This window comes from Silene latifolia, chromosome 3, assembly GCF_048544455.1.
Source record: "Silene latifolia isolate original U9 population chromosome 3, ASM4854445v1, whole genome shotgun sequence".
Classification (NCBI taxonomy): Eukaryota; Viridiplantae; Streptophyta; class Magnoliopsida; order Caryophyllales; family Caryophyllaceae; genus Silene; species Silene latifolia.
The window spans coordinates 145,147,821-145,207,029 of NC_133528.1; the positions used below are offsets into that span (position 1 = coordinate 145,147,821).

Here is a 59,209-nt window from a genome sequence, read left to right on the forward strand (position 1 = left end):
CGCCGACAGCCGCTCGTAGTGCTCCATCGCTATCGTGTAGCCCGAGAACGACCTGATGTTCCCGGCCTCCTATTGTGATTTGAAACAAAAGCTATCTTTTGTTTTGAATGAAATTTGAAAGAGATGTGAACAAATGATCGAAAATGAGTTGTGAATTTCTATTTACCAAGCTCTTCACCGTTCTATAGGACAGGTGACCCTCTGCAGCCCACAGCAGGTGCCTACTCTCCTAAGTCTTAGCCCACGCCGGAGCTCCTCTCAGCTGACGACCTCCTCGTCCAACGTTGGCCCGTCTCGGGGCCTCCTCCTCCTCGTGGACCTCGTCCCCAGCAGCCATCACCGCGGCGGTGAAGGCTTGCTCTAAAGCCTCCTCGACAGTAGCAACGTCTATCTCCATGGGAGCTCTCCCAGAAGTAGAAGCCACATCACCTGCAACATTAAAGCAAATTTAGGCCGCGTCACGTGACGACAAGCCTTGGTTAAGGGATTTCCGAGCCTTCGAAAGCCCTGAAATCGCTCTTTTCTCGCCATCTTTGGCCATATCCTCACCAACACGATCACTCATGTGGTAATTTGGGTCAAGTCAAGCCTAATGTGAAGCCTAGTTCCGGGTTCAAGCCGAAATTTCGGCAGCATTTCATTATAACAGCAATTATGCCCTAGAAAAGTGTCCTGAAAAAGCCGTCACAAACCAAAATTACGAGATGGTAGAAAGTTTACTCATCATTCAAGGATCCCAAATATCAAGTTTCATCGCAAATGGGCAATCCTAAGGCTATTTTCGAAGCAATTTACGGTCTAGCTGTGAAACCGTCTCAAATTTCACTCAAAGGCTCAAAACTCAACGAAAATTCGAGACAAAAACATGGTTGTGTTCCTAATATTACCAATTATCCATTTCTAATGTCAATTCGACAAGGCAAATGCATTTGGGGGAAAAGCCCCAAATTTTCGATCAATTGGGTCATAAACCCTAATTTTTTCGACTCAAAATTAGACAAATATAGACGATTAATGTAAGAATGAGACACATACCTCGATTATTCATGATTAATGCAAGCTTTTGGATCAAACCTTGGCGGAGATGATTGATTTTTGAGAGAGAAATTGGAGGACTTGTATTTCGAGCAAATGAACATAAGCCTCTGATTATCGCGTTTTTACGCAGAAGAAACACTTTGGGGAATAGACGCAGCAGGCGCTGCGCCTCTTCCAAGAGACGCAGCTCTTGCTTTACCTCTTCCTTGTGTTCCCTCCATACGGATTTTCAAACATTCGTTATGAATTCGTTATTTGTGGGCCCATCTTTGGTGCGCCTCTTCCCCGATGCTATTTTATCCTTTTGGTCCGTCTGATGATTTTCTTTCATTCCGGCCCGCATTTCCAAGCCAGCAGCAGACTGTTGCATATTATTTATTTCTTCCAAGACCTTTTGCTTGTCACAACGAGCATTTATTCCTTCACAGAATTCGACACGCCTTCATTATGTTTCCCGACGAGGGTAAGCGGATACACTTTCCCTCTCATGACATGAAGAATAATTCCCAATCATGTCTCCAGCGAGAGTAAGCGGACGTACTGTCCCTCTCAAGACATGAAGATTAACATCTACCTAAGCAAATTTCCCCTCAGCAGTTCCCGCCTGTGTCCTGCTATTCGCAATTATTTCTCGAAGACTACCCAAGCAGCCTTCTTTCAGCAGTTCCCGCCTGTGTCCTGCTACTCACCTTACTTAGTCCTGACGCCTGATCTTCGCTCCATAGCTCCCATGTACCTCCGGAAGCGTTTCGAGAAAGAAGTCTCGGGTATGGTCTCTTCTTATGGCTGGCGAGCCTCCTTACGTAGTCTAATGGACTTTAAACGACCCTCCTCGATAGTCGACGGACTCTAAAATGTTCCCGACGATAGGTCCTTGGTTCAGACCCCTTGAGCCGCCTCGCGTCGCCATAGTCGTCAGGTTGTAATCTTCGATTGACCTGATGGCTATACTTTGACTTTTGCCTTGTCCAAGCCTCAATCAAAGTGGGGGCTCTGTAGATACCTCGTTTCTGCACCTCTCGCAAACCACCCGGTGATGATTGGGCCGCATGTTTGGTACGCGGAACGATTTGTGACAGTTTTTAAGATTATCGTCAAGTGATTGCTCAAATATTAATGTCTACCTCTTAGTTGTCATCTACGTGCCGATACGGTCGTTTTGACAGTAATTAGAGTACATTTGGAGTCCGGGCCTAAAATCGTCTCCATTTTCTGATAACCGTTAAATCCCGAGTCAGAATGTTCTGGAATGTTCCGGATATTTCTATTCCATATTTCACAATTTTTATCTTTTGGTAAACAATTTCCCGTAATATTCACATAAGATATTAAGGAAAACCGAATTATTTCCGTCCTACCATAACTTAAACACGGAAATCTTTCTTCCACACGCAGGAGGAAACCACTTGGGAAAGGACGCAAAGCAGGTCTTTGCGCCTCTTCCAAGAGACGCAGTGGGCGCCGCGCCTCTTCCCAGTCCTTTTCTGCGTAATTTTCGTATCTTTTTCATATCTTTCCGAGATTCACTTCCAAAGAGTCTCTGAAACCCTAATTCCTTCACGTGATTAGTATAAATAGGAGCCTTCGCTCCTCATATTTCTCACGCGAGTTTCCGCCCGTCTCTTCTCCCTTTGAATTCTAGACCTTTGTTCTTACTTTTTGGCATCTACGTGCTTGAACATTCTACCACGTAAGCTCGGATCCTTTTGAGTACCAGCCTCGTTTGCATGACCGACCAATTTGACCAACTCCACATCATTCAACTTAATTAATCTAATCGTTTTCCTCTTACGAGGGCACTTTCTTTGCATTCGCGTCGAGCATCACTAATCGATATCTTAGTCCTTCTCGTTTCGTCAACATGTAAGTCTGAGGGTGTATAATCTCTCTTTTATTTATTGTATTTTAATTATTGTATCATTATTGTAAGGTTTATGTCGAAAATACCTCTTAAAACTGATTTCTAAAACCGTCTTTAAAACCTCTTTTTACGGATTTCCAGTAGATAACCGTCGAGAAAGGACGCAGCAACTGCTGCGCCTCTTCGACGGAGCGCAGTATCTGCTGCGCCTCTTCGTGAGGCTGCCGTAGTTCCTGCTTCCTTTCTTCTTCATTCATCCTCTGTAATTCGTTCAATTGTTATTTGTTTTCGTTTGTTTGTTAACTCTTCCACTCAATAGTTTAATAATTTCGCATGTATATCATTAATCATCATCATTAGTTCGTATAATTCATTGTTAAACCCGACTTAAATCCCTTATAACCAATATTTGCGGGTTTTCATCATTAAACTCAATTCGGGTTTTAGAGGTTCGATTCAATCAATATTGAGTCTCTGGAATTCGTCGTTGACATATTTACACTTGTTATTCATCGTTTGTTCATCACGTTCGTCATTAATTTGTCATTAATTCGTTATGTTTAGTCTATTTCATTCACTCATGTCACTAATCAATCATTCTTTCGTGTAAATTAATTAGTTAATTTCGTCTCATCCATGTTCTATTGTTTTATGACCCCTTAATCATATGTAAATAACCTATTAATTACTTTCATCCGAGTAAATAATTTAATCGATCATTAAATTTACCAATTGATATTAACAACACGCAATTCCGGCTTCACAGCCAGAATTCAGGTCAGGAACAGACGCAGTGTCCGCTGCGCCTATTCCAAAGGACGCAGCTCTGCTGCGCCTGTTCCGGGCTGAATTATGTCCCTGAACTCCGTTGTTGCTTGACCTAGTTTAATTAGCTTACGTTTATTTAACTATTATCCGTATTATCGCCTTCTGTTTTATTCGTTAATTTACTCTTTTATTCGTTTTCTCTAATTATCCGTTTTAAAGGTATTTTCGACATAAATCGCCTATCTCAATGTAATTATTGTAATATTTTCTTATTGTAGTTTTGTTGTATTTATCATATTTCTTGTACCATTTGTATGTTTTCTCATGTAATTGAACATTAAATCCTACTTCGACCCAATTGTATGCTAATTAATTGTTCACCGACTTAGTTAATTCTTCATATGTTAGGATCAAAACTTGGATGTTGCATTGCATGCATATAAACGACGATATATCAAGTACGAATAACTTCCCTAATCATTAGTAGAGGCCGCTATCGAGGCGGGCGGGATTAGGTGTTCGATCAAAAGAGCTTCCTAATACGTACCCTCACCCCTTACTCCAGATATCTGTGAACACCCGTGTTCATTGGCATCCACGAGAGTCATTCTAGACATAGAATGCTAAGGGTAACGATTGCTTAGTGTTCATGTCTTTACTTTGTGTCTAGACATGACACGAGGTATTCGAACGGTTCCAATTTCCCATAAAAATTGGTGGCGGCTCCATACAAAAATGCAAACGCTTGTTCCTCTTTCCTCCCAAGCGCCCCCGTGGGCCCCCGCTGTCCACAATATGCCTTTTACCAAACAGCGCTTAACATTAACAATAACTTACTACCTTCAACAATACTAACACTATACTACCTTCAACAATATTAACACTATACTACCTTCAATATTACTAAAACTAAGTTACTACCTTCAATAATACTAATATTATCAAGATAACCTTCAATGACATCCCCTAATCATATGACATTAACAATTTAACAAAACCCCCAATTTCTAACTCTAACTACAATTAATTAAGAAAAATGCTAATTAAATTACAACTACATACATAATAGGCATCACTAATGCTTAAATTACAACTACATACTTAATAGGCATCACAAATTAAACAAAAAAATTAAGGATTGAAGTAATTAAATCAGTTTGAGTCAAAAACAAACCTTTAGAAAAAAAGAAGAATAGTGAAGGAAACTCCGGCGGTCGGTGGTGATGTGGTGCCTACGGTAGAATAAGAATGACGGGTGAAATGAAGGAAGGAGGTGAAAAAAACATAATCAGACATTTGGCGACCGTTTTCAGTCGCCAAATTGACGACTGTTTTCAGTCGCCAAATTGGCGACCGTTTTCAGTCGCCAATTGGGATAATATACCGTCGCCCTTGGATTTCATACGGATTTTGGGATAAGATTCTACAGTCGCCCGCTTTTTTTTTCTATCGCCAAATTGGCGACTGGTCTTACAGTCGCCTACTTTAGACGCCTTTAACGGGTATTCTTGTAGTGTTAGGAGAACGCTTCGCCGTGGTTGATGGTACGTCGATTCATTCTTTAAAAACAAAACTCGGTGAATGTCGGCAGAAGAAAGGTATGTCTGTTACTGAATACTACGGCAAATTACTAACATTTTGGGATGCTCTTACCATACATGAACCCCCATTTGCTTGTGAGTGCGGTAAATGCACTTGTGACATCGCTGCCAAAGCCATTAAGAGACTTGATAATGAACGCCTCCACCAATTTTTTATGGGCTTAGACCGTATCTTGTACGGACCACTCCACAACCAAAAATTTCAACTTGACCCACTCCCTTCTCTTAACCGCGGGTATCATGTCGTACATCAGCTGAACGACTTCTTTAAGATGATTCATCATCTTCTGATGTGACTGATGTTGTCGCTTATGTGGTCCCTGGTGTTCTACGCACTCCTGACGATTGGAAGGCTTTGCGTGAAAAGGAAAAATTAGAACGTCGCAAATTGTTTTCTAAACACTGTCAAATTAATGGGCATGATTTAAAATCATGTTTCATTAAACTCGATAAATTACCGGATTGGTGGGGTAGTCGACCTCGGACATTGGCTGAATTACGTCGTAGTAAGGGTGCAGTTGCGGGTTCTACTGCGAACACGAGTGCAGGGGTAGGAAGTAGCTCGGGGTCTGGGTCACATGGTGACGGCCTGGTCTATGCTAATACTCTTCATACTCTTTCCTCAGATCGTTTATCTGGTACGTCTGTTTCTTGGATCATATATACAGGTGCTTCTAACCATGTTACAGGTGATTTATCCTTATTTACGGATCGTGTGATGATCCCTCCAATGGCAGTCGGGCTGCCCAATGGGAAACGGATTTTGGCGTCCAAAATGGGCACGGTTTGTATCGATAGCCATATTATTTAGGACTTTTTTGCTACCTTCCCACTTGTCATGGACTTTCCTTGCGTGTAGGAGTAAATCCTTTAGGGTTTTAATCTCTTCAAGATATTTCGTGTGATCTACGTCATTATCCTTCTTGAAATTGTCACGAAAGTCTTGGAACCTTTTGTTAAGAATAAATACAACATCCGAGTGCTGTTTCTTAACATTGATCATGTCAGTTTTAGATTCTTTCAATTGCTTTGTGAGAGAATCGATTTCTTTCTTTTGGTCTAAAATCATTACTTCATCAGACGTTATTTTAGTCTCTAAAATTTCTTTGGCTTTTCTATGTTCTAAAGTTATAGCTTCACTAGCTATAACTTTGGCTTGATGTGCTTAATATTAAGCCTTAGGTCTGAAGTTATAACTTCATTAGCTATAACTTTGGACTCTAATTCCTTCTTTTCAGCATTAGTTGTATCTAATGTTGTAGCTTTATCAGCTGTAACTTTATATTTCAACTTCTTAGCTTTTGCCTTTAGAATATAATTTTCCTCAGCAATATCAAGAATCTGTTCTTTTAGATCCTTTAGTTCCATATTCTGTTCATGACATTTGTCGAGGGATTGCTCAAAAAATTCAATTAGGGCATTCTTAGATAATTTGTTAACACGTTTTTTGAGTTCAAGATAACTAACCTCATCATCGTCATTTTCATCTGATTCTCCTAGAAAGCAGTAATTTGAATGAGAAATCATGCTATCATCATCGCTGTCAGAGATTAGGTCAAGACTTACGCTGCTGAGACAAAGATTGGCTACTTCGTCATCTTCAGATCCTTCATCATCTTCTGAGTCAAGATCTCCCCAACACGAAGCCATCATTACTTGTTTGAACTCCTTCTTTATCTTCTCGCGTTTTGCCTTGTCTTTAATTTTCCCCCATGTTGGACAATCCTTGATAATGTGATCATATTCTTCACACTTGAAGCAACATCTGTTAGCAAATGATGATTTTGATTCTGTTGCTTTCTTGTTGAAGGACTTGTTGTTGTTAGAAGAAGATTTTGCTTGTTTGTTTCGAAAGATTCTATTTTTAAAACGTCGTGCAAACAAGGCTGTCTCATCTTCTATGTCGGAGCTAACATCTTCGCTTTTCAAGGCCATATTTTTACCTCTACTCGGTTCTGCTTCATCAGCATTTAGAGTGATTTTGTGGGCCATGAGAGCACCAATGAGTTCTTGATAGGATAGGTTCTCAAGATCTCTTGATTCATCCATTGTTGTGACCTTGGCACACCACTTTTTAGTTAGGCTTCTAAGAACCTTTCTTGCAATGTCCTCGGTGTGGAACTTTTGTCCTAGGTTTTTCAACTCGTTTATGATGCTTGAAAAACATGCGGACATACTATCCAGGGACTCATTTGGCTCCATACTGAATATCTCATATTTCTACATTAACAGATCTATGCGGTGTTTCCTAACAATGGAAGTACTTTCATAAGCTAGTTCAAGGTCGTCCCATATTTCCTTGGCCGTTGAGCACGAAGTGAAGCGATCGAATTCTGTAGTAGTTATGCCATTCTGCAATAGGCTTATTGCTTTAGAATTCTTTTCGGCCTTCTTGTAGTCGGCCTCGACATAATCCTCTTCCTTTTTCTCGTAGATAGTGCCTTGTGAGATGCAACCAAAATTTTATGCGGTCCGTTTTGGATAATCCTCCAAAGACTCCCAATCATGACCCTTCACATAGTGAGTCATCATGTTCTTCCATAAACCATAATTCTTCCCATCAAAGACGGGACACTTGAGGTCTTTGGAATCCATTTATCACGTGATAGGCAGCGGAATATAAAACGATAAGATAAATAAAGATAGACAGATCAACCTCTTTGCGGTTAGGCAATCAAGAGCACGAGGCTCTGATACCAATTGAAGAGTCTATCGATCCGAAATACTCAAGAGGAGGGGTGAATTGATACGTGCATTTTATATAGTCTTTTTAAGTCTCTTATGCACGTATTTCTATGCTATCCTCGTGGTTCTATGCTACGAAATTCCCCGAATATTCTACTTTGGTTTGTTTTGCTTTATTTGTAGGAATGGACACGAAAGTAGCAGAATCAAGCCTTTTATCGTCCGTTTTGATTGCATTTAGAGGATGAGTGGATTTGGAGCGAGAGTCTTCTTTGCTATGGGATGCGTGAAGTTATTTTGGAAGCTAAATCACCAATTCAAGATCAAGCTAACGACATAAGTAGGGTTTGAGTCAAAGTCACTCGATCGAAGGCCTTTATGATCGATCGAGTAGTTTTGGATAGCAGAAGACTTCGATCGAGTGAAATCTATGTTCGATCGAATTGCGCATAATTGGAGTTCCTCGATCGAGTAGGTTTTCTACTCGATCGAGAGGTTTTGCTATGAATCTGTTCGATCGAGTAGTTATAAATTGCTCGATCGAGTAATTCGCTAATGGGCTTGGGCTTCTTTAGCTTAATTTCGTTTTCTAGGTTAAATAATTGTCTTTCCTATAAATAGGAAAGACGACATGAGATTTGGGGAGGACTTCATACATTACTTTTCTTCCTTTTACTGTTGAACATTGCTTTTCTCTCTATTTTCCGGATCCTAATCTGTAATCTTGTCTTCTCTTTACTCACTCTTTAGTTTATGATGTCCATTATTCCTTTATTTTTCGCTCTTGCTTTGTGTATCACTATGTCTAGCTAAACCTCTTGCTAGGATTTAGAGGAGTCAATGAAATATTGTTAGTTGCTAATTAGGTTTACAGATCTTTCGCTGTTGTTACGTCTATGTTGTTACTCACTACAATTAACTGTAACTAGCTACTTGAATCGATGCATTTAGCTTAATTAATCTTGGTAAGCCTTGACCTAGACCGGAAGGTTGGAAGGGGTGAGACCCGCAGTGAACAATATGATGCTTTAGTGAGGGGGGAAGCTAAGCTAATAGTATTTTATGGCGAATTGAGACCGGAAGGAGATATTCGTTGCCCCTTAAGCTGACACAAGCGACCGATATGCGACCTTAGCTGTAATTAACTGACATTCATTGATGACCCGACAATCCTAGTTCTCTTTCTCTTGCTAATTCCTCTTATCCTTAATTCTCTTCCTTTAATCTTGATTAGTTTAGTTCAAACAATTAAAACCCTCATCCCGTGACCTCAGACAGACTAGAATTGACAAGTAGATAGTGACCGCCTCCCTGTGGAGACCGACCCTACTTACCGCTGACTTCTGTTAGTAGTACTTAGGTATTTATTTTTGATACTGAAACGACGGTATCATGAATTGAGGATTAAAAACTTTAACCAACTTTTTAGATTGCACGTGTATAATTAATTATTTAAAGTTTATTGATTAAACTTTAACTAATCAATTAATTAACAAATTAAAACAATGCAAATAAACGAAAGCGAAAGAGAGACGCACAGATTTTTGAAGCGGTTCAGTTTCACAAATCGAAACCTACGTCTACTATTCTCGATTAATAAATTTAGTACCTTTCTACGGATTACAAATTTACTAACCCAACTCATACAACTAACCCTAGTTGTAAGTCAAGTGAGTATCGCTAAATACTCGAGGAACTAACTTGCGCTAATAAGAAAGCACTAATGATTCTTCTAAAAGTTCACGTTAATAAACGAGTAAGAAATCAATTAAGCACTATTATCTTATAACGATAACAAAAGAATGAATGCACAAGTATATAAGACACACGACCTTTTTAAAATAACAAAACGGTTTTGCTTGTAAAACACGGTTTTTGCTTTTAAAATATAATCAAAATTATGCTCAAAGATCTTACTTGCAAATGTAACTAAGAGTAGAGTATTTATAGCAAGGAAGGAAGCTGGTACTCGGTTTTTCTCAAAACCCTAGAGGCTGAAATATCAAATATGTAAACAAACATATCTTATTATTTCTTTCCTTAATATCTTTAAAAGATAATAGAAAATAACTAAAAGATAAAATTATATATTATTATCCTATTATCTTTTCCTTAAATCTTAAGATATGATAATATTTTTCATAATAAAAATATCCTTATCATATATAACCATATCAAGCTAAATATAAAAGATATGTTAAGATATTTCTAGAGAATAAAATCTTAACAATAAATAATTTTTATCCTTAAGTTACACGAAACCAACCCGGCTCATATGCCTTGTTTTTCGTGAAAACCCTAGCTTGATATTAGGTTAGATTTAGGGTTTAAGAGTATGCTATATTAGAAACCCTAATTAGCAATATGACTCAACTCATAAGTTGACCCGACATAATTATTAATTATAAGATTAAAATAAAACCACACTCAATATGAATATGGGCTTCCACATAAGTAATGTTATAGCTGTGAAGCTATAACTTTACTAAAATATTTTTCAAAAACACTTTGAAAACTTCTTAAGTCGTGCGTTATATAAGCTTAGCATTTCAATGTTATAGTAGAAGAGCTATAACATTGAGCTCTTTCATAAGTTATGTTATAGCTGTGAAGCTATAACTTTACTAACATAAGAAATCCATTCTTATATTACCATTACGAGATAATCACCTACGCTATTCTAATCTTCATAGGAGATCTTCGAGTGTAGGCTACTTCATCATTCAAGCTTGATCAATCTTTAAATGAGCTTCATCTTCTCATGTATGCTTGAATAATTCATCAATATCTTGAAATATATTGATCCGTGATTGAGGGCTTGATCATAACATGGTCTTGTATACTTTCATCACAATTCTTTAAGCTTTGCAAATAATAAGTCTAATCTGAGGAGACTAAACAAACAATTACGCGCAACGAGTATATAGAATGTAAAGCACTCTTGACATCATCAAAACATAAACATATATGTCTATATGGTTCAACAACTTAGATTGCAATTTCTTACTCACCTTATTTATGACAAATAAAATTTCATACCAAATAATCATACCAAGCAAAAAATCAAAGCTCCCAAGTGCATTATACAAACTCTCAGCTTCACTAATTGATTTTGCGTCACTATCACAAGATTCATATAAAACTGAAAACGCCAATCTTAACTCAAGTGCTTGAGATCTAATGGCTTTAACACATTTAATTCGACTCTCCCAACGAGTATTAGATAAAAAATTTAAAGTAAAGTCAGGAACATTATCACGCAAAATCTTCCATCTTTTTGAGGAAACAGAAAACAATGCATATATATGTTGAACAATACCAAAAAATGAAACAGCTCTAGTACAAGAATGTGCCATATTGCTAAGAGCAAGATTCAAACTATGACAAGCACAAGGCATATATAATGCACTCGGGTTCACTTCAAGTAAACATTTTTGTACACCTAGATGCTTCCCATTCATATTGGAGCCAGTATCATAACCTTGACCTCTTACATCTTCAATATTAAGATCAAGAGACTTTAAAACCTTTTACAATTTAATAAAAAGTCCCAATCCCGTTGTATCAGTCACCTCCAAAAATTCTAAAAAGTAGTCTTTAATTTTTATTTTTTCAGTTGACATATTCACGCATCGTATTATCTAAGTCGTTTGTTCTTGATGAGCAATGTCAGGAGTACAATCAAGAATAATAGAGAAATATTTTGCCTGTTTGATAGTTTTGATTATTGAACTTTTCACATTATAAGCCAAAAGAGAGATCAATTCATTTTGAATTTTATGTCCAAGATAATGATGATGAATGTCATGATTTTGAATCCTTCTAAGATGATCTTGCATTACCACATCAAATTCAGCAATCATTTCAATTAATCCTAAGAAATTACCATTATCACCTTGATATAATTTTTCATTAGATCCTCTAAATGCCAAGTTATGAGTAGCAAGACATTTTACGGCGAAAATATTCTAAGCAACACTTGCCTCCATCGATTTTTCTCTTTCATAATTGTTTCCTGCAAAGTTTTATCAATTGTTTCACACGTATCTAGCCTTACTCTCGTTTCATTCCAAGTAAACATGTTACTCATATGCTCGGTATTATTTTCATGTAGTTTTCATCTTTCAGTTATACGCTTCCAATCATGTAAACCATCATTTGCCAACAAACTTTTAGTAGTAATAGATCTAAACAACTTACAACAAAAATAAAATACTTTGTCAACATGTTTAAAATAAACCAACCATTTTCTATCACTAATCTCACCATTATTCATCGTTCTAGAAAACTAAGCATCCTTAAAATGTCTATTGTTATCATCAAGAGGGTAGTCAATATTCAATTCTCTTATAGGCCCTTTTTTTAATTATAATATCTCTTGTCTTGTTATCAATATTGGTCCAATTCATAGGATCATAAATATCAATAAAAGAATTGGATATATTTGGCACATTAGACTCATTTCCAACATTATTTTCGTTAACATCGTTTGGCACATTATTTGGCAAATTAGACTCATCTCTAACGTTATCTTCATCAACATCAATTGGCCCATCAAATTCATTTGGCGAATTAGACTCATTTCCAACATTATCTTCATCAATATCAATTGGAACATCATTTGGCATATTAGACTCATTTCCAACATTATCTTCATCAACATCAATGGAGTCATTATTGTGATCGTTTTCATTGACAACATTTCTAACAATAAATTTGTTCATAGCACCTTGTTGTGATTTTATTAACTCCTCGGTAAGTTTTCTTTTTTTCCTTTTCTTACATCCAGATAAATGCTTTTTAGGCAACATTGTAAACAAGAATTAAAAAACTGACTTAACAATCAATAATTTAAATAAATAAAAATTGAACAATAGCACAACAACAAGAACTGACTTAAACTTTAATTAACATCTCAAATTCTCAACAATACATGCCGACATGCTGTAAAACGGAAAAAAATTTGAACACACATACAACAAGTCAACAAAAACACAATTAAATTATAAAAATTAACAATCAAGAATTAAAATAAATAAAAATTGAAGAACAAAAAGGAATTAGGATTTAGGACACCCTGATTAGCGGAGAGGCGAAAGACGGACGGAGATTAATGAAATCGAGCAGTAGAGACACGGCAACACGGATACTTTACTCCTTACGATAATCCTAATTTTGAATAATAAAAGAGTTGATTTTTGTCTTTTTGAAGAACCCTAGAAATTTAATAAGGAAAATTGATTTGAGATTTGGGGAAAAAAGTATCAATTATTAAAAAGGACAAAGGAGAAGAAAAAGTCAAAAAAAAGTTGCCTTATTTTAATAATTTCTAAAAAGTTACAAATATATTGTGTACGCTTCCTTGCTTTCCTGCGTCTTTACAAATTTGTTATTTTTTAATTTTTTTTACATTGGGCCCATATCAACTTTGGGCTCTTGTCAAATGCCAACCTAAACGGGCCTTAGGGCCGACACTGAGAGGGAGGATAGGTTTTTTTTAAATGAGTTTTTACATGATATTTTAGATTATAAACTTTTTTTTTATTTCTACATTATGCACAATAAAGAAATACAAATAGGCTCGTGCATCGCACGGGTGTTAAATCTAGTAAATATATATTTGAGGCTTTTTTTAAGCGACGTGATAGGCTCCAACTTTTTAAAACACTGAAAATAAATTATAAATTTACAATATTCCTATTAGAATTAAAAAAAGAATTCTTATCTATAATTTTCCTATTAGAATTAGAAAATAATTAATTATTTATAATTTTTCTATTAGAATTTGAAAATTAAATTTACAGTATTCCTATTAGAATTAGAAAATAATTAATTTTAATATTTATACCCTTAAAATTTAAAATTATTAATATTTATGCCCTTAAAATTTAAAATTATTAACTTTTTCTAACTTTTTGATTAGAATTAGAAGATTGTTACTTAATATTGGTATTTATATACATATGAAAACTTTAATAACTCAAGTTTTTTTTAACAATTTTTGATAAAATAAAATGGAGGTGTTAAAGGAAAATATGATAGAAGAATAAAAAATTTAAAAGCAATCGATAAAAAAAGTTTAATAATTTTTTTATTAAAAGGAAATGGAAGTATTAATCACTTAATGACAATGAAATAAAAGGGAAAAATGATATCCCAAAAGAACAAACACATGCAATAGATGTCTTTGATTAACAAAAAATAGGAGAAAACATGTATAAACTATATACTTTGTATTTACCATTACTTCTTACAAAGATTTAATAATAACTATTTATCTTTGTTGTAGCTAGTTTACTTAATTTAACAAAAAAAAAATCAAACATAGGTTATTAAGAACTCTCTATCTCATTGTTCCATGCAATAATGGAACATGGTGAAACCAAGTTATTGTCAAGCATAAAACATATCTTGCTTCTTTTTTCCCTTTTTTTTTTCTGAAAAAATATTACAACCAAGAAGGGCATATGGTGAATTCTTTTATATACCTTTTTCATTTATGATTATTAATAATAATATTTATAATTTTTTAGAATTTATTTCATTGTGAAAATTTAATGCTCTTCGAATAGGAGATGAGAAATAAATTAAAGAATTTATCTTAGAAGTGACACAAAATCCTCAAAGGGGGTTATGTTAAAAAAAAATGGATAAATCGTGTTCATCGATTTCGTACGTGTACCATAGTGAATTTTATAGCTTGAAACATTTAATTTAGTTATAGATTCCTAAGGCTAATTTATATATTTATTTAAAATTCTGTTAATTTTTTAAAATAAGATAAGAATTATTGAATAAATATCAAGTGAGTTATAAGATAATAGTTTTATTTCCTAAAAAAAATTAATTATAAGAAAATATATATTTCATATTAATAATATTAAAAAAAAAGTAATTTTTAGTTGAAGTTAACCTAAAATGATAACATATACAAATATTAAAAATTTTAGGGACTCTAAATGAAACTGACCAATCCTTACACGCCATAACAAAAAATACGTCTAGACTTGAGTTACCCATACTAAAATTGCTCAAACCAATAAACCTATTGGCCTACTGCCTCAATGTTTCTTTATTGAATTGTACTTATTGATATCCCATGTTTTTATTTTGTTAAAATGGTACTTTAAAAGGATAAGCGTAAAGTCCGGTGATAGCACGACAACAAAGTCGAGTCCATAATACATAAATGAGATATAAAAGTAGGAGCATTGTCCCACCAAAGTATCCCATCAGCCACAACGTGGTCTTTCCTATAGTACTTAGTTAATAAGAGTATATGTGATGGTATTAGCACATCTTGGATCAAAACGATTTTCATGCATGTTGAGCCTCTCAATAATTTCCTACATAAAAAATAAAAAAAGAAGGTAGTTGAATTACTCAATATTTCAACACATAACACAAGCTATCATTAGATAGAATGATGTCAGAAAGGCATATTGAGCTGATAATAAAACATCTTACGTGATTGCACCATAAAGAAGGTTAACCTGAATGTCAAGTAAGTCCCTCCAAAGGGGATAAAAGTGGTACACTTGAAAGTCCATCATTCTAACCACCCCAAGCAATACCCACCAAGTATAAGTAATGCAAAAGGAAGTGATTATAGTGACTTTGTGCGAAAGGAAGCTAGAATGGGTCCAATAAAGTGGGTTGACAGGTTTTTGAGGGCGGATTTCAATAGATTTGGCGAGAGACCAAAAAGAGCATTGGAAATGAGTAAAAGAAAGCCATTGTGCGTCCATGGAGTCTAACATTAAGTTGACCAAAGCCACCAAGTGATTAATAAAGTAAAGATCAGAGTAAATCAAGATGAGTTGGAGTGATTGAGAATTTTAAAGAGTCTAGGCTAGAGGTTAACTCAAAAGAGTAGAAAATAGATTCACAAAGAGAGTTCCACATTATATAAGTGAGTTGCTTATTACTCATGGACATTGAAGGATGTTTGATTGGAGTAAAGATTCCCGAGGTTCATTAGCTCTTTTATTATCCAGACTGAACTTATAATGAAATAACCCATACTATTGTACCAGAAAAAAGGATGGCCAATAACCTGAATGTAAGTAGTTCGCTCCAAAGAGGTAAACATGGTACACTTGAAAGTCCATCCTCTAACCATTGCCTTAAATGATCACGGACAACCCAACTAACACCCACTAGAAGTAGTGCAAAAGGAGGTGACAATATTGATTTTGTGCTAGGGGAGAATCAAGAAGGTCCAATAGAGCGAGTTGACAGGTGTTTGAGGGAGATTTTCAAAAGTGTTGGTAAGAGAGCAAGAAGATCAATGAAAATGATCAGTAGAAGAAAGTCATTGAAAGTTCAAAACACTATTGAAAATGAGTAGAATAAAGTCATTGCAGGCTCAAGACACCAAGCTGACCAGCAAAGCCACCAAATGATTAAAGTAGAAAAGATCAGGGTCAATCAAGATGAGTTGGGGTGATTGAGGTTTGGAAAGAGTTTAAACTAAAGGAATAGAAGGCAAATGAAGGTGACAAGAACCTTACACATTGTGAAGTGAGGGATAGTCCCACAAAATAAAAATATGGATAGTGTTGATCTTAGAATGACGGTGACACATGCCACAAGTGAAATAGCAAACCCCGAGGGGAGAGGGTAACATTATGTGGGAGTTTATCCTCACCAAGAAAGCTACAAGAAAAGATAAATACGGTGCTTAATACGAGTAGACCATAACTATTTAAGGTTGGACCGAGAAAATAATGGTAAGTTGAGGTTAAGAGAACATTTTAGAATAAGAGTGCCCAAAGTAGAAACTTTTAAAAAGGCACTTAGAGGTGATATAACAGTCGAGTTAAAAGAAAAATGAGTTACAAGAATATTTTGATGATGGAAATATTTAATAAAACTAATTAAACTCATTGTTATAAACTTTCGAACATCTATTGACAATAACAAATGACACAAAATCCGCGCAATTTTGTATGTCACACAATGATAAGTGATTTAAAGTATAATAAATTGTTATTTTTCTTTTATTTTTCCAACTAAACCCTTCAAACTACTATCTAAAGAAAAAAAATGTGTCGTCTAAATGTCAATTAGTTTAACTAATAAAATCACAAGTTGAACCAATAATAATGACCTCTAATCAATTTATGTTAGCATTAAAATTGTCCAAAAGTTCTCTTTCCACAATAAAGGTTAAAACGTCCTCACACATTATATATTTAGCTTATTATTTTAGAATCCGTGCAACGCACGGGCAACACACTAGTAAATAATAAAACGTGAAGAACAAATCTACAAATTAATCGGACTTTGTTAAGAACGGTATTCGGGTTAATTCTTGTGTATCTTTATTCAATAACGACATCACCTTATATAGGCGTACAAAGCTAGTATCCTTCTCAAACAAGGACGGAATAAAAGAGATACAATTCGACAAGTATACGATTTCTATTATTGATAGAAGTTTGACTCAACTTCAATCTAGTCCATCTCGACTTGAGTTTTATGCCATCTCGACTTCTATTCCGTCACAGACTTCGTATAAAGTATGACAAATAAAGAAGAACTTTATACCTAAAATTAAAAGTAGTAGTATGTATCAAACTTGAATTTGGAGTAGTAAAAACAAGTTCAAACCTTATTACTAGGCTCGCCGGAGGGTTTTCATCAATTATTTTCCTAAAAAAAAAAAAAAAAGAAACGGTCAATTTTAAATAAACATGCCTTTTCTAGACATTTTTAATTGTAGTATGTATCAAACTTGAATTTGGAGTGCCTTGAAATTAAGGACGACAATGAGGCATTGAAGGGCTGAAGTGGCTTGAGTCGACTCTTGAGTCGAGTAACTCTAACATGGACACCGATTTCACACACCTAGGCATCTTAAATTGGTTAAAAGTCGCCCCATTTGATATTGCAAAATCCATCATCTTTTCAAATGTCCCGTTACTTAACACTCGGATCTCAAGTGGACCTATGCAATTGCTTTTTCGGCCCGCCTTGTAGTAAAATCCTAGAGACTCCTCCATTGCCAAACAACATTCCTCAAGAATGTTTGCGCCAAGGCCGGTCCCATTTGCTGGAGTTTTGGTTATGAGCTCTAGGTAGATAACATAGTGTCCTGGAATGGTCTCTGTGCATGAATTGCTCGTGTAGTCGAGGATTATTGTGTTAAACGGTTGGAGTACATTGGATGCCTTTTGAATTGCTATATGTAAATCAGATTCAGTTGTTTTGTCGACGTCAATGCTAAGTACCACATCCCTTCTCCTTATGAACTTAAATTGAGGTGTTGAATTGTAAAACCCTGTTAGGCGAATCACATCTCCCATTCGGTACCTTGAATTCATTAACAATTGACTAATGAATGTCAACATTGATATATAAAATCTACTTTGAAACGACTACTGAAATTTGGACAGACCGAACTCTATCTACCGAAAGTTATAAATTAAATAGTCATGAATGAAATATATAGAATGATTCACAAAATCGTACCTATATAAACCGGTATAGGTTGTGATCACAAGCTCATACTCTTGCCCCACCTCGACATTTGCCATATCCACGGGTTCCGGTTGTGAGCCCGAAACATCATCTTCGGACGTAAGAGGTAAGAACTCGTAATAGGCCATATTTGGCATTAAGGTGTAAGAAATGTTATACGGGCCACACATCGGGTCCAAATTATAACCGAAATCACATTCCGAAGAAACATAAAGTAGAGTTACTAATGGCAATCCTCCACTATAATAGTTTAGCATCGGTATATATTGAGTCATGGAACCCGTTAGAATAGCCTCTATGTACTTTGCATTAGGCCAAATCGTTTGCAAAATCCCTTCCCAATTTTCTCCAATGCACGCACTTTCAATAAACTTGGCCAACTCTGGTTGTGGGTGTTGCATGAAGGTCTCAATCATGCGGGTACGTAGAGACAGGTCGGTTATTTTTGGGTTCGGGTTCGGATGAGATGTCATGACATAGATCGGAGTAATGACCCTTTAGAAATTGAATGGCCCATATGAGATTTGAACCGAAGACGACTTTGACAGATGTCACATCATGACGTTGGTAAAACCCACATAGTAATTGAGTATAAATAGATTGAAAATGATCGGGACAATGGATGGCCTCAATAGGACTCGTATTGATATTGTAAGGATATGGATTATCATTGTAAAATTGAGGATTTTTTAATATGGCGTTTGTACCAGGCCGAGCAACTAGACCACCTGGTGTTATAGTTTCATCTCTTGTTAGTAACAAGCCTAACATCTTTCCTTTATCGGGCTTTTCCCCTTCAATACACCTACAGATATAGAAACAATTAAGAAGCTCAAATATGAAACCGTTCTACAATGTAAATCATAATTCAGAGACTTGTAATTCTGATAATAACAAGTCTAACAAAATTGAATATAAACCTCTAATCTTAAATCGTTTCTTAATGCCGTCTTAATTTGAGACGGTGTTAAATAAGAATTTACGTAAAAATATTTATAAGAATAAGAAACTGACTTTGTTAGAAAAGGGTAAACGGCATTGCGCAACCTAATTCGCCTTTGCATATCATCATTTGTTATTGGTATCATCTTGCTTTGTCCACTTGATGTTCCTGTGCTGCATGCATGCGCGCACGCACGTAAACCAAAATCATCGTCGATAATTTGTTGGAAAACTTGTTGGAAAACTTAAAGAAACAAATTCTAATTGAAATTTTACCTTTTTCAATATCCTTCATGTAATCACACTCATAATTATGAGAAAGTTTCCTTTAATAAAATAGATAGATACTTTACCTTTTTCAATATCCTTCATGTATTCAGCATCAATAATTTGTTGGAAAACTTAAAGCAACAAATTCTAATTGAAATTTTATGACGGAACATAATTGTTGAAAAGTTACATTTCTTTTTATAGAGGTGAACTGATATAATAAGACCGTCTCATAAAAATAATCACTATTAGATGAAATATTTGTGTTATAGCAAACGTTGTACATTATTGTACAAAGACTCGATCCTCAATTCTTTAACCAAAAATTGTCAATTCTTTAACCAAAAATTCTTTACCATTAGATGAAATATATTACTACACATATTTCATAACTTATACACCTCTATTGTTATTGTTTTACACGAGACCATCTGACTTTCACCAAATTTAGGACACACGTTCACTTTGATCCCAATAAAAAAGACCCTGATGCCCTTAACATGAAAAGTAATGGTTGGTGGAAGTTATTTTAGTGAGATTATTTATGTAAAATATGACTTGATTTTACAATTCACACTTGTGTAAAACGGTTTTAAAAAGGAATTGTTGAATAAAAAAACAATTAAGAATAGTAAAAATGAAACATTTATTTACCTAAGCACTAACTCAACGATGGGTTGAGCACATAATAATGGAGAAAAATCACCATTATATATGCGTAAGATATCCAACTTTATATCCTCATACGTGATTACCGGCACATTGGTCTTGAACGTGTCTCGGTCGATATGTCCATGCGGCATACCATGTCGTTTCAAGTACTCTGTCTCGGCGTTTTGGCTTAAGATCTCTGCCAAAACCTTGGATTGAATCTCGTTACACTTACTAGTCAATTCCTCTATATATTGGACAGATGCTTCGTAAGCGCCAGCTTGAACCTCAGCTCCACTCTTCTCCGCTACCACCACCACGGCCTCATCCATTGAATGTATTTACTATACTTGGTTAAATGAAGGTTATACTTATGATGTTTGAGGCATAAGAGGAGAATGACCCTCTATTTATAGGCTAAGAAGGGCGGATTTGTAAAGGCCAAGGACAATGGCAGAATGCCACCGATAGGGTCGTGCCAAGAATTTTAAAGGTCTTAAGCGAAAACTAATTCGGAGGCCTAATTACTATAACTACTTAGTCCTTATTTTTCCAGCTTTTTGGGCTACAAAGTCAAATATTAAGGTTCTAAACTTCACTTAATAGTCCAACATTATGAGTTTATATCTATTTAGTTTGATTAATCCATTTCAGTATAATCTCGTTTTTTTTTTTCATTTTAAATTAGGATTCATATATCTTATTGGACTTCTTAATAATAAATTCTAAAATTTTACCCTAGTAGAAAACAAAAAAGGAACAAGTATGTAATATGAAAAAAATATTAAGATTTGAAGGAAGAAAAAAGAACGGTGAAATGATATAACCTCAAAATATGTAAATATCATTGAGAAAATGAGATTTCCTAATAATAAACAAAAAGATTAAGGATTGCTCAACTTTTTCCGATTGATTCACAAAAAAGTGGGCCCCTATTGAAAATAATTTTTTAATTAATTGATTCACACAATTAATTGATACACACAATTTCTGAATAAAATCTTCATACACAATTGATTTACAGAAGGTGGGACCGACTAAATGAAATCTTTCAATCTAATGCTTATTTAATAAAACATTCACACTGCCAATCTTCAAAAAAAAAATCTGAAAAAAAAAAATATATATTAATGTAAAATATGAAAAGAATATACAAGATAAACTCTTAAAGATAATATACTGATATGTTAAAAAGATTAAGCATCTCCCTAAAATATTTTACAATAATATCTTATATGTTTCATATTTTAAAATAGAAACAAAAACAAAAAAAACAAGGATTATATACTATAAAATCAAAATAAAAAAGATAACATACTGATATGTTAAAAAGATTAAGCATCTCCCTAAAATATTTTACAATATTGGTATTGGTATTGGTTTTGGTATTGGTGTAAGAGATATTTGTTTTTGTTTTTGTCAGGAAAAGATTAGGATATTCACTATATAGGTATTGGTATTTGTTTGTTATTAGTAAAAATAGTATTTTTAAAGACTGTAAATGTATTTATTTATATTTTTATTATAATTAAAAAGTGATAATTATTTTAAAAATTTGTATATCATCTTTTTTGATGTTTGTTATATTTTGTTTTGCCTTTTTTGTTAGAAAGTAAATACGTTTTCATTACATTTTACACTTAACTTAATTGTACTATTAATATAATAAAATACTACTTCATCTGTTTACAGTTGCTTTATTTTGTAAGGGAAAAATAAAGAAAGTGTAAACTATTAACTAGTCCGGAGGAGTAGCATTTAATGAGATAACATTAATTTAATGTCTTATAATTATAGTCATCTTTCGTTTACTACCTCTTATAACATCAAACTAAAAGTACAATTAGTTTATAAAAATGTCTTCAATTGGAGATGTATTTATATAAATAGATAACCTTAAAAATATCATGCTTTAACACAGTTCACTAGTTATAGTTAATTGTATAAATTTCACAAGTATTTTGGTATTCATCAATTCTAAAAATAGAGAGAGATGTTGGAGTTGAAGTAGAAAAGAGATTGTGTTAAAGTAGGTTAAAGTGGTCATTGATAAACATCAAATATATATGTGAGGTAAGGTCATGTAAAGTGGTCTTGAATATAAAAGTATTATTTATATTAGTGACCTAGATTAAGGGTGGTTATTGATGAACATAGTCTTAAAACAGTGGACTGTTAAATCATTCCGAGACAAAATCCGAACCCTCGATAAGTACTGGAAATATGGGAGAGAGCCTACTACTGGAGAGGAACTTCCTTCTATCATCATACCAATTTTATTGGCTTCCATTAATTATCAGCCACCATATTCAGTTCTTCATTATTATCAATCTCCATAATAATCAGCCACCATCTCTATAACAACATCAAAAATAATTCATTGTTTTTCCTTTCTTTTTATTAACTTCAATATTTCCGTTCCAATCTCTGATAGTCTTTGGAGTAGTTCGACAATAGCCACCAAACAAAGAGGCCCCTCCTTTCTAGCAATTACTGAATTGAGAAGCAAAATCTTCATCGGATACTCCATTAATGTACATAAGTTACAAGAAATTTGGCCTTGCTTGCCTTTGTAACTGAAAATTGACCACCAGTTTCGCGTGAGCCTGTAATCCGCTATAAAATCTAGTGCAAAACAGTGGCGGAAACACTGTCGAATGGGATTAAATACACAATGATAAAACTAAATAACCAAATTGGGATTAAAATAAATATAATTCACTGGAAACATTCACAAAAAGGTAGTCGATACAATTGCCACTTTTGCTAAAAATGGGCTAAAAATTAAAACCTCCAAATCAGGGTTCTACAATCCAAAAGAAACGAAAATAAAAAGAGTAGGATCAACTACTCGCTAGCTCACTCTTCGAATCCCAGCAAAACAAATACCTGTCATGTTATATATATAACAGCCACAATCAGTGGGGAGTAACTCAGGCGTTCTCCCAGCCACATTTCATCAAGTTAAAGACAAGCAAATGCTAAAACCACAATTACTTGAAATATGAAACCTCAATACATTATAAAATGTTAAAAACATAAATAATCATTTGAACAATTGAAAATAAAAATTAAGTCCAGAAACATTAAAGTATAAGATACAATATCAAATACTCCTTATGGAAAACCAGCTTAGTGTCTTAGTCTAGATTTTCACTCGGACTATGCTAAAGTACCACGGTTCCAAAAACATAATAGGGCGGCGTCTTACTCCGCAGTGCGAGGCCTTAGTCTAAGTGTATGTACATAACTCCCGGGGTGCAACACTCCCTGACGACCACCGATGACAATCATCAGTTTTATAGCTAATGGCAAATTTAAGCATATCCTAAGTTTATTATTCTAAACTTTACACCTAACTATTCCATAAGTATTCAAAACCACTTCAAAAGTGTTCATTATTCAAATCCTTTAAAAGGAAACCTTCCAAGAAGGCAACTTCCAAAAATAGTAACTTTTTATAAATACAATCTTTCTTAGAGTAAATATCTGCTCAAAATAGAAATCTTATGAAAATAGTAATGTATGATGTTATAAATAATGTCATTCAAGAAGTTAGAAAATATAAGTTATTATCTTATTACCAACTTGGGTAAACCCATTTTAAATACTAATCCATTATTTAAAATGATAAAATAATTTTAGTCAAATACTTCTTATAAAACAGGTTCTCAACACATTCTGGACTCATATGAAAAATTACCATAATACCCTTCTCCATAAATTAACTTGAAAACCATTATTTACTCGGTTTAACCAAAACAGTGTTTTATTTTTACAAAATAGATTTTAACTTCGATACTCATGAATTTAAAGTGAGTACTTTTTATAACATCTCGGACCAGCATGTAAAATTTTGTAAAAATATATGCTCATTTGATATATGAACCGAATTAAAAACCAGATTATCGTAAAAACCGCAAAACACCATTTCAATTATTAAAAAAAGTTTCTGACCAGAAGGATTCCCAACAAAATTTGTAAAATCCTGTAATTAAGTAAAAACACTAAAAATAGTTTTCACAGCAACTAAAAATCGTAAATACTATTTATTAAAATTGTATTCCAAAAATAGCCAGACCTGTATTTTATTTATTAAAATTATGATTCCACCCAAAATAAATTTTATCAAAATTTATATCATTCCATAATGCATTATCAGAGCTAATAAAATAGGTTTCATGAATTAGAAAAATCAAAAACGAATTAATACCTAATAAACACCAAAACAGCTGAAACATTGTATAAATCATAATAATTACTAATAAGACTAAAAGATCAAAACTTTTATGATCCTACGTCTTAAAATTTATCATAGGACCAGAATAAAATTATAAAGACGAAATTATACAATGATTAGTAATTTAAAACCCTAGAAATCGATATATTGCGATTATAACAACAACAACAACATTAGATCTAATAAAAACAATACTAAATATGATAAATTCATAAATAAAATATATTTTGATATATAATTAAATATCAGAAACTTTTATGCCATGAGAACAAAAATTAGAAATATATAAATTTAATATCATAATTGATTAAAACAATGATAATAATCAAAAACAAGCAACTACTCAAAAATAACTAATGAAATGCCGAGTCAAGCCCTTACGAGTTATCTCTTATTCGCGTTCCAAGTCGATGAAATACTCTTCCTCGTACGGATCTTGACGATAGCTTCCAAAAAAAAAATATTCATATATGATTAAATCATATACTAATTAAATAAAAGCTAAAACTAAATATATGACAACGATTAAGGGCAATAATTACCCTTAGAATAGGATGAACGGATGATGAAGGAAGATCGATCCTAATAAAGAAGCAAGAAGGCAGGCACGTACGTAGAATTTGGAAATAAAGAAGCAAGAAGGCAGACATGTACGTACAATTTTTACGTATGAAATTCAACGGTGAATCTCACGGCACTCTGTGAGAAAAGTAGATAGGTTTGTTTTCTTATTTTTGTAGATAATAAATGACCTAATAATGTTGATCAAATAAAGAGGGTTAAAGAGGAACTAAATGAGTAAAAAGGGGAAACAAATATCGCATAAAAGCCTCAACAAAACTGGTCAAAGGAGGTTGTTAGACTAAGTCCTCCTCAAAAACAATTGGTAGAAAATTAATAAAGGAGCAAGGAAGATAAAAGGATTAAAATAAATGAATAAAATAAGATCAATAAATATCTTATCTAATGCTCATATACTCAGCTCAACAAGTAAGATCGAGCTAAAAATGATATTAACATTTGATCATAAAACGCCATTATATAAATAGTCGATCCAAAAGAAATCGAACTGTAATTCGATTTAAAACGGAAATTAATTAACGATTTAAACAAAAAAAATGATAAATATAAGTATTAAAATTTAAATCTCATAAATAAAAATTAAAATGAATGAGATTAGAAAATTGCGGGTGTTACAACCTCATCCACTAAGAAAAAGTTTCGTCCCCGAAACTTGAAAGTAGAAAGATAAGATTTGAAGAACAAAGACTTGTAAAACATTTCAGCTGACAAATATATTTGAAAAGTCTTTGTTGAGATCAAAACAATCTTTAAACCAATTTTCAAAATTGAACAATTATAAATTACTTGTGTCTTCCCATGGAACGAGAGAATACCTGTCGCGAATAAGAATTCTTTCATCCAAGATAAGAGCAAGTTAACATTTGAAAAATCAAATCTCAAACCAAGCATTAGCAAGTACCGAACCGGTCATTAGACGTCTTTAATGACAAGTCCTAACAACCAATCAATGTCTAAATCCAAAACAAGATGTTTAAACTTTACTTAAACCATAAGACAAATCAAATTTATGAACACAATACAATACAATACAATATTTGAAAGTTTTTCAAAGCATCGTCTACTTTATTTAAAGCAATTTCGAAATATTTACAAACAAATTTTGAGGCATTCCGAAACCAAAACCAAGTTTAAATACTAAGCAAGAGTAAAACTAAAATAAAGTTTAAAGTTGAGAAAACATAATCCACAATGTTAAAATTTCCAAGATAACCAAAATTTTACAGAAGGCAAAACTTTTCTTTAAAAAGAAAATATTCGAGAAAAAGTTAACGATAAGTCAAAACCAAAAGTATTCAGACTTAAGCAAGGGTCGAGGAAATTGATAATAACTGGAGTAATCCGATGCTCGAGAGAAGAGGGAAGGAGATTCAAGAGCTATACAAAGCTCTCTCAAGGATAGAAAAAGAGGTCAATCATCTTGAGATTCTCGGTACAACTCCTCTATAAAACTCTAACTTTCCTATTTCCATCAAAACCAACACCAAGCTTGTTAACAACAGGCAACTAAGTTGTCAATCTCAGAGTTGCCTAACTTCCTAGTTTATATCCTCCAATTTCATCGATTGATACAACTCCGATCCACAACATTACATAATTGTTCAACCTCTCAAAACATCATGGTAAGTGATACCGTCGTCGGGTACCAAAAATAAATACCTAGATACTATTAACAGAAGTCAGCGGTAAGTAGGGTCGATCTCCACAGGAAGGCGGTCACTATCTACTTGTCAACTCGGTCTGTCTAAGGTCACAATTGGGGGTTTTTATATTTGATTTTCTAAACTACTGGGAGTCAAAGGGTAAGAGAAATAAAGTAAGAGCAGTAAAGGAAGAAAATGATAGATGTAATCAGATAAAAGAGAGTATGTCAGGATTTCGGTTCACCATGGCAGTTTATCGACTCAGTTGCAAATAGCCTAGACAATCTACTGTGAGAAGGATACAGAAAAGGTCCTTCCGGTCCACTTTCTATCCTAGATTTCCTCTAACTTAACTTCCGTCCTCATTAGGGTAGTCTACTGTTCATAGCAGGTCTGTTCATTCTAATCTTCCGATCCAGGAATGAAATTGACCAGATTAATGTAATTTAGAAGCATGCATTCAACTAAATTGGTGTACAGTTATATTGCTATGGGGACAGATTCTCACATATAAATTATCTAGCCTATTCGCTACATCGTCACAATCCTACCATGGATTTCCTAATCCTAACATAAGAGAATTTAGCTATTCATATTACTAATGGCGTCAACAATGATAATAATGAATGTACTAATGAAAGGCATGATGAAATAACAATAATAATGCATAAACTAAATTAGGGCATAAAGTAATAAGGAGAGAAAGCAAGAAATTAACGCAACAAATAACAAGATTAAGATTAAGAGAGAAAGGTGTGATTACAATCTCAAGCAATCCGGTGTAAAGATCATTCCACTAAGCAAAGTAAAGATTAAAGGGAAGAGAAAAAGAGTCTAAAGTAGAAAGTATGAGAAAAGAGAAGTATTAAAAAGGTTAAAAAAAAAAAGAAGTCCATTAACATAATTACGACTCCCTTATATAGGGAAGTGAAAATTAACAAAACTAAACCTATCACGGGATAAAAATCCCGAGTATAATAGCTAAATACTCGATCGAGGACTTTTATATCACTCGATCGAGCAAATCCAAGCTACAACCTCTCGATCGATTACTTTAGGTACTCGATCGAACACTTATCAAAAAGGCCCCATTCAATCGAGTAGAAAAAGGAGTCGATCGATCACAATTGTACTCGATCGAGTACTTTCCAGCGCATAATTCCTGCTTCGCGCACTGAACTTCAAACGGCTTCCATTTCTTCGTTACTTGGGAAAACAGGGTGTTTCCGGTGACGTTGGAAAGCAAAGAGGACAAGCCTTCAGCTCCAATTGGAATCACCTGAAAATAAGTTGTAGAACTCTAGATATGGCTCTTCAAAGTAGGCATAAGTAATTTGAAGTTCTTTCTTTGCTCGCCTAGCTAACTTACTTCTTTGCGCATCTCAAAATAGTAGTCTTAAGGCTCCGACTCAACTCATATCCTAAATGCATGCATAAGGACATGTTTTAGGCTTGATTATGCTGTTTTCCGGTTCATACCTGTAAATAATACAAGAGAACCAAAGTAGACAATTCGGGGGACATTTGTAGCTAAACACTACACAAAATGCATTGAAATGCGTGCAAATAAAGTACAAAATACCTATATAAAATGCACGCATCAAATCTCCCCAAACAAAACCTTTGATTGTCCCCAAGCAAACTATATGCAAAACTAATGGAACGGAAAAAGAAAGCTCAGAGCTAGCTATAACTTGTCTACTTGAACCAATTTAATGCAACAGAAATCAACAGTTACAGCTACAACGGTCAACACGCAAACGAGTTATAAGATGTCCATAAATAAAGCTGACCTATCGACCTTGCAAGACCAACAAAATCGGACTCTCACTTGATCACTCTTCTCTCATGAAGCAAAGGGTGAATTATATATGTATAAGAGAGAAAGAGAAACAGTCACTCACCCAAACTGCGACCTACATAACATGCATGCAACAAAAATGATAGACGATTCAAGTACTACACATACGTTCCAACCAACAATGTCCGTCACAGCTGAGGGCTTACAAATGATATGGGAAAGTGAGGTTCAGGTGAGAAAAGGCAAAACAAATTATAGAAATGTGAAGGTAAAGCGTCAAGCTAGTTCCTAAACAAGGCCATATAAGACCATCCGAATCTCAACTGACTGTAAAATAAAGTACAAGTGCCCTTCATTGGCACACAACTCACTGTCCAAATACAATATCTCCTCAAAAATATATGAATAAAACGGAGGAGGGAGACCGTCACAAGATAAAAATAAGCACAGACGGTCTCTTATTTCTCAGCTAACTCAAAAAAAATTTCGATTTTTTTCTCTTTTTTTCCTTCTGCTCACGTGTAACTCAATATTTTTTCATTTCTTTTCTTTTCTTTTTCTTTTTCACACGTGTTCTTTTTTTTCACGTTTTTTTTTCTTTGTCATCCTTCCTCGTTTTTCTACCAACTCCAATCAATTGGACAACCGAGCCAAACTCGCAACATGGATATATACCACAAGAAGTCACACTAAACTAGCTTGACTGGGCAGGCTAAATTTTGGGTGTAGCTAATGGGTCAAAAAGGCTATATTTGGCTTAAGTGGAGCTAAATGGGTGAAAAATGAAAGAAAGGGAATTTTGCAAGCGCCTCCCTGCATGTGACACCGACCACAAACCTGAATGTATGCAATTGACAAAAAATCGAATTTTATAAATGTGCAAAAGTGATGAACATGCTATGCAAGGAGTACTACTCTCAATTCCTATGTAAACCGGTCATGAATGTCATTAGTTATATGACTCTAAATCTCAGAAATTGTAAAGTAGGTTGCCAAATTATCAGGTCAAGTCTACACAATCAGCTAAATTTGAACAAAAAACTCGTAGATATGCGCATAACTCAGCTAATAACTATCAATTAGATGCAAGGCTTAAGTAAAAATGACAAGTTAAAGTGCAATTTCATCACAGAAATCTACCGTTCCGACTCAACCTATATGAAAAAATAAAAGTGAATTTTTTTTTTATTTTTTAGAAATTTTAAATTTTTATGAGATTTTGATTTTTTATGAAAATAAACAACAATGCATATAGAAATTAAACGTGACAACAAGAATGCAATAAAAACGACATGCAGACACAGATATGGATGCATAACCTCCCCAAACCGAACCGTACAATGCCCTCATTTTACTCAAAAATTGGGAAAGGAATTGCAAAATAAAAAGAAGAGAGTGAAGATGCGGAAAACTCACAAAAATACGCGAAGTAGGGACCTCCCCAAACCAGCTAGCAACATGGGAGGTCGCTAATAACTCCAGATTAGCTTCAACGGAAGCGAATCCAAACAAAAGCACTCGATCGAAGAAGCAAAGAGGCCTCGATCGAATTGTCATTATCTGTGGTTGCTCGATCGAAAAGGAGAAGCATTCGATCGATGGAGGTAAACACTCGATCGAGTAAAATGGTACTCGATCAAGAGCTCTCTATTGTGCGTACTCTTGGGCGATAGTATGACACCTGCAAAGACGCAAATACAACCACAAATATGACAAAAGACCAAGTCTAAATTGTTCCGCATAGTCTATAGTTCGAAGACCAATTATTACACACAACTGAAATGTAAAACAGCTAAAAATTTAAACTCCGGGTTGCCTCCTGGACAGCGCTAGTTTCAGACAGGTCCCAGCTTGACCATCTTTTCTTCATCCAGCTGCTCCAGTTAGTCAGAATCAAAGCAATTCAAAGCCCTTAGCATTAGATTATGAATCTGCGCATGTGCTACACAAGAGCATAAGTAGCACCAAAATAAAGTAGGAGCATGTAAAAGCAATCTAAAGTACAGTCCCAGCCTGACAAATTTTCGATGACAAATACGGTGAAAAATTATCAAATTATTTGACCAACTGGGAGGGGGTAGAGCGTTGAAACATGAAGCATAAGTCAAATGAGGTAGTGTACTATTTATACAAATAATAATATAATTATCGTTAATTACCTCAGGTTGGTCGCTCCTAACGTTGGAATCATTGATAAAAGAATACATTACCTCTTCCGTGCTAGGAACGTCTACTGACTCAGCTGCCTTCTCGTTACCCTCCTCGGTGGGTTCCATCCCGTAAATCGCAGCCTCCAACGCATCCAGCTCGGCTTTGAAGATGGGGGATTCACCATAACCATTGTATTTGTTCATATCGTCATCCAAGGTGGACCAAAGTGACGTTTCACTGCTCTCCATGGCTAAACTACTCGATCGAGCAAAGACAGAACTCGATCGAGAGGTTTCTTCACACAGTTTATTCGATCGAACAAAGCAGGGCATTCGATCGAGGTCCTCTAATTCAGCACTACTCGATCGAACAGTGTGGGGCATTCGATCAAGGTCTTCCTTATACAAACCATTTGATCGAGTGGGCAGCTCTGCTCGATCGACTTCCTCCTCATATAATTCACATGATCGAGTAAAGTGAGCTGTTCGATCGAGTGTGTTATGGTGCACCGTGGTGAAGTGTTTAATAAAAGCCTCATCTTCATTATCACCTTCAACTTCCGAGTCGTACATGTCTTCATCACCAATAGACAACTCAGATCTTTCATGTGAAAGACTAGTGACAGGAATAACAGCATAAACCGTCTCTGAGTCTCTAGAATCCAACTCGGCAGCTAATTGAGCTACTTGAGATTTAAGTAGCTTGAGGTGAGCTTACCTTGTTTTCTCGGTTTCTTGCATTTGAAGTATAAGTGCTTTCACCATAGACTTCAACTCGGCAGTCTCTTCATTCTTCTCAATGGGAGGAAGGTTTTGTTGTTGCGGGGCCGAGATAAACGGAGGCTTCTGATAGCCTCGTTGCTGAAGTGGATGTGGCGGCACATATGTAATGGAGTGACTAGCTTGTCTATGCTGCTTAAACGCATAGACTTCGTCACGCCAAATTTTGACACGGTCGTTTCCCGCTAGACAGATAACAGCATTATGCCTCGCAGAACCACATCTCTCACATAAAACCACCTGCTGCACCATAGGATGGGACATAGGTGGAAGATCAAAGGTACTCAAACCTTCCCTTTGACAATCTTTTACCTAGAACTGTCTAGGTAGGACCTGTAGGACCTATCAAAACAGCACTAGAGAAAAAGATGAGAACGGCCTCAAGGAATAAATTCCTCGAGGCTAAAGACAAACAAAAATAACAAGCAAATAAATAGTTGCCTCCCCGGCAACGGCGCCAAAATTTGATACCGGCGTCAGGTGCCAAAAATAAATACCTAGATACTACTAACAGAAGTCAGCGGTAAGTAGGGTCGATCTCCACAGGGAGGCGGTCACTATCTACTTATCAACTCGATCTGTCTAAGGTCATAATTGGGGGTTTTTATATTTGATTTTCTAAACTACTGGGAGTCAAAGGGTAAGAGAAATAAAGTAAGAGCAGTAAAGGAAGAAAATGATAGATGTGATCAGATAAAAGAGAGTATGTTAGGATTTCGGTTCACCATGGCAGTTTATCGACTCAGTTGCAAATAGCCTAGACAATCTATTGTGAGAAGGATACAAGAAAGGTCCTTCCGGTCCACTTTCTATCCTAGATTTCCGCTAACTTAACTTCCGTCCTCATCAGGGTAGTATATTGTTCATAGCAGGTATGTTCATTCTAATCTTCCGATCCAGGAACGAAATTAACCAGATTAATGTAATTTAGAAGCATGCATTCAACTAAATTGGTGTACAGTTATATTGCTATGGGGACAGATTCTCAAATACAAATTATCTAGCCTATTCGCTACATCGTCACAATCCTACCATGGATTTCCTAATCCTAACATAAGAGAATTTAGCTATTCATATTACTAATGGCGTCAACAATAATAATAATGAATGTACTAATGAAAGGCATGATGAAATAACAATAATGATGCATAAACTAAATTAGGGCAGAAATTAATAAGGAGAGAAAGCAAGAAATTAACGCAACAAATAAAAAGATTAAGATTAAGAGAGAAATGTGTGATTACAATCTCAAGCAATCCGGCATAAAGATCGTTCCACTAAGCAAAGTAAAGATTAAATGGAAGAGAAAAAGAGTTTACAGTAGAAAGTATGAGAAAAGAGAAGTATTAAAAAGGTAAAAAAAAAAAGAAGTCCATTAACCTAATTACGACTCTCTTATATAGGGAAGTGAAAATTAACAAAACTAAACCTATCACGGGATAAAAATCCCGAGTATCATAGCTAAATACTCGATCGAGGACTTTTATATCAATCGATCGAGCAAATCCAAGCTACAACCTCTCGATCGAGTAATTTAGGTACTAGATCGAACACTTATAAAAAAGGCCCCATTCGATCGAGTAGAAAAAGGAGTCGATCGATCACAATTGTACTCGATCGAGTACTTTCCAGCGCATAATTTATGCTTCGCGCACTGAATTTTAAACGGCTGCCATTTCTTCGTTACTTGGGCAAACAGGGCGTTTCTGGTGGCGTTGGAAAGCTCAGAGGACAATATTTCATTTACAATTGGAATTACCTGAAAATCATTTGTAAAACTCGAGATATGGCTCTTCAAAATAGGCACAAGCAATTTGAAGTTCTTTCTTTTCTCGCCTAGCTAACTTACTTCTTTGCGCATCTCAAAATAGTAGTCTTAAGGCTCCGACTCAAGTCATATCCTAAATTCATGCATAAGGACATGTTTTAGGCTTGATTATGCTTATTTCCAGTTCATACCTGTAAATAATACAAGAGAACCAAAGTAGACAATTCGGGGGACATTTGTAGCTAAACACTACACAAAATGCATTGAAATGCGTGCAAATAAAGTAGAAAATACCTATATAAAATGCACGCATCAGTAAGAATCCAAGTCGTTCAAAATCCAATGTTACTAACCAAAAGTCCACAAGTTATGAAAACACAACTAATCCAATTAACTCATAAGGCTCTTAAAACTGTTCAAAACACATCAGGCTTGCACTCGAGAAGAATTCTAAACTCAAAATAGTCAAAATAAGACATATCACACTCAAAGATTATACTCTTTTGAGATATCAACCAAAGAAACAAGGTTACTAAATCCATAAGACCCCTCAAGTTATGGAACATCAAAATAAAAACCACCATCTAACAACACCATTCTATCAAAGACTTATAGAACCCCATCAAAATTCCAATCATAACATCGCAACACTAGGTGGTTATCAACTCAACTAAGCCACAATCTCGATGGTCTAAGGTCCTCAAATAAATATTTCCTTTAAGGTAATTCGAACCAAAATATTCCTCGAAGTGTTCCATATACTATGGTTAAGACATCAAAGCACAAAAGGTATCCAATCCTCAACTTCAAGATCTTTCATTCCTCAAATAAACACAATCAACCCACAATGCTATTGTGCAATAACATTCCTTATTCACAAGGATACCACTAATGAACCCAAATAAAGTTAAGTGATTTATATAAATAGATAACCTTAAAAATATCGTGCTTTAACACATGATTTTCACTAGTTACAGTTAATTGCATAAATTTCACAGGTATTTTGGTATTCATCAATTCTAAAAATAGAGAGAGATGTTGGGGTAGAAGTAGAAAAGAGATTGTGTTAAAGTAGGTTAAAGTGGTCATTGATAAACATCAAATATATATGTGAGGTAAGGTCATGTAAAGTGGTCTTGAATATAAAAGTATTATTTATATTGGTGACCTAGATTAAGGGTGGTTATTGATGAACATAGCCTTAAAACAGCGGACCGTTAAATCACACTGCTACAAATCCAGGCAACTACAACGCCCCTTTAACAACGAATATTCACGAAAATCACAATAGACGTTGTAGAATGTATGGCGCGAATTTTACTAAAATCAATTACAACGGGTATGGTTATAAAAACCGTTGTTATTCGTTTTAACAACGGGTCACACATGAACAACCGTTGTTAATAATTTGGCGCAAAATTGGCGCAAAGTTAGTGAAAAGTAATCACAACGGTTATTTTTGAAACCCGTTGTTAAAACTTATTTAACAACGGGTGTTTTTTATAACCGTTGTTAAAACATATTTCACAACGGTTGTTGTTTAATAACCGTTGTCAATACCTTCCATACTATAAACCACACAAACACAAGTCTGCTGCTGACCACAAAACACAAACCTTAATACACAAACACAAACCCAAAGCAGCAGACCAAACACAAACACAAAACACACACTTTCTCATCGTCTCTTTCTCTCTTTCTCATCGTCGCTTTATCTTCTCGCCGTCACTGTTGATTTCATCGTCTCTTTACGTACGTTCTGTAATTATCAGGTTTGTTTCATCGTCATTATTTTATTGTTCTAATTATTTCATTTCAATGTATGTGTTTTTATCGACCATTAGGTTCCGTTCAAAGATCTGCTAATTATTTCATTTCCATGTATGTGTTTCTAATTATTTCATTTCCATCTTCTTTGGCGTCCTTCAATACGGATCGAGCATGTTTTAGCGATTAGGGTTTGGAGAATATATTGAGATAATGGAAATGCATGTTAGTTGAGATAATGCAATGTATTTATACTAATGTGTGGGTTGAGTTGTTTTTTAATTAATATATATGTTAGGAAGTTGTGCCATATATGTTAGGAAGTTGTGCCATAATCAGATCTTGATGATGACTGATAGATCTATGGAGTTGAAAAAATGGAAGCAAATCAAACAAGCATAACTCAACACTTTCAAAATGATCATTTCATTTAATTTTAAACCAAATACATTACAGCAATTATCAGAAATCAAAAGATGTATAATAAGCAGGAACAACCCCGGTTAAGCGTAAAAAGCGCTTCTCAACCTGCCACCAATCACGCCACTCTGGTATACCGCTAACTTCCGGGTCATTGGCTTCATATTTTGCAATAACAGATTGAATATATGCAAGGACACGACTTGCATGTGGAGATAAGGTTGGAAGAGTACAACTCAACATATCTCCGGGTCGCACCAAGTTGCGAGTAACAGGCCGACGAGGGTATGAAGATGATGATGATGATGATGATGATGAGGCTTTGTTGACAAGCCGGACTGCTTCACGCCTCTTAATCCAATAATTCCGTTGATGTTCAAGGGATGCTTTGATTAATGGGTGTTGATCGGCGGGAAGCCCGGCGAGAACCTTCCCATCATCTTCAATCGTTTGTGTAAGCCATTCTTCGTTGTTGATAAAATTAGGGTTCATTGCCATGTTGTTTCAATTAATGAATGTTAGTAAAGGATGCTTTAATATGTTAGTAAAGGATGCTTTAATATTTATAGCTAGTAATATTTAATTTTTTTTTTTTATTTTTTAAGAACAAACAACAACGGTTATTTACAAACAACCCGTTGTTATAACTTTCCCCCCCAAAATTGAGTCACACTTTCCACAACGGGTTTTTATACTTAAAACCGTTGTTAATATTTTTCACAACGGTTTCCTTAAGAAAACCAACCGTTGTTAAAACCTTTTACAACGGACGCTTTAACAACGTCCGCTTTTTTATATAACAACGGTTTTTGACCGTTGTTATAGGTTGTATCTGTAGTAGTGATTCCGAGACAAAATCCGAACCCTTGATAAGTACTAGAAGTACAGGAGAGAGCCTACTACTGAAGAGGAAATTCCCCCTATCATCATACCAATTTTATTGGCTTTCATTGATTATCAGCCACCATCTTCAGTTCTTCATTATTATTAATCTCCATAATAATCAGCCACCATCTCTATAACAACTTCTAAAATAATTCATTGTTTTTCCTTTCTTTTTATTAACTTCAATATTTCCTTTCCAATCTCTGATAATCTTTGGAGTAGTTCGACAATAGCCACCAAACAAAGAGGCTTCTGCTTTCTACCAATTACTGAATCTATGATACCTGTCGATGTGAGTATCAAAAATAATATTTATAAAACCAAACTACAACTAGCAAGTGGTAGTAAGGGTCGATCCGCAGGGAGATAGGGAGATAATAGTTGCTTCTTATTTCAGTCTAAGGGTAACAGTTGAGGGGTTTTGGATTGAAGTAAATCTAAGTCTAAATGCATAAACTAAATAAGCAATAAAAGTAATAAAGAAGGTAAACAATGATAAAAGAAATGCTAAGACGGTCGGTTCACTATAGCTGCGATGGCACATAATCCTAGGTAAGTCCGAAATACAGTCGTATAAGATGGGTAAAAAAAGTCCTCTCGGTCCAAGTTAACTAGTAGCTCCTTTCGGCCTATGCTACTAGTCCCTAAGTCTCACTAATGCTAGCTCTCGCCCCGATTAGTGATTCCTAAAGCCTAAATTACATTATCTCTCGATCTCAGCAATTTATTCATCTTAACTCATTAATTAATGTCCTTCCCTATCTTTCGATCTACGGGTTGGTCAAAACTAAGCATCTAACAAGTCTCCTCTCGGTCTCATTGTTAAATATTGCACTTAACGAATTATACGGTGCTAATCAGACACGAAGTCAGTCGATCGACCAGCTACCCCAGTCGATCGACCAACCGGCTCAGTCAGTCGACTAGTTAAGCCAGTCGATCGACCAAGCCCTAATGCGGGGTCACACCTATTCTAATGCCATCTACGCCATAGATCCCCTACATCTTAGCAAGGGGTATTTAGCTACTCATACTGGTAATACTAACAACAGAAAAATTAACATATAAAGCAATCGATTTCATACTTAAATTAACTAAACAAATAACTAACATGGAACGAGAAATTGGCTTTGGGAAATCTAGACTAACAATTCTAAACTACAAAGAAAGAACAAAATCAAAACAAGAAATACCAGAAATAAGGGAGGCGGAACGAATGAATCCGGATGCGAGGAAGAGCTTTATTAAAAGATGCTTAAGGAAACCATAAACTAGATACTGATAAGTCTCAACCCTAATGTGAATGAATAAAACTAAGCTAATGAATGATGAAATAACTTGATACTGATTACAAAGCATTGAGTTACGTTATTGTGGACAGCGGGCCGCCCACGGGGGCGCTTGGTGAGAAGGTCAAAAACAAGCGTTTGCATTTTGTATGGAGTCGCCACCAATTTTTATGGGAAATTGGAACCGTTCGAATACCTCGTGTCATGTCAAGACACAAAGTAGTGACATGAACACTAAGCAATCGTTACCCTTAGCATTCTATGTCTAGAATGACTCTCGTGGATGCCAATGAACACGGGTGCTCACGGAGATCTGGAGTAAGGGGTGAGGGTACGTATTAGGAAGCTCTTTTGATCGAACACCTAATCCCGCCCGCCTCGATAGCGGCCTCTACTAATGATTAGAGAAGTTATTCATACTTGATATATTGTCGGCTATATGCATGCAATGCAACATCCATAGATTAATCCTAACATGTGAAGATTTAACTAAGTCGGTTGACACATAATTAGCAAACAATTTGGTCGAAGTAGGATTTAATGCTCATTTACATGTGAAAGCATACAAGCAATGAAAGAAATACAATAACTATGAATTGCAATAATGAAAATTACATTAATTACATTGGGATAGGCGATTTATGTCGAAAATACCTTTAAAACGGATGATTTGAGAAAAAGGAATAAAAGAATAAATTAAATTAAATTAAGGAACAGGAATTGGCGTGATATTACGGATATTAGTTAATTAATGCGTAAACTAATTAAACTAGGTCAAGGCAGAAACGGAGTTCAGGGACAGAAATCATCCTGGAACAAAGCGGAGAGATCGCGCCCTCGGAAGAGGCGCGATTCTTGCGCGTCTGTTCCAAGGGTGAGTTCTGGCTGTGAAGTTGGAACTGCAAATCGTTAATGTTAATTGTTAATTTTAAGGATTGGTTAGATTATTTGACTCGGATGGAAGTGATTAACAGGTTATTTAACATATGAATGGGTCGTAAAAACAGTAAAACATGGGTGAGACGGATGCAAATGAATTAATTTACATGAATGAACGATTAATTGGTGAAAGACATTAATGAGTCCTCTATTGAAATTAATTAACTAGTCTAAACATGATGATATATGACGAATATATGATGAACAACGGGTTAGAATGTACCAATGACGAATTCCAGAGATTCAATATGAATGAATCGAACCTCTACAACCCGGGTTTGAATTTAATGACGAAAACCCGCAAATATGAATTACTTGGGATTTAAGTCGGATTTATGACGATTTAAACATGTGGATGAATGATGGATTATATACATATGATTATTAAACTATCATGTGAACGAAGAATTAATCAAGCAAACAAAATAAACAAAAGCAAGACGAAATTTACAGAGGATGAAGAAGAAGAAAAGAAGCAGGAACTGCGGCAGCCTCACGAAGAGGCGCGGCAGAACTGCGCTCCTTCAAGAGCGGCGGCGATTCTTTGCGTCTTTTCTCGACTGTTAGTCTTCTGAAAATCCGTAAAAAAGGTTTTGAAGACGGTTTTAGAAATCGGTTTTAATGAGGTATTTTCGACGTAAATCTTACAATTGATACGATAAATAAATACAATAAATAAAAGGAGAGATTTAACACCCTCAGACTTACATGTTGACGAAACGAGAAGGACTAAGATATCGATTAGTGATGCTCGACGCGAATGCAAGGAAAGTGCCCTCGTAAGAGGAAAACGATTGATTAAATTGATTAATTAGATTGATTATTGTGTAGTTGGTCAAATTGGTCGGTCATGCAAACGGGAGAGGTGGTACCGGAAAGATCCGAGCTTACGTGGTCGAAAGTTCAAGCACGTAGGCGCCAATAAGTAAGAACAAAGTCTAGAATGCAAAGGGAGAAAAGAAGGGCGGACACTCGCGTGAGAAATATGAGGAACGAAGGCTCCTATTTATACTAATCACGTGAAGGAATTATGGTAAGACTAGGATACGGAAGGAAAGATCCGGAAACAACCGACTTAGGTTAAACGCGGAAACATGGACAAAAAGAAAGCCCTGGGAAAAGGCGCAGCAGGCACTGCGTCCCTTGGAAGAGGCGCAGCACTTGCTGCGTCCTTTCCCGGGTAGGTTCCTCTGCGCGTAGAAAACGCGTTTGACAGCCTGTCGTATTTTAGGCATAACTTTCTCTACAAGACTCGGATTAAGGTGATTTTGGTGGCGTTGGAAAGATAAAAGAAAGAGATCTAGAACTTTCTGTGAAATAGGCCTGACCCAAAAAAGTCGTTATCACCTCGTAAAATGGGCCTAAAGGTCGGGTTATCATTTTAGCTAAATGAAATGCACATTTTGTAATGTAAACTTTTAGTTTAGCCTAATGAAGTGACATGAGACTCGAAATGAGATATAATCTCAACATTTTATGACATCCTAACCTTAGGTAGACAAGGACATTGCTTTGACTCGGGATTTGACGGTTTTAGGAAATGAAGACGGTTTTTGACCCGGACTCCAAATGTACTCTAATTACTGCCAAAACGACCGTATCGGCGCGTAGATGACAACTAAGAGGTAGACATTAATGTTTGAGCAATCACTTAACGATAATCTTACGAACTGTCACAAATCATTCCGCGTATCAAACATGCGGCCCAATCATCACCGGGTGGTTTGCGGGAGGTGCATAAACGAGGTATCTACAGAGCCCCCACTTTGACTGAGGCTTGGACAAGGCGAAAGTCAAAGTATAGCCATCAGGTCAATCGAAGATTACAACCTGACGACTATGGCGACGCGAGGCGGCTCAAGGGGTCTGAGCCAAGGACCTGTCGTCGGGAACATTTTAGAGTCTGTCGACTATCGGGGAGGGTCGTTTAAAGTCCATTAGACTACGTAAGGAAGCTCGCCAGCCATAAGAAGAGACCATACCTGAGATTTCTTTCTCGAGATGCTCCGGAGGTGCATAGGAGCTAAGGGTAAGCGTAGGAGCTAAGGGTAAGACCTAAAAGATAAGTAAGGATTGGTGCTAGGGTGTGGGACCCTAAAGGAAAGCATCGTCGGGAAGGAGGTCAAATATAAATTCAACTTAAGGGGTAATCAAGGTTTGAGTGCGGGAACTATAAGGAAAGGTGATCCTAAAGGATTATGATCCTAAAGGGAAAAAGGTGATCCTAAAGGAATATAATCCTAAAAGGAAAAGTGTATGAACTCTAGGGAGTTTGGGAACTTAAAAGAAGCTAGGTGTGCGAACCTGGGTATATGAACCTAAAAGGACGGCTGGTATGAGAACTTAAAGGCTTGTGAACCTAAGTGGAATTGGGATCCTAGGGTTAAGTTCAGGAACTACTGGGTTACTAATTCTTATTTTAAACGCGTGCGCTTAATCTTTCTGAGGTATGAGAACTCCAAAAGGATTTATGGGTTTATGAACCTAAGGTCGTTCGTGGGGGAGCTTAAAGGCTTATGAACCTATGGGAAGCCATTTTGGGATCTAAGAATCTAGGGGTAAGAATCCTAACTTTGGGGTTTACGAACCTAAGGAAGGAGGCGCTGGTTTGGGAACTTCTGGAGAACAACACCTTTGCCGAACTTTATGAGGAAACAATAATATTGAGGGTAGCAGGGAGTCGGTAGAAACTGCTGGGGAATCTGCTTGCGTCGGTCTCAAGCGAACTCTGGCAAAAACTTGAGGTTGAATCTGCTTGCGTCGGTCTCAAGCGAACTCTTGTTGGGGAATATATTGACGATTAGGAACATCTTGATCGCCATGGAAGAAATCTTGAGTGAGCAATCATCGCAAAAATTCTGCTACTGGGACAAATATTTTGACGACTAAGAACATCTTGATCGTCATGGAAGAAATCTTGAGTGAGCAATACTGCAAAATACTGCTGCGCTGGGGAGAATGAAGACTTGGGTGAAGCCCCCAGTCGGAGCGAGCACTGCTTCTGACACTTACCTACATGGTTAGTAGCCACAAAAGAATGCAATCTAGTATATGCACGTAAGCGATTATCACATGGACCTCGAATGAGGAAACACATAGGTTTTGCAAAAGGCGTTTCTTTATAAAAGTTGTTTAAAACTTGTGTAAAGGAAATTTGTCATTTGTAATGCGTTATGCATATTCAAATGGGCTTTAGACATAGGACTTGACATGACACAAACCTCATATGGACGTGACGCGAAATGTAGACTTAGGTTTGACGCGACACAGGGGATGACCTTGACAGACTTTGCTTAAGCATGCGCAACCCCTATCCAAGTGTGGGTGGCAATGCGTATCAGTTCCAAAGGTAGAATAATTGAGAGAATGATGACGTCATATAAAGGCAAGGCATGAGCCATGGATCAGCTGTCTACTTGGATGTTTTCTGCCACCGCTTGTTGTAAAAGAGACCCCTCTTGAGGCACGATGACTTGGAGAATTGATCTAAGATCTTTGTCATTATCCGGATCGAGTACTAGCTAGACTTAGAGGAATAAAGGAAGGGTGGCATCTTGGAAGAGATGCCCCCAGGATGAGAAGATGACTCTGGACTTTGGTAAAAAGAGGCTGGGCGACAATAAGGAGCCCCCAGTATAGAGGTGTTGGTTGTGGAAGGGATGTTAATTTGAAAATTGGGATGGTTGATAATTGAGGTTGGAAGTTGATGGTTGAGATTGAAAGTTGGAAGTGGGGATGGTTGTGTCCTTGAGGACTGCCTACGTATTCACGTGAAGTGAAATCAAACCAGATCGTAGTTCTGAGGTTTGGTTAATTTTATTTGGGTGTTGTGGTTGTATCCTTCTTGTGTAAGAAAGGACTGCCTACGTATCCACCTGAAAAGGTGAAATCAAACCATGCTCGTAGTTCAGGTGTGTGCCTAAGCTATGCTGTTAGGACCTTAAAGTGCATGGGTCAGGAGAGTATTTTCCTTTGGTGACTCGAAGAATCGATTTGAGATAACTCCCTCTGATCATAGACCAAAGAGGTATGATTAAGTTTGTAAAAATCTCCTTGTTATGTGAGCACACTTAGAAGTGGACCCTAAGGATGATATGGGTATGTCCCGTCCTAGGTAGCAAAGTATTTGAAGACTCCGTGTCTGGGTCAAGGTGAAACTGGATTGGATATTTGGAATGTGGAGCTCGGTAATAAGAGGCTTTGATGAACAAAATCTCTGGAGCTTGATTTTATGGAGTTAAGGCTTGATGGGGTTATGGCTTGTAATATGGCTTGGAAATGGAGTCTCTTGGCTTGATGTAGCCTGAGCACATAAAGGTGGGTTAAAATGACGTGGGTTCAAATTTCCATGTCTTGGCCCTAAAGGATGGGTATACTTGACAAGCTTAAGAGGATTCTCAAAATTCCTAACTATCTCCTTGTAACGGTCTCGAGAAGGACTTAGGGTGCGATGTGTGAAAGGCTAAGTGAGGATGCTAGCTAACCATCTTCATTGATGTCTTGATTATATATTGTAACTTGATTCTATTTAGACTTCAGGAGTATTCCGATTAGTATTTGATTTCAGACTTGTTCTTGATTCAGACTCAGATTCTTGGTCTGTTGGTCTGGAATATATTCCGGATTTTTGCTCAGATTTTTGATTCGGGTTTTTGAAGATAACGTTGTCTTTGGATATTGACTTGACTTGCTTGATTGAGCCTTATTCTTTTGACTCTTTTGTCTTGGATATTGATCTTGGGTCATTTCTCCTGATTGAGCCTTTGTCTTTGGTCACGGCTCGTATCGTCTTGAATTTGCTTGCATAACATGCATTTGGGTCAGACCAGCACCTTTGGTGGGAAACGGGTTGGTTTTTAGTAACACAGGTTGTTTATTGTGGGGAATGGGCTTGCCTTCCGTCATGGATTGTTAACAAGGGAGACGGTCTGGATTCGTCCTAGAATCTCTTGAGATATGCTCGTCCTAGACTAGGGTTATATTGTGGGGTTTCTATTGCTAGACATGGAATAGGTAAGAAAAGAACACGGAGTTTCGGGTCCTCTACAACTTGGAATGGAACATCATAATAGTGCACTCACATCGACTGACATGCGTTGTTGTTGTTGTTCATTTTAAAAAATGTCTCAAACCAATTCTTGTTGTCACAGGAAAAGGGTAGAGGAAGAGACAGGATAGAATATGCGGATTGAAAAGTGTGCTATTATTGAAATGGATAATAAATGTACTTAGCATAGACTCGAGAAGACATGTGACTCGTGGGACAGCCCCCAGGTTGTCACTAGAAATAAAAATGGACACGAAGAAAGACACTAGAACAAATATGAGATGGAAAGCCTAAGACTCGGACTCGGACCCGGACTTTGACGCGATCTTAGACTCAGACTCGTAATCATCGGCCCACGCTTGAACATTTTCTCTTCCAGCAACGGGCTTCGACATCCGGCTTTGAGCATTCACCCATTTGAGCACCTCGTCCTCATCATTGGGAACATTGGAAGGATAATAGTCAAGAAGAGTTTCTTGATATTTGGTATATCCATGAGGATTGCCTAAGCTACGTTGTGGGTCAAAGGTTGAGAGGGACAACCTCCCACTCTCAAACATATCCTGAATGACATGTTTTAATTTGTAACATTTCTCTGTATCATGCCCTTTGCCTCTATGGTATTTGCAGTAGGCATTCCCATCCCAGAACTTGGATTTCTTTTCGGGTTCGGGAGTAGGTCCTATAGACTTCAACATTCGTTGTTCCATGAGTCTCTGAAGGACATCAGTGTATGTAATACCAATGTTGGTAAATTCCCTAGGAGGTGTGCCTCTATTTTCGGAAGCCTTTGTAAATGACCTTGGAGGGTTGTTAGGTTTCTTTGATGAAGGCTCCATGAGGTTGCCTTTGTAGATTCCGATTCTTGGATGAGAAGAACCAGGAACAGGTCGCTCACTTATTGCTTTCTCCTCGAGACCATGAGGTTGAGGGTTTGTCTGGACATTCTTTATCTTGAAAGATTGGGTCTCAAGCTTCCTATCCATTTCAGCAAACTGGTTCTCTATGTTGGAAAGTCGAGAGTTTAGGATATCAATGGCTCCTTCTATTTTGGAAAATTTATTGTCAAAGGCCCTGGAAAGCATGAGCATTCCATTTTGGATATCGTCGTCTTCAAGCACGTTGATTTCTTTGTCATCGCGAGGATCGAGGAGATGAGAACAATCCAGGAATGATTCTTCATCATGTTTAGTGATATTGGACCCAAGAGGGTCGGTCTTCTTGGATTGGCCGACAGAAGGTGGCTTAGGAAGCTTGCCCTCTTCGATCATATCTTGGATGGTGTGTTTCAAGAGAAAACACTCTTCGATATCATGACCTCTACCTTGGTGATATAAGCAGTATTTGTTGCCCTTCCAGAGGTTCACCTGTTTCTCCAAAGGTGGATCCGGAGTCGGACCTATTGGATGTAGCTTGCCTTGGGCAGAAAGTCTCTTCAAAGCATCGGCATAAGACATGCCTAAATCGGTAAGCACCCTTTGATGCCTCCCAGGTGTTTCATTTCACTTTTCGGCTTTCTAGAACGATGGTTATTGCAAGAGGTAAGCTTCGGATGACCTAGACTAGAGGTTTCTCTAGATGGCGTGTTCTTTTCCACCATTCCATTTTCAAGGGTGAGGACGCGAATGCTCAAATTTCCCACTGTAGCTTGAACTCGTAGGACCATGGCATAAACGTCTTGGAGGGACATGGCGATTGTGACCTGATCTGCTTCGTGACTTTGTTGATTGACAGGACTTGCTGGATTCCTACTCGACAGAAATTACGCGCATTACACTCGGTTCGACATGGGATCACGCATACTAAGGCAACAAACAAAGGAAGGGACAAGATGACACATCTAGACTTGACTTGTGAACTCGTGAAATGTCGTGAGCGACTTCTCGTGTTTGAATTCACGGTGTTTGACCTTGACCTTTAGACTCGAGTGTTGACTTTGACAGAGTGATGTTTATGTGATTGACCTTATTGACGGGATTGATGACACGTGTTGATTATGGACTCGAGGTTTGCTTATAGGTGTTAAGAAGACTTGTTGTAGTTTAGACTCAAATATGAGGCCCATTGAGACTCGTGTGTTGAGCCTCGAAACGTGTGACTCGATGTGTCGAAAATGCTTAGATCCTAACTGAATTGGGGTAGGGAGGGTCCAAAATGACGGCGTGACGCCTTTGGACTTGACTCGAATTTGAAAAGACCCAAAATGTAAAGGAATACGGGTTTATGACTCGACAGAGTTCCGACTAGGACATAGTCGGTTTGAACTTTGACTCTAACTTAGCCCAATTGAATTTACATATTTACATTTACATGTTTTGAAAATATTTTTTTTTATTTTTCGGACTTTTTATTTTTCGTTTTTTTTTGTTGGACTTTTTTTCACTTTCGTTTTTTTGTTTTTGTATTTAGTTTTGAAATGGGTTTGAGGCCCGAAGTTTGACTCGATATATGGACAGAGTTTTGACTCATTTTGCGCTATTTTGAAAATGTTTACATTTTGAAAAAGATTTTATTTTACAAAAAGGTTTTGTTTAGAAAATGGTGATCACATAAGGTACAAACATTCATACAAGCATTATAACGGGATGCTGAGTGCATTTAAAAGGGTTTTGGTTTAAAGGGTGGGTTGCCATACCGAACCATCAAACCCGAAGTCTGTGGAGAGGCTCGTGCCAAACAAGAGTAAGGCCGATTCCTAGTCCATTTCCTCAAGTAGTGAAGGCCCTTGACACCAACAAGAGTAAGCATCATGGTATGGATGACGTCAATCGCTATTCATCCTTAGGCCCAAATAAGAATTAGGACCGTTTAGACGGGACGATTGGTCGAATGGGTTGGGTTGGGCCTAGGAAGGCCGAATTAAACGGTCTAGGAAGACCGAGTTATGAAAACCGACAATTGTCTTGTACAAACTATTCCCTAACCTTGTTCAAGTTTCACCCTTGGCTACACGTAAGTGTATTGTCCCCAGCAGAGTCGCCAAACTGTGGACAGCGGGCCGCTCACGGGGGCGCTTGGTGAGAAGGTCGAAAACAAGCGTTTGCATTTTGTATGGAGTCGCCACCAATTTTTATGGGAAATTGGAACCGTTCGAATACCTCGTGTCATGTCAAGACACAAAGTAGTGACATAAACACTAAGCAATCGTTACCCTTAGCATTCTATGTCTAGAATGACTCTCGTGGATGCCAATGAACACGGGTGCTCACGGAGATCTGGAGTAAGGGGTGAGGGTACGTATTAGGAAGCTCTTTTGATCGAACACCTAATCCCGCCCGCCTCGATAGCAGCCTCTACTAATGATTAGGGAAGTTATTCATACTTGATATATTGTCGGCTATATGCATGCAATGCAACATCCATAGATTAATCCTAACATGTGAAGATTTAACTAAGTCGGTTGACACATAATTAGCAAACAATTTGGTCGAAGTAGGATTTAATGCTCATTTACATGTGAAAGCATACAAGCAATGAAAGAAATACAATAACTAAGAATTGCAATAATGAAAATTACATTAATTACATTGGGATAGGCGATTTATGTCGAAAATACCTTTAAAACGGATGATTTGAGAAAAAGGAATAAAAGAATAAATTAAATTAAGGAACAGGAATTAGCGTGATATTACGGATATTAGTTAATTAATGCGTAAACTAATTAAACTAGGTCAAGGCAGAAACGGAGTTCAGGGACGTAAATCATCTCGAACAGCGCAGCGAGAGAGACTCGCCCTCGGAAGAGGCGCAGATTGATTCTTTGCGTCTGTTCCAAGGGTGAGTTCTGGCTGTGAAGCCGGAACTGCAAATCGTTAATGTTAATTGTTAATTTTAAGGATTGATTAGATTATTTGACTCGGATGGAAGTGATTAACAGGTTATTTAACATATGAATGGGTCGTAAAAACAGTAAAACATGGGTGAGACGGATGCAAATAAATTAATTTACATGAATGAACGATTAATTGGTGAAAGACATTAATGAGTCCTCTATTGAAATTAATTAACTAGTCTAAACATGATGATATATGACGAATATATGATGAACAACGGGTTAGAATGTACCAATGACGAATTCCAGAGATTCAATATGAATGAATCGAACCTCTACAACCCGGGTTTGAATTGAATGACGAAAACCCGCAAATATGAATTACTTGGGATTTAAGTCGGATTTATGACGATTTAAACATGTGGATGAATGATGGATTATATACATATGATTATTAAACTATCATGTGAACGAAGAATTAATCAAGCAAACAAAATAAACAAAAGCAAGACAAAATTTACAGAGGATGAAGAAGAATAAAAGAAGCAGGAACTGCGGCAGCCTCACGAAGAGGCGCAGCAGGAACTGCGCTCCTTCGAAGAGGCGCAGCAGTTGCTGCATCTTTTCTCGACTGTTAGTCTTCTGAAAATCCGTAAAAAAGGTTTTGAAGACGGTTTTAGAAATCGGTTTTAATGAGGTATTTTCGACGTAAATATTACAATTGATACGATAAATAAATACAATAAATAAAAGGAGAGATTTAACACCCTCAGACTTACATGTTGACGAAACGAGAAGGACTAAGATATCGATTAGTGATGCTCGACGCGAATGCAAGGAAAGTGCCCTCGTAAGAGGAAAACGATTGATTAAATTGATTAATTAGATTGATTATTGTGTAGTTGGTCAAATTGGTCGGTCATGCAAACGGAGAGGCTCGTACCCGGAAAGATCCGAGCTTACGTGGTCGAAAGTTCAAGCACGTAGGCGCCAATAAGTAAGAACAAAGTCTAGAATGCAAAGGGAGAAGAGAAGGGCGGACACTCGCGTGAGAAATATGAGGAACGAAGGCTCCTATTTATACTAATCACGTGAAGGAATTATGGTAAGACTAGGATACGGAAGGAAAGATCCGAAAACAACCGACTTAGGTTAAACGCGGAAACTTGGACAAAAAGAAAGCCCTGGGAAAAGGCGCAGCAGGCACTGCGTCCCTTGGAAGAGGCGCAGCACTTGCTGCGTCCTTTCCCGGGGTAGGTTCCTCTGCGCGTAGAAAACGCGTTTGACAGCCTGTCGTATTTTAGGCATAACTTTCTCTACAAGACTCGGATTAAGGTGATTTTGGTGGCGTTGGAAAGATAAAAGAAAGAGATCTAGAACTTTCTCTGAAATAGGCCTGACCCAAAAAAGTCGTTATCACCTCGTAAAATGGGCCTAAAGGTCGGGTTATCATTTTAGCTAAATGAAATGCACATTTTGTAATGTAAACTTTTAGTTTAGCCTAATGAAGTGACATGAGACTCGAAATGAGATATAATCTCAACATTTTATGACATCATAACCTTAGGTAGACAAGGACATTGCTTTGACTCGGGATTTGACGGTTTTAGGAAATGAAGACGGTTTTTGACCCGGACTCCAAATGTACTCTAATTACTGCCAAAACGACCGTATCGGCGCGTAGATGACAACTAAGAGGTAGACATTAATGTTTGAGCAATCACTTTACGATAATCTTACGAACTGTCACAAATCGTTCCGCGTATCAAACATGCGGCCCAATCATCACCGGGTGGTTTGCGGGAGGTGCAGAAATGAGGTATCTACAGTTATATAGAGTTTCACGTAACACCTCCTCACTAAACCTAATTACAATGGGCTTAAATCACGTCTTTTAGTTTCTCGTCAGATTGAGAGGTGGTCTATCGACCATATGTATCAGTCTACCGACCAAATGTCGGGGTAACAGTAGCTTCTGACTAAAAATAAATCTCGTGCTTCAGTATACTTGGTCGGTCGACCAATGTATCCAGTCGATCGACCAAACGTGTTGTACAGCAATGCATTCTGACGAATTCTGCAGCGCGCGCCGATCTTAAAATAGCTGTCATTGCTTCGTTACTTATCAGAATAAAGCGATTATCACGGCGTTGAAAAGCTAAGAGGATAAGCTTTCACCTCCAATTGGAATCACTTTATTATCAGCTCTAAAACTCGAGATACAGCCATTTGAAACAGGCTGCAATATCGTGAAGTGCTTCTTCGCTTGTCAAATGCTTGTAACTTGTACGCACCCATGCTTCCGCTATCTTTAGGCCTTGAAACGCGCGCCAAGTTCGCTACCCAAGTCTTTACTCCATGTCAAATGAAATGTTAAGTACTTAGGGACGGATTCGGCTCGATTTCCGCTGGATTCTTCACATTTCTACAATATTATACAAAAACACGAAAGTAGACGGAAATAGGGAAAATAGTAGCATAAACTACATATTTGAGCTCTGAAATGCGAGTAAAAGAAGGTGTAAAACATCATATTTAGGATACGCATCAATCTAGAAGCAAAATCTTCATCGGATACTTCATTAATGTACATAAGTTACAAGAAATTTGGCCTTGCTTGCCTTTGCAATTGAAAATTGACCACCAGTTTCACGTGAGCCTGAATGTAACGATGTGTTACGAAGGCGAGACTTCGAGTGCTTGCAAACTACCGGCCACTACGCCAACCTCCCGTAGAGGAACACCGAGTAGTCCTTGCCAGGAAGAAGGAGGGCGTCACCACTGACACCAGCCAAGTCCGCCTCCCTCTCTGCCTCGGAAGGCTCCCTGAACATCGTCCTGGGAGGATCGACGAGAACCGTCAACACGTTCCGAGAGCACTGACGAGCCAAGTGCTCGCCCAAGTACCACACAGGACCCATCGACGTCCTCAACAGCAGTCAGCTCGAGCTCCTGGGTCAAAGGACCTCAGCCACGAAAGGAGGCGCTCCAGCGTACTCCGCCCAAGGTCTGGGCACCCACTGTGACAAGATAAACGAGGATCAATCCTATGATCAATTAAAAGACAATATAAGAAGCAAATGAATATAAGTAAGATACTTACGCTGTCCAGCTGAAGAGCGTTCACATCCCGCCGGTAGACACCGTGAGAAGAACGCTTGCTCTTCTTCCGGCACATCACCCAATCCCTCACCACAGGATAGGCCTTCTCCAGCGGCTCCGTCCTCTTGGGCGCGAGGCCCGGGAAGTAGGAGTACACCCACGTCTGCAAAGCAATATAGTTAATGACGATCTTTCGTAATTTGATAAGGAAAGGAATTGATTTCGGTCTAAAGGAAGGTTCATACCTCCAGCAGTAGTCCAGGTCCGACAGCACCTCCATCAACTCCGGACGAACCATGGCCCTCATGAAGCGGATGAGGACCGCAAAGCCAGCAGTGACCCAGTCCCAACGCCCTAGGGAACTCAGGTCAGAAAGGAAGGGAAGAAGCTTCGTCGACGATGACCTCTCGCCCTTGTCTCCGAGGTAAATCGAAGACAGAAACCACCAGAGCCACAAACGAGCCCCTGCTCCGGCTGTACAGGGAGGAGGAGCCGTCTCCCTCCCGTCAATCGTCACCAGCGCCGGGATCTTTCCCGCAAAGTAGTCTCGAACGTAGGAGCTGGGCACCAAACCCGGCACTGTGACAGCCTTCGGCGACAAGTTCCAGCCGATCAATCTCCTTGCCTCGGCCGAGTCCACCCTCATGGCAGTCTCCGACCACTCCACCTCCTCGGTCCCGCACGGCAGACCAGAAATCATGCCGTAGTCCTCCAGAGTGACTCCCACTTCACCGAAAGGCATGTGAAACGTGGAAGTCGTATCCCAGAATCGGTCCAAGAAAGCGCGGACCAGGCTAAGGTTAGCCCGCAGCTTCCTCTTCGCGATATCCCTCCAGGCCTGCACCAAAGGACCGAACGCTCCACGCACGATCATGGCCCGTTCCTCCGCCGACAGCCGCTCGTAGTGCTCCATCGCTGTCGTGTAGCCCAAGAACGACCTGATGTTCCCGGCCTCCTATTGTGATTTGAAACAAAAGCTATCTTTAGTTTTGAATGAAATTTGAAAGAGATGTGAACAAATGAACGAAAATGAGTAGTGAATTCCTATTTACCAAGCTCTTCACCGTTCTATAGGACAGGTGACCCTCTGCAGCCCACAGCAGGTGCTTACTCTCCTAAGTCTCAGCCCACGCGGGAGCTCCTCTCAGCTGACGACCTCCTCGTCCAACGTTGGCCCATCTCGGGGCCTCCTCCTCCTCGACAGCCTCCTCCTCATGGACCTCGTCCCCAGCAGCCATCACTGCGGCGGTGAAGGCTTGCTCTAAAGCCTCCTCGACAGTAGCAAAGTCTATCTCCATGGGAGCTCTCCCAGAAGTAGAAGCCATATCACCTGCAACATTAAAGCAAATTTAGGCCGCGTCACGTGACGACAAGCCTTGGTTAAGGGATTTTCGAGCCTTCGGAAGCCCTGAAATCGCTCTTTTCTCGCCATCTTTGGCCATATCCTCACCAACCCAATCACTCATGTGGTAATTTGGGTCAAGTCAAGCCTAATGTGAAGCCTAGTTCCGGGTTCAAGCCGAAATTTCGGCAGCATTTCATTATAACAGCAATTATGCCCTAGAAAAGTGTCCTGAAAAAGCCGTCACAAATCAAAATTCCGATATGGTATAAAGTTTACCCATCATTCAAGGATCCCAAATATCAAGTTTCATCGCAAATGGGCAATCCTAAGGCTATTTTCGAAGCAATTTACGGTCTAGCTGTGAAACCGTCTCAAATTTCACTCAAAGGCTCAAAACTCAACGAAAATTCGAGACAAAAACATGGTTGTGTTCCTAATATTACCAATTATCCATTTCTAATGTCAATTCGACAAGGCAAATGCATTTGGGGGAAAAGCCCCAAATTTTCGATCAATTGGGTCATAAACCCTAATTTTTTCGACTCAAAATTCGACAAATATAGACGATTAATGCAAGAATGAGACACATACCTCGATTATTCATGATTAATGCAAGCTTTTGGATCAAACCTTGGCGGAGATGATTGATTTTTGAGAGAGAAATTGGAGGACTTGTATTTCGAGCAAATGAACATAAGCCTCTGATTATCGCGTTTTTACGCAGAAGAAACACTTTGGGGAATAGACGCAGCAGGCGCTGCGCCTCTTCCAAGAGACGCGGCTCTTGCTGCTTCTCTTCCTTGTGTTTCCTCCATACGGATTTTCAAAAATTCGTTATGAATTCGTTATTTGTGGGCCCATCTTTGGTGCGCCTCTTCCCCGATGCTATTTTATCCTTTTGGTCCGTCTGATGATTTTCTTTCATTCCGGCCCGCATTTCCAAGCCAGCAGCAAACTGTTGCATATTATTTATTTCTTCTAAGACCTTTTGCTTGTCACAACGAGCATTTATTCCTTCACAGAATTCGACACGCCTTCATTATGTTTCCCGACGAGGGTAAGCGGATACACTTTCCCTCTCATGACATGAAGAATAATTCCCAATCATGTCTCCAGTGAGAGTAAGCGGACGTATTGTCCCTCTCAAGACATGAAGATTAACATCTACCTAAGCAGATTTCCCCTCAGCAGTTCCCGCCTGTGTCCTGCTATTCGCAATTATTTCTCGAAGACTACCCAATCAGCCTTCTTTCAGCAGTTCCCGCCTGTGTCCTGCTACTCACCTTACTTAGTCCTGACGCCTGATCTTCGCGCCATAGCTCCCATGTACCTCCGGAAGCGTTTCGAGAAAGAAGTCTCAAGTATGGTCTCTTCTTATGGCTGGCGAGCCTCCTTACGTAGTCTAATGGACTTTAAACGACCCTCCCCGATAGTCGACAGACTATAAAATGTTCCCGGCGATAGGTCCTTAGTTCAGACCCCTTGAGCCGCCTCGCGTCGCCATAGTCGTCAGGTTGTAATCTTCGATTGACCTGATGGCTATACTTTGACTTTCGCCTTGTCCAAGCCTCAGTCAAAGTGGGGGCTCTGTAGATACCTCGTTTCTGCACCTCTCGCAAACCACCCGGTGATGATTGGGCCGCATGTTTGGTACGCGGAACGATTTGTGACAGTTCGTAAGATTATCGTCAAGTGATTGCTCAAATATTAATGTCTACCTCTTAGTTGTCATCTACGTGCCGATACGGTCGTTTTGACAGTAATTAGAGTACATTTGGAGTCCGGGCCTAAAACCGTCTCTATTTTCTGATAACCGTTAAATCCCGAGTCAGAATGTTCTGGAATGTTCCGGATATTTCTATTCCATATTTCACAATTTTTATCTTTTGGTAAACAATTTCCCGTAATATTCACATAAGATATTAAGGAAAACCGAATTATTTCCGTCCTACCATAACTTAAACACGGAAATCTTTCTTCCGCAGGAGGAAACCACTTGGGAACGACGCAACAGTGTCTGCGCCTCTTCCAAGAGACGCATGGGCTCGCTGCGCCTCTTCCCAGGTCCTTTTCTGCGTAATTTTCGTATCTTTTTCATATCTTTCCGAGATTCACTTCGAAAGAGTCTCCGAAACCCTAATTCCTTCATGTGATTAGTATAAATAGGAGCCTTCGCTCCTCATATTTCTCACACGAGTGTCCGCCCTTCTCTTCTCCCTTTGCATTCTAGACCTTTGTTCTTACTTTTTGGCGTCTACGTGCTTGAACATTCGACCATGTAAGCTCGGATCCTTCTGAGTACCAGCCTCGTTTGCATGACCGACCAATTTGACCAACTCCACATCAATCAACTTAATTAATCTAATCGTTTTCCTCTTACGAGGGCACTTTCTTTGCATTCGCGTCGAGCATCACTAATCGATATCTTAGTCCTTCTCGTTTCGTCAACATGTAAGTCTGAGGGTGTATAATCTCTCTTTTATTTATTGTATTTTAATTATTGTATCATTATTGTAAGGTTTATGTCGAAAATACCTCTTAAAACTGATTTCTAAAACCGTCTTTAAAACCTCTTTTTACGGATTTCCAGTAGATAACTTTATATTTCAACTTTGGCTTGAAGGTGCTTAATATTAAGCCTTAGGTCTGAAGTTATAACTTCATTAGCTATAACTTTGGACTCTAATTCCTTCTTTTCAGCATTAGTAGTATCTAATGTTGTAGCTTTATCAGCTGTAACTTTATATTTCAACTTCTTAGCTTTTGCCTTTAGAATATAATTTTCCTCAGCAATATCAAGAATCTGTTCTTTTAGATCCTTTAGTTCCATATTCTGTTCATGACATTTGTCGAGGGATTGCTCAAAAAATTCAATTAGGGCATTCTTAGATAATTTGTTAACACGTTTTTTGAGTTCAAGATAACTAACCTCATCATCGTCATTTTCATCTGATTCTCCTAGAAAGCAGTAATTTGAATGAGAAATCATGCTATCATCATCGCTGTCAGAGATTAGGTCAAGACTGACGCTGCTGAGACAAAGATTGGCTACTTCGTCATCTTCAGATCCTTCATCATCTTCTGAGTCAAGATCTCCCCAACACGAAGCCATCATTACTTGTTTGAACTCCTTCTTTATCTTCTCGCGTTTTGCCTTGTCTTTAATTTTCTCCCATGTTGGACAATCCTTGATAATGTGATCAGATTCTTCACACTTGAAGCAACATCTATTAGCAAATGATGATTTTGATTCTGTTGCTTTCTTGTTGAAGGACTTGTTGTTGTTAGAAGAAGATTTTGCTTGTTTGTTTCGAAAGATTCTATTTTTAAAACGTCGTGCAAACAAGACTGTCTCATCTTCTATGTCGGAGCTAACATCTTTGCTTTTCAAGGCCATATTTTTACCTCTACTCGGTTCTGCTTCATCAGCATTTAGAGTGATTTTGTGGGCCATGAGAGCACCAATGAGTTCTTGATAGGATAGGTTCTCAAGATCTCTTGATTCATCCATTGTTGTGACTTTGGCACACCACTTTTTAGTTAGGCTTCTAAGAACCTTTCTTGCAATGTCCTCGGTGTGGAACTTTTGTCCTAGGTTTTTCAACTCGTTTATGATGCTTGAAAAACATGCAGACATACTATCCAGAGACTCATTTGGCTCCATACTGAATATCTCATATTTCTACATTAACAGATCTATGCGGTGTTTCCTAACAATGGAAGTACCTTCATAAGCTAGTTCAAGGTCGTCCCATATTTCCTTGGCCGTTGAGCACGAAGTGAAGCGATCGAATTCTGTAGTAGTTATGCCATTCTGCAATAGGCTTATTGCTTTAGAATTCTTTTCGGCCTTCTTGTAGTCGGCCTCGACATAATCCTCTTCCTTTTTCTCGTAGATAGTGCCTTCAGTGGATGCAACCAAAATTTTATGCGGTCCGTTTTGGATAATCCTCCAACACTCCCAATCATGACCCTTCACATAGTGAGTCATCATGTTCTTCCATAAACCATAATTCTTCCCATCAAAGACGGGAAACTTGAGGTCTTTGGAATCCATTTATCACGTGATAGGCAGCGGAATATAAAACGATAAGATAAATAAAGATAGACAGATCAACCTCTTTGCGGTTAGGCAATCAAGAGCACGAGGCTCTGATACCAATTGAAGAGTCTATCGATCCGAAATACTCAAGAGGAGGGGTGAATTGATACGTGCATTTTATATAGTCTTTTTAAGTCTCTTATGCACGTATTTCTATGCTATCCTCGTGGTTCTATGCTACGAAATTCCCCGAATATTCTACTTTGGTTTGTTTTGCTTTATTTGTAGGAATGGACCTGAAAGTAGCAGAATCAATCCTTTTATCGTCCGTTTTGATTGCATTTAGAGGATGAGTGGATTTGGAGCGAGAGTACTGCTGCTATGGGATGCGTGAAGTCATTTCGGAAGCTAAATCACCAATTCAAGACTGAAGCTAACGACATAAGTAGCTGGCTGAGTCAAAGTCACTCGATCGAAGGCCTTTATGATCGATCGAGTAGTTTTGGATAGCAGAAGACTTCGATCGAGTGAAATCTATGTTCGATCGAATTGCGCATAATTGGAGTTCCTCGATCGAGTAGGTTTTCTACTCGATCGAGAGGTTTTGCTATGAATCTGTTCGATCGAGTAGTTATAAATTGCTCGATCGAGTAATTCGCTAATGGGCTTGGGCTTCTTTAGCTTAATTTCGTTTTCTAGGTTAAATAATTGTCTTTCCTATAAATAGGAAAGACGACATGAGATTTGGGGAGGACTTCATACATTACTTTTCTTCCTTTTACTGTTGAACATTGCTTTTCTCTCTATTTTCCGGATCCTAATCTGTAATCTTGTCTTCTCTTTACTCACTCTTTAGTTTACGATGTCCATTATTCCATTATTTTCCGCTCTTGCTTTGTGTATCACTATGTCTAGCTAAACCTCTTGCTAGGATTTAGAGGAGTCAATGAAATATTGTTAGTTGCTAATTAGGTTTGCAGATCTTTCGCTGTTGTTACGTCTATGTTGTTACTCACTACAATTAACTATAACTAGCTACTTGAATCGATGCATTTAGCTTAATTAATCTTGGTAAGCCTTGACCTAGACCGGAAGGTTGGAAGGGGTGAGACCCGCAGTGAACAATATGATGCTTTAGTGAGAGGGGAAGCTAAGCTAATAGTATTTTAGGGCGAATTGAGACCGGAAGGAGATATTCGTTGCCCCTTAGGCTGACACATGCGACCGATATGCGACCTTAGCTGCAATTAACTGACATTCATTGATGACCCGACAATCCTAGTTCTCTTTCTCTTGCTAATTCCTCTTATCCTTAATTCTCTTCCTTTAATCTTGATTAGTTTAGTTCAAACAATTAAAACCCCCATCCCGTGACCTCAGACAGACTAGAATTGACAAGTAGATAGTGACCGCCTCCCTGTGGAGACCGACCCTACTTACCGCTGACTTCTGTTAGTAGTACTTAGGTATTTATTTTTGGTACTGAAACGACGGTATCATGAATTGAGGATTAAAAACTTTAACCAACTATTTAGATTGCACGTGTATAATTAATTATTTAAAGTTTATTGATTAAACTTTAACTAATCAATTAATTAACAAATTAAAACAATGCAAATAAACGAAAGCGAAAGAGAGACGCACAGATTTTTGAAGCGGTTCAGTTTCACAAATCGAAACCTACGTCTACTATTCTCGATTAATAAATTTAGTACCTTTCTACGGATTACAAATTTACTAACCCAACTCATACAACTAACCCTAGTTGTAACTCAAGTGAGTATCGCTAAATACTCGAGGAACTAACTTACGCTAATAAGAAAGCACTAATGATTCTTCTAAAAGTTCACGTTAATAAACGAGTAAGAAATCAATTAAGCACTATTATCTTATAACGATAACAAAAGAATGAATGCACAAGTATATAAGACACACGACCTTTTTAAAATAACAAAACGGTTTTGCTTGTAAAACACGGTTTTTTCTTTTAAAATATAATCAAAATTATGCTCAAAGATCTTACTTTCAAATGTAACTAAGAGTAGAGTATTTATAGCAAGGAAGGAAGCTGGTACTCGGTTTTTCTCAAAACCCTAGAGGCTGAAATATCAAATATGTAAACAAACATATCTTATTATTTCTTTCCTTAAAATCTTTAAAAGATAATAGAAAATAACTAAAAGATAAAATTATATATTATTATCCTATTATCTTTTCCTTAAATCTTAAGATTTGATAATATTTTTCATAATAAAAATATCCTTATCATATATAACCATATCAAGCTAAATATAAAAGATATGTTAAGATATTTCTAGAGAATAAAATCTTAACAATAAATAACTTTTATCCTTAAGTTACACGAAACCAACCCGGCTCATATGCCTTGTTTTTCGTGAAAACCCTAACTTGATATTAGGTTAGATTTAGGGTTTAAGAGTATGCTATATTAGAAACCCTAATTAGCAATATGACTCAACTCATAAGTTGACCCGACATAATTATTAATTATAAGATTAAAATAAAACCACACTCAATATGAATATGGGCTTCCTCATAAGTAATGTTATAGCTGTGAAGCTATAACTTTACAAAATATTTTTCAAAAACACTTTGAAAACTTCTTAAGTCGTGCGTTATATAAGCTTAGCATTTCAATGTTATAGTAGAAGAGCTATAACATTGAGCTCTTTCATAAGTAATGTTATAGCTGTGAAGCTATAACTTTACTAACATAAGAAATCCATTCTTATGTTACCATTACGAGATAATCACCTACGCTATTCTAATCTTCATAGGAGATCTTCGAGTGTAGGCTACTTCATCATTCAAGCTTGATCAATCTTTAAATGAGCTTCATCTTCTCATGTATGCATGAATAATTCATCAATATCTTGAAATATATTGATCCGTGATTGAGGGCTTGATCATAACATGGTCTTGTATACTTTCATCACAATTCTTTAAGCTTTGCAAATAATAAGTCTAATCTGAGGAGACTAAACAAACAATTACGCGCAACGAATATATAGAATGTAAAGCACTCTTGACATCATCAAAACATAAACATATATGTCTATATGGTTCAACAACTTAGATTGCAATTTCTTACTCACCTTATTTATGACAAATAAAATTTCATACCAAATAATCATACCAAGCAAAAAATCAAAGCTCCCAAGTGCATTATACAAACTCTCAGCTTCACTATTTGATTTTGCGTCACTATCACAAGATTCATATAAAACTGACAACGCCAATCTTAACTCAGGTGCTTGAGATCTAATGGCTTTAACACATTTAATTCGACTCTCCCAACAAGTATTAGATAAAAAT

General features: G+C 37.3%; 1 long non-coding RNA gene and 2 pseudogenes across 1 annotated transcript; all 3 read right to left on the reverse strand.

Annotated features, from left to right (window-relative positions):
* Nucleotides 1-11,594: 11,594 nt before the first annotated feature.
* On the reverse strand, nucleotides 11,595-12,764 carry LOC141649880 (uncharacterized; annotated as a pseudogene).
* Nucleotides 12,765-17,256: 4,492 nt separating this feature from the next.
* LOC141648291 (indole-3-acetic acid-amido synthetase GH3.4-like) lies at nucleotides 17,257-20,690 on the reverse strand (annotated as a pseudogene).
* Nucleotides 20,691-22,322: 1,632 nt separating this feature from the next.
* On the reverse strand, nucleotides 22,323-25,286 carry LOC141646411 (uncharacterized). The gene is made up of 3 exons (XR_012545543.1): nucleotides 25,084-25,286; nucleotides 24,923-24,987; nucleotides 22,323-22,877 (listed from the first exon to the last, which is right to left on the reverse strand). It is a non-coding gene; the product is annotated as an uncharacterized LOC141646411 (long non-coding RNA).
* Nucleotides 25,287-59,209: the final 33,923 nt, after the last annotated feature.